The sequence below is a fragment of the Xenopus tropicalis genome, chromosome 7 (assembly GCF_000004195.4).
Source record: "Xenopus tropicalis strain Nigerian chromosome 7, UCB_Xtro_10.0, whole genome shotgun sequence".
Classification (NCBI taxonomy): Eukaryota; Metazoa; Chordata; class Amphibia; order Anura; family Pipidae; genus Xenopus; species Xenopus tropicalis.
Window position 1 is genome coordinate 129,444,755 of NC_030683.2, and position 70,246 is coordinate 129,515,000.

General features: G+C 46.9%; 6 protein-coding genes across 8 annotated transcripts in view; 3 read left to right on the plus strand and 3 right to left on the minus strand.

The window, feature by feature from the left end:
* The window catches only part of atp4a (ATPase H+/K+ transporting subunit alpha), a 21,234-nt gene extending 15,805 nt beyond the window's left edge, over positions 1-5,429 (plus strand). Inside the window, exons 15-23 of the mRNA XM_031906369.1 lie at positions 1-43; positions 136-304; positions 503-657; positions 1,173-1,296; positions 1,838-1,983; positions 3,630-3,763; positions 3,889-3,990; positions 4,404-4,495; positions 4,984-5,429. The exon at positions 1-43 is cut by the window's left edge and continues 108 nt beyond it. Coding sequence (XP_031762229.1) covers positions 1-43; positions 136-304; positions 503-657; positions 1,173-1,296; positions 1,838-1,983; positions 3,630-3,763; positions 3,889-3,990; positions 4,404-4,495; positions 4,984-5,012 — 994 coding nt within the window. The 3' untranslated portion in view covers positions 5,013-5,429. The remainder of the gene's footprint in view (positions 44-135; positions 305-502; positions 658-1,172; positions 1,297-1,837; positions 1,984-3,629; positions 3,764-3,888; positions 3,991-4,403; positions 4,496-4,983) is intronic.
* Positions 5,430-8,773: 3,344 nt separating this feature from the next.
* On the minus strand, positions 8,774-15,034 carry tmem147 (transmembrane protein 147). 2 transcript variants are annotated; one of them, XM_031904998.1, is made up of 7 exons: positions 14,841-15,034; positions 14,692-14,761; positions 10,658-10,723; positions 10,438-10,574; positions 9,339-9,423; positions 9,136-9,257; positions 8,774-9,041 (listed from the first exon to the last, which is right to left on the minus strand). In XM_031904998.1, the coding sequence occupies exons 1-7, from the start codon at positions 14,915-14,917 to the stop codon at positions 8,921-8,923; spliced, it is 678 nt and encodes a 225-aa protein (XP_031760858.1). In that variant the 5' UTR covers positions 14,918-15,034; the 3' UTR covers positions 8,774-8,920.
* Positions 14,978-23,059, plus strand: casp9 (caspase 9). Of its 2 annotated transcripts, NM_001123463.1 has the most exon segments (10): positions 15,088-15,255; positions 16,355-16,562; positions 16,969-17,030; positions 17,235-17,411; positions 19,726-19,815; positions 19,952-20,099; positions 20,241-20,331; positions 20,334-20,420; positions 21,557-21,666; positions 22,294-23,059. In NM_001123463.1, coding segments are annotated over 8 exon segments (924 nt in total). In that variant the 5' UTR covers positions 15,088-15,123; the 3' UTR covers positions 20,350-20,420; positions 21,557-21,666; positions 22,294-23,059.
* A 137-nt stretch (positions 23,060-23,196) lies between these two features.
* cela2a (chymotrypsin like elastase 2A) lies at positions 23,197-30,568 on the minus strand. The gene is made up of 8 exons (XM_018090263.2): positions 30,523-30,568; positions 29,734-29,822; positions 27,267-27,364; positions 26,498-26,626; positions 25,614-25,750; positions 25,193-25,338; positions 23,898-24,050; positions 23,197-23,743 (listed from the first exon to the last, which is right to left on the minus strand). Exons 1-8 carry the CDS (start codon positions 30,560-30,562, stop codon positions 23,726-23,728), a joined length of 810 nt encoding a protein of 269 aa, XP_017945752.1. The 5' UTR covers positions 30,563-30,568; the 3' UTR covers positions 23,197-23,725.
* A 10,754-nt stretch (positions 30,569-41,322) lies between these two features.
* On the minus strand, positions 41,323-46,678 carry ctrc (chymotrypsin C). Its single transcript, NM_001008076.1, is given in 8 exon segments — positions 41,323-41,462; positions 42,419-42,571; positions 43,275-43,420; positions 43,523-43,659; positions 44,930-45,052; positions 45,997-46,097; positions 46,175-46,263; positions 46,630-46,678. Coding segments are annotated over 8 exon segments (807 nt in total). The 5' UTR covers positions 46,670-46,678; the 3' UTR covers positions 41,323-41,444.
* A 10,639-nt stretch (positions 46,679-57,317) lies between these two features.
* dnajc16 (DnaJ heat shock protein family (Hsp40) member C16) overlaps positions 57,318-70,246 on the plus strand; it is a 16,735-nt gene continuing 3,806 nt past the window's right edge. The window contains exons 1-11 of the mRNA XM_031905824.1: positions 57,318-57,543; positions 59,307-59,496; positions 63,245-63,311; positions 63,840-64,173; positions 64,600-64,784; positions 65,213-65,317; positions 66,099-66,257; positions 67,061-67,191; positions 68,206-68,389; positions 68,926-69,108; positions 69,549-69,625. Coding sequence (XP_031761684.1) covers positions 59,330-59,496; positions 63,245-63,311; positions 63,840-64,173; positions 64,600-64,784; positions 65,213-65,317; positions 66,099-66,257; positions 67,061-67,191; positions 68,206-68,389; positions 68,926-69,108; positions 69,549-69,625 — 1,592 coding nt within the window. The 5' untranslated portion in view covers positions 57,318-57,543; positions 59,307-59,329. The remainder of the gene's footprint in view (positions 57,544-59,306; positions 59,497-63,244; positions 63,312-63,839; positions 64,174-64,599; positions 64,785-65,212; positions 65,318-66,098; positions 66,258-67,060; positions 67,192-68,205; positions 68,390-68,925; positions 69,109-69,548; positions 69,626-70,246) is intronic.

A 70,246-nucleotide genomic window follows, 5' to 3' on the forward strand; every position in this document is an offset into this window, starting at 1 on the left:
CCCTCAGCAGAAACTGATCATCGTGGAGAGTTGCCAGAAATTGGTACAAACATAAAATAATAAATAAACAGAAGATCTGCAGGAACATGATTTAAGATGCATTGGTAGAAACTTACCTCCTCATTCTTTGCTTAGGGAGCCATTGTGGCAGTCACTGGTGATGGTGTCAACGACTCTCCTGCCTTAAAGAAGGCTGACATTGGCGTGGCTATGGGCATCGCCGGATCTGATGCCGCCAAGAACGCAGCTGATATGATTCTGCTGGATGATAACTTTGCCTCCATTGTGACTGGGGTGGAACAAGGTGAGGTTTGGAATTCTGGGAACCCATCTAGGCTTGATCTACGTTATAAAGCAAGATGGTCAAACTCGTAGTCCCGTAGTTGCTCCCATTGACCACTAGATGCATCAGAGGATGATGAGAGATGTGGTTCAATGAAGTCAAAGTTTCTCCTAGACTATTGACCCATACACATAAATGACCTGTGTCCTTGCCTCCCAGGGCGTCTCATCTTTGACAACCTGAAGAAGTCCATTGCATACACCCTGACCAAGAACATCCCAGAACTGGCCCCATATCTCATCTACATCACAGCGAGTGTCCCTCTACCCCTGGGGTGCATCACCATCCTTTTCATCGAGCTGTGCACAGACATTGTGAGTAAAGAAACATGGTAACATAGTAAGTTAGGTTGAAAAAAGACGGACGTCCATCATGTTCAACCATAAAACAACAGGAAGGCTCTCTCCAGTGTTACACGTTGACTTCAGCTGAGTAGTTCAATGGTTTCCATTCCCTCTTCATCCCAATATACGTAGGTCCTAAGGCCTATACCATTGGAGATATATCCTCCACTGGCGTAGGATGAAGGAAGAGATCCTAATTTTCATCCATTTTTTGTGTTACAAATAGAGTATACTTGCCCTTTAATTAAGTATATGGAGTCATTCCTCAAAATCCCTTCTCTCGAGATAATTGGCTTATAGTGACACTGTCTGGAGAAGGAATTGCGGATCTATTGGGTGTGTAAATCTTCTCCCAAGCTGTTGTTCTATTAATCCCTTCACCACAGGAGGGGCTGTAGAACATTAATCTGCCACCCTACTAAGCAAATGGTCAACCGTTGGTGATGACCTGGGAGTATATGTTATGTTTATCTCTCTCCATCTAGTTCCCTTCAGTCTCCCTGGCCTACGAGAGGGCAGAAAGTGACATTATGCACCTTAAGCCAAGGAATCCCCGCCGCGACCGTCTGGTGAATGAAGCTCTGGCTGTCTATTCCTACTTCCAAGTCGGTAGGTGGCAAGGCATGCTGGGAAGAATAATCTGGCTCAATGCACTCTTAGAAACTGTCCAGTAGGAGACCAAGGTTCCTTTACCATGAAGCCAAATTCTCAGTGTGCACTGCTCTTCTGGACCAATCTATGAGATCTTATTGATGTCCTGCTGGTTCCAAGGTGGACATATCAAACCTCTGATCTGTTGCTTAGACCAGGGAAATCACTAAATGACACTCAAGTGTTGGTGGTGGTGGGGAACCAATGGCCTGTCAGACCAGTAATACCATTGTGACCTCATTGGTGACCCAAGGATCAAATATTCTTGTCAGCCCAATTTGTCCCACCACATGGTCTACAGAGCAGAAGTATGGGGCTCTCAGCCTCAAGGCCCCTTGTGTGTTTGGCCCTATAAAATATCAGCATTCCTCAAGTGGTGTATGAAACCATATACATGTCTATTCCACCAAAACACCAAATGATATTCCCCTGGTGCTCCCCTGAGGGTGGTTGAACCACAACTCAGCTCCATCCAGAATAACTGTCCCACTTTGTGCAGGTATCATCCAGTCCTTCGCTGGTTTTGTGGATTATTTTACTGTGATGGCCCAAGAAGGCTGGTTTCCTGCATACGTCCTGGGCCTTCGTTCTCACTGGGAGAACCAGCATTTACAGGATCTGGAAGACAGTTATGGACAACAGTGGGTAAGTTGAGGGGAAAATCCAAAATATCCAAATGTGGGACCCCCTTGTCAATGTTTCACTTACATCTGCACATGTAAAGTGACTTTAAACTGTACAGACACAAGTGGATATTGGTTATAACCTGGAACGGCCTTCCAAGACCTGGTCTATTGAATGATGTAAATACCAAACCCAAGTGCAGGTTCAGGGGATAACCCAAGTTCTTCAAGTCTATTGAATGATGTAAATACCAAACCCAAGTGCAGGTTCAGAGGATAACCCAAGTTCTTCAAGTCTATTGAATGATGTAAATACCAAACCCATGTGCAAGTTCAGGGGAAACCCAAGTTCTTCAAGTCTATTAAATAATGTACATACCAAACCCAAGTGCAAGTTCAGGGGATAACCTTAGTTCTTCAAGTCTATTGAATGATGTAAATACCAAACCCAAGTGCAGATTCAGAGGATAACCCTAGTTCTTCAAGTCTATTGAATGATGTAAATACCAAACCCAAGTGCAAGTTCAGAGGATAACCCAAGTTCTTCAAGTATATTAAATGATGTAAATACCAAACCCAAGTGCAGGTTCAGGGGATAACCCAAGTTCTTCAAGTCTATTGAATGATGTAAATACCAAACCCAAGTGCAGCTTCAGAGGATAACCCAAGTTCTTCAAGTCTATTGAATGATGTAAATACCAAACCCAAGTGCAGGTTCAGGGGATGACCCAAGTTCTTCAAGTCTATTGAATGATGTAAATACCAAACCCAAGTACAGGTTCAGGGGATAACCCAAGTTCTTCAAGTCTATTGAATGATGTAAATACCAAACCCAAGTGCAGGTTCCGGGGATAACCCAAGTTCTTCAAGTCTATTGAATGATGTAAATACCAAACCCAAGTACAGGTTCAGAGGATAACCCAAGTTCTTCAAGTCTATTGAATTATATAAATACCAAACCCAAGTGCAGGTTCAGGGGATAACCCAAGTTCTTCAAGTCTATTGAATGATGTAAATACCAAACTCAAGTGCAGGTTCAGGGGATAACCCAAGTTCTCCAAGTCTATTGAATGATGTAAATACCAAACCCAAGTGCAGGTTCAGAGGATAACCCAAGTTCTTCAAGTCTATTGAATTATATAAATACCAAACCCAAGTGCAGGTTCAGGGGATAACCCAAGTTCTTCAAGTCTATTGAATGATGTAAATACCAAACCCAAGTGCAGGTCCAGAGGATAACCCAAGTTCTTAAAGTCTATTGAATGATGTAAATACCAAACCCAAGTGCAGGTTCAGGGGATAACCCAAGTTCTTCAAGTCTATTGAATTATATAAATACCAAACCCAAGTGCAGGTTCAGGGGATAACCCAAGTTCTCCAAGTCTATTGAATGATGTAAATACCAAACCCAAGTGCAGGTTCAAAGGATAACCTAAGTTCTTCAAGTCTATGAATGATGCAAATATCAAATTCAAGTGCAGGTTTAGAAGATAACTCAAGTTCCTTTGAATTGCTTACTAGGGGCATCCCAAACACACATTCTGCAGATCTTCAGTTTATTATTGTGTCTCCAACACAATTGCTGTTGGTTGATGTTCTTTGTGTAGACCCATGAAAGTTGAGAATGGGACACAGCAGAGTTTTTGATGTTCTATATTTGCCTTGCAGACCTTCAGCCAGCGTCTGTACCAGCAATACAACTGTTACACCGTCTTCTTCATCAGCATTGAGGTGTGCCAGATCGCAGATGTCCTCATCAGAAAAACCAGACGTCTCTCTGTCTTCCAGCAAGGGTTCTTCAGGTAAATCTCTGCACTCCATCAGCCTTTCACGGTAGCACCTGATTTTTTTCCCTCAACGCCATAAAGCAAACATCTCAGAACTGTAATTACTAACTCACAGCCACCATATTTCCCTTCTATTACAGAAATAAAGTCTTGGTCATTGCCATCGTCTTCCAGTTGTGTCTCGGTAATTTCCTTTGCTACTGTCCCGGGATGCCAAATGTCTTCAACTTTATGCCGATTCGGTGAGTGTTGGGATAAGCTGGACAACCAATAGGAAGGACTTTTTTTCATTTCAGGTCCACCTTAGAGATCCAGTAATTGGTCTTGGACCTCTTGAGTTCCACAAGGAAAACACGGGGGTATCAGATCATTCAGCCATAGTTCCAAGAATATTTGGGGCAGCCAAGATGAACCTTAGGGTTGTATCTAGAAGAACTATCTCCTCAGACTTCACCCAAATTAGACTCCGGGCCCCCCAGTTTGGGAACCACATGCCTACAGAGAAACCATTCCAACCGCACTGTAATACATCATTAATAGGTTATTATTTGGGTCACATGTGCTAGTGGGTGCCAGGGAAGCACTGGATTGGACCCAATGGCCTTGATTATTATTATTATTTATACAAAACTGAATTCTATTTTTCAATTTCCAGATTCCAGTGGTGGCTCGTACCTGTTCCATTTGGCATCTTGATCTTCGTTTATGATGAGATCCGTAAACTGGGAGTACGCCGAAACCCAGGAAGTGAGTCACTTGGGAAGACTAAAAATGATAGGCAATATGGCGGCACATTTATTATACCCCAATTAGAACAAGGAGGTCCAACCTCTGGCCTTCAATTCCCAGCCCCTCCTCCCCCCCCCCCCCACTTCAAACTACTAGGGGTGCTGAGTTCTTGAGCCAAAACCAAAGGGTGCAGGACCTTAAATGCACCAATGCACACTGGGTAGAAGGAAAAGCAGGAATCTGTAGCTTGTTAGAATGAAAAAGATGCGATTTATGAACAAAATGTAGAAGCAGAAATATACCCAGCATGCCATTCATCAACAACATGCGCCAGGTGTTTGCATACCATTACCCACAATTCCAGTGTTCAGATTACTGCTCTCCATCCTCAGTTTTACATGTTCTGTTATTAAATGAATGCTCCCCTTATTATTATTACTATTATGTACATGTAACACTGTGGGTACGGACACATCTGACAACAAAACCCCCTTTTCTCTCCCCAGGTTGGTACGACAAGGAGTTGTATTATTAAACCGATTTCTCCAGCCAATCGCTGCCCCCCGTGCAGCTCAGGACACACTCATTCTCTTCCATTTGTGCCAAGATAACGGAGCCAAACTTTCTGAATGATCAACAATGTTTGTGTAAATACATGGGAAATATTGATTCTAGATACGGTCCAGTCTGTGTGTCTCTCCCTATATTATATTATACACTGTGCAGACTGGGCCTGCTGCTGCCATACTGATGTAGCCTAAGCCTTATTAGCTAATGACACAGGCTTTTGTATGAGGATAATCAGTTCAGAAAGGGTTTGTTTATCCATTTAAACCTTAACCAAAGCCCAGTTTGTGATGCCGAGTATCTCTGGACAAGGAGACAGGACAGGAGCCTACGCTCTTCATATAATGTATGTGAGCTATTCTAATAAATTATTACATGAAAATCAGAATGTTGTGGGGTTTTTTTCTTCACTGATGTTAATGGGCAAACTTAGGGGGCTGTTCCTGCTGAATTGTGCTTAGTACAGGGGAATCCCTATGTGCCATAGTTTTATGGTATCTCTCTGTACAGGCTATGGGCAAACTTAGGGGGCTGTTCCTGCTGAATTGTGCTTAGTACAGGGGAATCCCTATGTGCCATAGTTTTATGGTATCTCTCTGTACAGGCTATGGGCAAACTTAGGGGGCTGTTCCTGCTGAATTGTGCTTAGTACAGGGGGATCCCTATGTGCCATAGTTTTATGGTATCTCTCTGTACAGGCTATGGGCAAACTTAGGGGGCTGTTCCTGCTGAATTGTGCTTAGTACAGGGGGATCCCTATGTGCCATAGTTTTATGGTATCTCTCTGTACAGGCTATGGGCAAACTTAGGGGGCTGTTCCTGCTGAATTGTGCTTAGTACAGGGGAATCCCTATGTGCCATAGTTTCATGGTATCTCTCTGTACAGGCTATGGGTAAACTTAGGGGGCTGTTCCTGCTGAATTGTGCTTAGTACAGGGGAATCCCTATGTGCCATAGTTTTATGGTATCTCTCTGTACAGGCTATGGGAAAACTTAGGGGGCTGTTCCTGCTGAATTGTGCTTAGTACAGGGGAATCCCTATGTGCCATAGTTTTATGGTATCTCTCTGTACAGGCTATGGGAAAACTTAGGGGGCTGTTCCTGCTGAATTGTGCTTAGTACAAGGGAATCCCTGTGTGCCATAGTTTTATGGTATCTCTCTGTACAGTCTATGGGCAAACTTAGGGGGCTGTTCCTGCTGAATTGTGCTTAGTACAGGGGAATCCCTATGTGCCATAGTTTTATGGTATCTCTCTGTACAGGCTATGGGAAAACTTAGGGGGCTGTTCCTGCTGAATTGTGCTTAGTACAGGGGAATCCCTGTGTGCCATAGTTTTATGGTATCTCTCTGTACAGTCTATGGGCAAACTTAGGGGGCTGTTCCTGCTGAATTGTGCTTAGTACAGGGGAATCCCTGTGTGCCATAGTTTTATGGTATCTCTCTGTACAGTCTATGGGCAAACTTAGGGGGCTGTTCCTGCTGAATTGTGCTTAGTACAGGGGGATCCCTATGTGCCATAGTTTTATGGTATCTCTCTGTACAGGCTATGGGCAAACTTAGGGGGCTGTTCCTGCTGAATTGTGCTTAGTACAGGGGGATCCCTATGTGCCATAGTTTTATGGTATCTCTCTGTACAGGCTATGAGCAAACTTAGGGGGCTGTTCCTGCTGAATTGTGCTTAGTACAGGGGAATCCCTATGTGCCATAGTTTCATGGTATCTCTCTGTACAGGCTATGGGCAAACTTAGGGGGCTGTTCCTGCTGAATTGTGCTTAGTACAGGGGAATCCCTATGTGCCATAGTTTATGTATGGTATTTCTCTGTACAGGCTATGAGCAAACTTAGGGGGCTGTTCCTGCTGAATTGTGCTTAGTACAGGGGAATCCCTATGTGCCATAGTTTTATGGTATCTCTCTGTACAGGCTATGAGCAAACTTAGGGGGCTGTTCCTGCTGAATTGTGCTTAGTACAGGGGAATCCCTATGTGCCATAGTTTTATGGTATCTCTCTGTACAGGCTATGAGCAAACTTAGGGGGCTGTTCCTGCTGAATTGTGCTTAGTACAGGGGAATCCCTATGTGCCATAGTTTATGTATGGTATCTCTCTGTACAGGCTATGAGCAAACTTAGGGGGCTGTTCCTGCTGAATTGTGCTTAGTACAGGGGAATCCCTATGTGCCATAGTTTTATGGTATCTCTCTGTACAGGCTATGAGCAAACTTAGGGGGCTGTTCCTGCTGAATTGTGCTTAGTACAGGGGAATCCCTATGTGCCATAGTTTTATGGTATCTCTCTGTACAGGCTATGAGCAAACTTAGGGGGCTGTTCCTGCTGAATTGTGCTTAGTACAGGGGAATCCCTATGTGCCATAGTTTTATGGCATCTCTTGAACAAAGTTAGAGAGTGGGGCAGGTTTTCCGCAGGTAATTAATAACTCACAAAGATGAGAAGTTTCAGACCCACACACATGTATAGGACCTGTAATCCAGAATGTTCAGAACTAGGATCTCCATAAAGGGGTGGGTCACTTTCAGGTTAATTTTCAGTATGTTATAGAAAGGACAATTCTTAGCAACTTTTCATTTGGTCTTTATTATTTATTTTTTATAGTTGAATTTATAGTTCTGAATTATTTGCCCTCTTCTTCTGACACTTTTCAGATTTCAAATGGGGGTCTGAAGCCAAAAACTATTACCCTGTGAAGCTACAGAGAAAAGGGAATCATTTAACCATTAAATAAGCCCAATAGGGCTGTTCTGCCCCAATAAGGGGTAATTATATCTTAGTTGGGATCAAGTACAGGTACTGTTTTATTATTACAGAGAAAAGGGAATCATTTAACCATTAAATAAACCCAATAGGGCTGTTCTGCCCCAATAAGGGGTAATTATATCTTAGTTGGGATCAAGTACAGGTACTGTTTTATTATTACAGAGAAAGGGAATCATTTAACCATTAAATAAACCCAATAGGGCTGTTCTGCCCCAATAAGGGGTAATTATATCTTAGTTGGGATCAAGTACAGGTACTGTTTTATTATTACAGAGAAAAGGGAATCATTTAACCATGAAATAAACCCAATAGGGCTGTTCTGCCCCCAATAATTTGCTCGTCGCTACTTGTTATAAATATATGGAGGAAAGCCCCAGGACATTCTCTATGTATATTGAATCATTTCAAGGGAAAGTACACCCTCCCTTTTGACATGGGCTCATTCAGTTGGGTTATACAGAAAATTATACGTATCATTTTTACCCAGACACACCTGGTTCCAGATTGAAAGGAAACCATGACAGTCTGTTTGTGCTCACAGGGTCTATTTCCCCACCCACTTAGGCTCACAGTGTAACGCACCCCTCACCTTGTTCTATTGTGAAGCAATGGATTCTGGGACTTGAAGTCCCTCTGCTTTCCAGAGAATCCGTGTCCCACCCACTATGGAAAGCAGAGGGGCACATTTGTGTTTTAAGAACTTACCCCTGTGGTGACCCACTGCATCGGAACCCAGGAGATAACTCACCCCATTCGTCTCAGCTGGGCCCAAGCCAATACTACTTGCCCCATTGCCCTGCCCGATAGCCCCCCACTGGTTTGCTCACCCCCTACACATAAATGCATCATTTCTACATGAAGTCCCCACAGCTCACTTGAATCCCCTACAGGATCTTGATAGAAAGAAATCCCAGAGTTCTCCCTGCTCATTAACCAATCACATAACAGCAGCAGAATGCGGTTTGTGGTCCACTTCTTTATTCCATAGAAATTTGTACAAAATTAATTTAGGTCAAAAATGCCAGAATAGTCCAAGGGCACAGTCATTGGTCTGTCCGGGTCCCCGGAGGCGCAAGGGGCGGAGCCGCTGTGCAATAACGGACTCAGTTCCCATGAACGAGACTGACAAAGAGAGTCAGGCAGCTGAGCGACAGGACCCCAGTGATCACGGCTTTCAGCAGAAGCGCCGTCCAGCTGCCCATGATGAATATGTGTACGAAGCAGCTGCGGGGAGGGAACAGGGAGAGAAAAATGATTAATTGCATCACTTACAGACTGTGTGTAATTATATAAACGAGGAGGGTGAGGGAGCACTTACTCCATAAGGAAGGCTTTATACATGCTGAGCCCCAATAACACGGTAACGGGCAGCCGGTAATGCGTGGGGAGGTCGTAGCGAGTCCACATCCAGACGAGAGCGGCGACCGCCATGTAATGGACCTGCAACAGCAACACAACCGGGCGTTAATGAGCTTGTGAGGGGGAGGGGCTGCCTACAGCTTCCCAAGATGGATGTCTTACCAGGCTGATGTTGGAGTCGATGCTCATCTGAATGTATTTCCAGTCAAACTCTATCCCTCTCGCTCCGACCCACAGGGGGAGACACCTGTAATACAGACAGGGTGAGAACCATCCTATCAGCAGTCCTGCCCTGCTTTATGGCTGAGATTCTAGCTATCTGTATAACAGAGCATTCTGTCACAGTGGCACAGATCCTATCTGATCCCCCCATTGTAAGCAGCAGTCCTGCCCTGCTTTATGGCTGAGATTCTAGCTATCTGTATAACAGAGCATTCTGTCACAGTGGCACAGATCCTATCTGATCCCCCCATTGTAAGCAGCAGTCCTGCCCTGCTTTATGGCTGAGATTCTAGCTATCTGTATAACAGAGCATTCTGTCACAGTGGCACAGATCCTATCTGATCCCCCCATTGTAAGCAGCAGTCCTGCCCTGCTTTATGGCTGAGATTCTAGCTATCTGTATAACAGAGCATTCTGTCACAGTGGCACAGATCCTATCTGATCCCCTCCATTGTAAGCAGCAGTCCTGCCCTGCTTTATGGCTGAGATTCTAGCTATCTGTATAACAGAGCATTCTGTCACAGTGGCACAGATCCTATCAGATCCCCCCCATTGTAAGCAGCAGTCCTGCCCTGCTTTATGGCTGAGATTCTAGCTATCTGTATAACAGAGCATTCTGTCACAGTGGCACAGATCCTATCTGATCCCCCCCCATTGTAAGCAGCAGTCCTGCCCTGCTTTATGGCTGAGATTCTAGCTATCTGTATAACAGAGCATTCTGTCACAGTGGCACAGACCCTATCTGATCCCCCCATTGTAAGCAGCAGTCCTGCCCTGCTTTATGGCTGAGATTCTAGCTATCTGTATAACAGAGCATTCTGTCACAGTGGCACAGATCCTATCCCCCCCCCATTGTAAGCAGCAGTCCTGCCCTGCTTTATGGCTGAGATTCTAGCTATCTGTATAACAGAGCATTCTGTCACAGTGGCACAGATCCTATCTGATCCCCCCCCATTGTAAGCAGCAGTCCTGCCCTGCTTTATGGCTGAGATTCTAGCTATCTGTATAACAGAACATACCAAGCACAACACCCTCTTACCTTGACATGACAAGTTCTGCGGTGGCCCAGCCCATAGCCGCTACCATTATCTTATACTCCCCCTTTCCTGCATTCCGGGACATAACTAAATGCAGCCCCAGCAAGTCTGCCAGGTCCACGGTGGCCTTCATGAACTCCTGTGTGGGAAGGGAACAATCAGAAGGAACTGAATCATGGGAAGTATCTCAGCTCCATAATGGAAATGCACTTTGTTACTTACCCCAATAAAGTCATAAGCACCAACAGCCCCCTCCCATGTAGGAAAGAAAGTCGCAAGGAACAGCATCTGTATTATTATAGAGACAGGGCATTAAAGGGACACTGCCATGATATTTATGGGGCTGTTTATCTCTAAATGACACTGTTACACAGCAAATAATTCCCTCTGCCATTTAACCTTTTATTCTTCAACCAACAAATGTATTTGTAGCTGTAATATTAAAAAATACCAAAAAACCCAGCTCTAAATATTTGATATAACTGTACTTTGTATGTATTTGCATTTATTATTGCACTAAAGGGGCGGGATCACAGTTACATTAACTGTTAGTATGGCCAGGTCTAAGCAACTTTTTAATTGCTCTTGATTATTTATTTTGTACAGTTTTTTGATTATTTGCCTTCCTCAGACTATTTCTTGCTTTCAAATGGGGGTCAGTGACCCCGGCAGCTAAAAAAAACAAAAAAAAAAACTATTGCTCTGTGAACTTACAATTTTGTTATTGTTACTTTTCATGCCTTTATATCTTTATAGTCAGACCTTCCCCTATTCATACCCCAGTGCAACTCTACCTATGCAAGTCCCTGGTTGCAAAGGTCATTTGGACCCTAGCAACCGGATAACAGCTAAAATTCCAAATTGGAGTTTTGCTGAACAAATAGAATAAAAAAAAAATGAAGACCAATTGCAAATTGTCACACAATAGCACTCTCCACATCATACTAAAAGTTAACTCAAAGATGAACAACCCCTTTAACTCCTGTTAGTTCTATGAATTTATTGTTCTATTCTATGGAGCTGTGTAAATAAGAAAATAAATATATATATATATATATATATATATATATATATATATATATATATATATATAAATATATATATATATATATATATATATATACATAAAAGAGAAAAGGAATCTGACTTTTTACAAAAGTTTAGTCTCTAAATGTTAAAAAGGAGGTAAGTCGGGGGGGTTACTGGAAGGGGTAAGTCGGGGGGAGTTACTGGAAGGGGTAAGTCGGGGGGAGTTACTGGAAGGGGTAAGTCGGGGGGAGTTACTGGAAGGGGTAAGTCGGGGGGAGTTACTGGAAGGGGTAAGTCGGGGGGAGTTATTGGAAGGGGTAAGTCGGGGGAGTTATTGGAAGGGGTAAGTCGGGGGGAGTTATTGGAAGGGGTAAGTCGCAGAGTTATTGGATGGGGTAAGTCGGGGGGAGTTATTGGAAGGGGTAAGTCGGGGGAGTTATTGGAAGGGGTAAGTCGGGGGAGTTATTGGAAGGGGTAAGTCGGGGGGAGTTATTGGAAGGGGTAAGTCGGGGGGAGTTATTGGAAGGGGTAAGTCGGGGGGAGTTATTGGAAGGGGTAAGTCGGGGGGAGTTATTGGAAGGGGTAAGTCGGGGGAGTTATTGGAAGGGGTAAGTCACGGGGAGTTATTGGAAGGGGTAAGTCAGGGAGAGTTATTGGAAGGGGTAAGTCGGGGGGAGTTATTGGAAGGGGTAAGTCGGGGGGAGTTATTGGAAGGGGTAAGTCGGGGGGAGTTATTGGAAGGGGTAAGTCGGGGGGAGTTATTGGAAGGGGTAAGTCGGGGGGAGTTATTGGAAGGGGTAAGTCGGGGGGAGTTATTGGAAGGGGTAAGTCACAGAGTTATTGGAAGGGGTAAGTTGGGGGAGTTATTGGAAGGGGTAAGTTGGGGGGAGTTATTGGAAGGGGTAAGTCGGGGGGAGTTATTGGAAGGGGTAAGTCGGGGGGAGTTATTGGAAGGGGTAAGTCACAGAGTTATTGGAAGGGGTAAGTTGGGGGGAGTTATTGGAAGGGGTAAGTTGGGGGGAGTTATTGGAAGGGGTAAGTTGGGGGGAGTTATTGGAAGGGGTAAGTTGGGGGGAGTTATTGGAAGGGGTAAGTTGGGGGGAGTTATTGGAAGGGGTAAGTCACAGAGTTATTGGAAGGGGTAAGTCGGGGAGAGTTATTGGAAGGTGTAAGTCGGGGAGAGTTATTGGAAGGGGTAAGTCGGGGGGGTTATTGGGAGGGGTAAGTCGGGGGGGTTATTGGGAGGGGTAAGTCGGGGAGAGTTATTGGAAGGGGTAAGTCGGGGAGAGTTATTGGAAGGGGTAAGTCAGGGAGAGTTATTGGAAGGGGTAAGTCGGGGAGAGTTATTGGAAGGGGTAAGTCGGGGAGAGTTATTGGAAGGGGTAAGTCAGGGAGAGTTATTGGAAGGGGTAAGTCGGGGAGAGTTATTGGAAGGGGTAAGTCGGGGAGAGTTATTGGAAGGGGTAAGTTGGGGAGAGTTATTGGAAGAGGTAAGTCAGGGAGAGTTATTGGAAGGGGTAAGTTGGGGAGAGTTATTGGAAGGGGTAAGTCGGGGAGAGTTATTGGAAGGGGTAAGTTGGGGAGAGTTATTGGAAGAGGTAAGTCAGGGAGAGTTATCGGAAGGGGTAAGTCGGGGAGAGTTATTGGAAGGGGTAAGTCGGGGAGAGTTATTGGAAGGGGTAAGTCGGGGAGAGTTATTGGAAGGGGTAAGTGGGGGAGAGTTATTGGAAGAGGTAAGTCAGGGAGAGTTATCGGAAGGGGTAAGTCGGGGAGAGTTATTGGAAGGGGTAAGTTGGGGAGAGTTATTGGAAGAGGTAAGTCAGGGAGAGTTATCGGAAGGGGTAAGTCGGGGGGAGGAAGGACCTGAGCAGGGAATTGGGTTACGCATCTCCCTGATATGTACGTCATGTAAGATGACTTAAAATAAACACGTGCCTTTATTACTGTAAGTGTCCGTGATATATTGGTTAGGCGGCAGGGGGGGGGTAAGTACAGAGGGAGCAGAGCCTGTGATTGGCCCAGGAGGGTAGGGGACCCAATAAGCCCCTAATTATAGAACAATTAAAATATATCTTGATAGAACAGGTCAACTTTAGGGCCCCAATAGCATCAAGTTACCCCAGGAGTTTCCCACTTGCACCCTATTTATTGGTGTCACTAATAAGACTGAGCCTGGGGGGCAGACATTCCCATTGCCCTGGGGGAGAGAGACTGCGGGGAGGGGAGAGAGACTGCGGGGAGGGGAGAGAGACTGCGGGGAGGGGAGAGAGACTGCGGGGAGGGGAGAGAGACTGCGGGGAGGGGAGAGAGACTGCGGGGAGGGGAGAGAGACTGCGGGGAGGGGAGAGAGACTGCGGGGAGGGGAGAGAGACTGCGGGGAGGGGAGAGAGACTGCGGGGAGGGGAGAGAGACTGCGGGGAGGGGAGAGAGACTGCGGGGAGGGGAGAGAGACTGCGGGGAGGGGAGAGAGACTGCGGGGAGGGGAGGGGAGAGACTGCGGGGAGGGGAGAGAGACTGCGGGGAGGGGAGAGAGACTGCGGGGAGGGGAGAGAGACTGCGGGGAGGGGAGAGAGACTGCGGGGAGGGAGAGAGACTGCGGGGAGGGAGAGAGACTGCGGGGAGGGGAGAGAGACTGCGGGGAGGGGAGAGAGACTGCGGGGAGGGGAGAGAGACTGCGGGGAGGGGAGAGAGACTGCGGGGAGGGAGAGAGACTGCGGGGAGGGGAGAGAGACTGCGGGGAGGGGAGAGACTGCGGGGAGAGGAGAGACTGCGGGGGCAGACATTCCCATGGGGGAGAGAGACTGCGGGGGGAGAGAGACTGCGGGGGGGAGAGAGACTGCGGGGGGGAGAGAGACTGCGGGGGGGAGAGAGACTGCGGGGGGGAGAGAGACTGCGGGGGGAGAGAGACTGCGGGGGGGAGAGAGACTGCGGGGGGGAGAGAGACTGCGGGGGGGAGAGAGACTGCGGGGGGAGAGAGACTGCGGGGGGAGAGAGACTGCGGGGGGAGAGAGACTGCGGGGGGAGAGAGACTGCGGGGGGGAGAGAGACTGCGGGGGGAGAGAGAGACTGCGGGGGGATGAGATTACTGTACATGGAACCATGTGATGGGATTAGGAGGGTTTAATGGCCGGGGCTTTACAGGAGGGGGGGGCAGCACAGCAACTGAGCCTGGGGGGGGGCAGATGGGTAAATCCGGCCCTGTTGCCCTCAGACCCCCCCCCCCTTACCTTACACAGCTGCACACACAGGTAGGTGGCCCCGGCCTGAACGCACCTCCAGAAGGCGTTGTACTCGGACCTGTTATACAGAGACACACGGATTAGAGGTTACCCCGGGAATGTGGGACCCCCCCCCACCCCGCTAGGGAGACACTCACAGGCCGCTGCATTTGTACGTAATGAAGTAGGGGAAATAGGCCAGGGCGAAACAGTTGCCGAAGTGAAACAGAGTCATTGCGCCTCCGGCTCCCGGGATCCGCTCTCACTCACTGACTGGCACAGAATAGCGCTAAGGCGCAGCGCACACTAATAGCGTCATCAAACAGCGCGGAACGAAGTCACTCTGCGCCTGCGCACTGATACAGACTGCGGGTACGCTGCGCTACACTGCGCATGTACGGAAGCGATCAGCGGATGACAGCCGGGAAACAAGAGCTGGGGATGGAGCCGGAATACAGGGACATTCTGAGGCGGAATCGGGTCCGTCTGGTCCAGTCTCTCCAACTTACAGACCTGTGGGATCCACTGCTGGAGAGAGGGATCTTTAGCAATGACATGATAGAGGAGATCCAGGTGAGGGCACTGTGATTAGTAATACAGAGGGGCAATTCCGAGACACTATGGGGGGGGGGGGGGTATTAGTGAGAGAGACTAGGGACATAAGTTAGGGGACAAGTTAGTGGGGGATTCGTGAGTGAGACTAGGGAATTAAGGGTTAAAGTTAGTGGGGGTATTTGTTGTAGGGAGATTTAAGGGTTAAAGTTAGTGGGGTATTTGTTGTAGGGAGATTTAAGGGTTAAAGTTAGTGGGGGTATTTGTTGTAGGGAGATTTAAGGGTTAAAGTTAGTGGGGGTATTTGTTGTAGGGAGATTTAAGGGTTAAAGTTAGTGGGGTATTTGTTGTAGGGAGATTTAAGGGTTAAAGTTAGTGGGGTATTTGTTGTAGGGTGATTTAAGGGTTAAAGTTAGTGGGGGTATTTGTTGTAGGGAGATTTAAGGGTTAAAGTTAGTGGGGGTATTTGTTGTAGGGAGATTTAAGGGTTAAAGTTAGTGGGGGTATTTGTTGTAGGGAGATTTAAGGGTTAAAGTTAGTGGGGGTATTTGTTGTAGGGAGATTTAAGGGTTAAAGTTAGTGGGGTATTTGTTGTAGGGAGATTTAAGGGGAGAAGTTAGTTGTAGGGAGACTAAGGTCTTAATGGGAGAAGTTAGTGGGGGATTAGTGAGTGAGAATAGGGAATTAAGGGTTAAAGTTAGTGGGGGTATTAGTGTGAGAGAATAGGGACTTAAGGGTTAAAGTTAGTGGGGGTATTAGTGTGAGAGAATAGGGACTTAAGGGTTAAAGTTAGTGGGGGTATTAGTGTGAGAGAATAGGGACTTAAGGGTTAAAGTTAGTGGGGGTATTAGTGTGAGAGAATAGGGACTTAAGGGTTAAAGTTAGTGGGGGTATTAGTGGTTGGGAGTCTAGGGCTCTATAGGGGAGAAATGTAATGGGGTATTAGTGGTTGTGAGTCTTGGGGACTGAAAGGGGAGGGATTACTGGGGTTATTAATGGCAGAGAGACTAGTGGAGAGGAGGAAGAGTTGATGTGGGGGCTGGGGGGGTTGGTAAGGAACACAGGAAGTAGTGAGGAGGGGAATGAGTACAATAATATAACATTGTTTCATTTCTTTCAGAGGGAAGGGACACGGAGGGACCAGGCCAGGAAGCTGCTGATAGAGCTGGAGAGCCGTGGCAGCCAGGCGTTCCCTCTCTTCCTACTGTGTTTAAAGGAGAGCGGGCAGGATAAACTGGCAGATACGCTCCAGTCAGGCAGCGGCGCGTGTGCGTTAGAGCCCATTCCCGTTACCCCAAGCCCGGGGCCAAAACCATTGCCCAAAGCGGGTACGTTCTGAAATCTACTCAATCAAATCAACTCCATATAAACCATATCACTGAGCAGAAACAGTGATCTGTATGGAAAGCAAAAATCTATTCAGACCAGTCTCTCATTCAAACTACTTCCATGTTGCTAAGGTAATTTGAACCCTAGCAACCAGATAACTGCTGAAACTCAAAACTGTCTTAGAATATTACTCCCTACATCATATTAAAAGTTAAAGGTGAACAACCCCTGCTTATTGGCCAATCATTGCACTAGATTGGAAGACTGGATCTCTTCTTTTGTGAACCGCCATTCGCAGCATCACTAGTAGAAGAGAGGTGGTTGCAGATGCTAGAGGTTGTTACGTAAGTGCTGATTGGATGTTATATTATTTGAGTTTCATTGATGATTTTTCCCCTTATTCAGATCCTGCTGAATATCCCACAAGAGACGTCCGACGGAAAAAAGAAACACTGGACAAAGACAAGGTCAGTAGCTCCATGGAGGGAATCGTAGCGTTGCTGCTGTGTCAGGCAATTGGTACAGTAGCCCCTGTGCATTGTTGGGAAAATATTTTGCTTTGGTTTTAGTTACCCTTTAATCAGCATGTGGATATATATATATTAAACATTACGGTTTTCCAGTACTGAAGAAGGCTCAACCCGTGTATTTTAATGGGGTTACTTTTTCAGGATTATCCCATGTCCTCGGACCTCAGCGGACTTTGCCTCATTATCAACAACATGAATTTCCACGAATGCACCGGATTATCCAACAGAACAGGGTCAGACGTAGACCGGGACAAACTGGCAAACAGAATGCGCTCCTTTCACTTTGATGTGATGGTGAAGGATAATCTGACTGGGCAGGTATGTGTGTGATGCGCCTCCTTCCAGAAATCATGGGGCCCCTCACAAGAAAATTTTCTGGGCCCCCCTCCTTCTACACCCTGCCCCCAATGGCCCCTCCCCCAGTGACCCCTCCCATCAGTACAAAAGACACACAGACATTGGTAGCCAGCGACCCCCTAAAGCATTGGTAGCCAGCGACCCCCTAAAGCATTGGTAGCCAGCAACCCCCTAAAGCATTGGTAGCCAGCAACCCCCTAAAGCATTGGTAGCCAGCAACCCCCTAAAGCATTGGTAGCCAGCGACCCCCTAAAACATTGGTAGCCAGGGCCCCCCTAAAATATTGGTAGCCAGCCCAGGGCCCCCTAAAACATTGCTGGTTCTCCCCCAGTGTCCTCATACTATGACCCACTCCTCGCTGCATCGTGCTCCCCCTACATCCTCCAGTATCCTCCCCAGCATCCTCCAGCTCCCCCCTAGCATCCTCCAGCTCCCCCTACCATCCTCCAGCTCCCCGCTAGCATCCTCCAGCTCCCCCCTAGCATCCTCCAGCATCCTCCCCAGCATCCTCCAGCTCCCCTCAGCATCCCCCCAACATTCTCCAGCTCCCCCCATCGTCCTCCCCAGCATCCTCCAGCTCCCCCCTAGCATCCTCCAGCGTCCTCCCCAGCATCCTCCAGCTCCCCCCTAGCATCCTCCAGCTCCCCCCTAGCATCTTCCAGCTCCCCCCTAGCATCCTCCAGTGTCCTCCCCAGCATCCTCCAGCTCCCCGCTAGCATCCTCCAGCTCCCCCCTAGCATCCTCCAGCATCCTCCCCATCATCCTCCAGCTCCCCCTAACATCCTCCAGCTCCCCCCCACTCTTACTCCTGCTTCCTGCAGCTCACCCTGCTCCCCCCAGCGTCCACCTGCTTCCTGCGCCTCCCCCCTAGCATCCTCCAGCTCCCCCCTAGCATCCTCCAGTGTCCTCCCCAGCATCCTCCAGCTCCCCGCTAGCATCCTCCAGCTCCCCCCTAGCATCCTCCAGTGTCCTCCCCAGCATCCTCCAGCTCCCCGCTAGCATCCTCCAGCTCCCCTCAGCATCCCCCCCAACATTCTCCAGCTCCCCCATCGTCCTCCCCAGCATCCTCCAGCTCCCCCCTAGCATCCTCCAGCGTCCTCCCCAGCATCCTCCAGCTCCCCGCTAGCATCCTCCAGCTCCCCCCTAGCATCCTCCAGCTCCCCCCTAGCATCCTCCAGCTCCCCCCTAGCATCTTCCAGCTCCCCCCTAGCATCCTCCAGTGTCCTCCCCAGCATCCTCCAGCTCCCCCTAGCATCCTCCAGCATCCTCCCCATCATCCTCCAGCTCCCCCTAACATCCTCCAGCTCCCCCCCCACTCTTCCTCCTGCTTCCTGCAGCTCACCCTGCTCCCCCCCAGCGTCCACCTGCTTCCTGCGCCTCCCCCCTAGCATCCTCCAGCTCCCCCCTAGCATCTTCCAGCTCCTCCCTAGCATCCTCCAGTGTCCTCCCCAGCATCCTCCAGCTCCCCGCTAGCATCCTCCAGCTCCCCCCTAGCATCCTCCAGGTCCTCCCCAGCATCCTCCAGCTCCCCGCTAGCATCCTCCAGCTCCCCTCAGCATCCCCCCCAACATTCTCCAGCTCCCCCCATCGTCCTCCCCAGCATCCTCCAGCGTCCTCCCCAGCATCCTCCAGCTCCCCCCTAGCATCCTCCAGCTCCCCCCTAGCATCTTCCAGCTCCCCCCTAGCATCCTCCAGTGTCCTCCCCAGCATCCTCCAGCTCCCCGCTAGCATCCTCCAGCATCCTCCCCATCATCCTCCAGCTCCCCCTAACATCCTCCAGCTCCCCCCCCACTCTTCCTCCTGCTTCCTGCAGCTCACCCTGCTCCCCCCCAGCGTCCACCTGCTTCCTGCGCCTCCCCCCTAGCATCCTCCAGCTCCCCCCTAACATCCTCCAGCTCCCCCCCCCACTCTTCCTTCTGCTTCCTGCAGCTCACCCTGCTCCCCCCCAGCGTCCGCCTGCTTCCTGCGCCTGCTGTGTCCATCGGCTCCCTGCTGCATCCACTGTTTTATAAGGTTGCGCCCCGTGCGTTCTGACGTCACAGGTACCAGGTACGCACAGGGCAAAACCAATCGAAATCCCACTGGCCACCAAAGACAGAGCCCGTAATTCTTTAAAGGGGGCCCGAGTTTAAAAACTCTTTCACGCCCGGGCCCCCTTTAAAGCGAAGGATCGTCCAGGCCCAGGACAACTGTGCCCCCCTGATGGCGGCCCTGCCTCCTTCACTTTGACTATACAGAATTCTTGCTTTAAAATCCTTGTTTCTGTTGCTTGCAGGCCATTCATGATCATCTGGAGGAACTTGCTGCCCAAGACCACAGCCTGAGGGACTGCTGCCTGGTGGTGATCCTGTCACATGGCTGTGAGGTGAGGTTTATTGATGATGTTGCACCTTGGGCACACACAGAAGTCCTAGCATTATTGTGTCCCCGAGAAACTTTAGATAAACCTGACTGCACCACCCAGAACCTTCAGCCAATAAATCTGTGTGTTTTCACTCTAGACCCGGCACATTCAGTTTCCAGGAGGAGTTTACGGAACAGATGGGATTCGAATCCCTGTAGAGAGAATCGTGAGCTACTTTAATGGTTCTAAATGCCCCAGCCTGCGGGGAAAGCCCAAGATCTTCTTCATTCAAGCCTGCGGCGGAGGTAAATTTCTGCCATTGTCCAATCAAATTGATGATGTTTTTTTCCTGTTATCCAAACTATACGTGATATTTTCATGTTAGGGATAAAATAACGAGGGCAGGGATGGTCTAATGTCTTAATTCTTCTCTTTTCTCCTTGCAGATCAGAAAGACAAAGGCTGTTCGGTGACTACTGAGACCCCCCCACTAAGCCCCACTTCAACTTCCCTGCAGTCTGATGCCACCCCTGTTTTTTCTGGGGAAGATGATAACGACGAAGTGGATGCCGTGTCCAGTATTCCCACTCCCAGTGATATCTTGGTGTCCTATTCCACTTTCCCAGGTAAATGCTCAGTCTTTGTTAAAGGAGAACTATACCCCCAAACTGGAATATATATATCAGTAAATATTGCCCTTTTACATCCTTTCCCTTGAGCTGCCATTTAGTGATGGGCTGTGCGCTCCCTCAGAGATCAGCTGACAGGAAGTGATGCAGCTCTAACTGTAACAGGAAGTAGTGTGGGAGCAAAAGGCATAACTCTGCCCATTCATTGGCTGATGGGGCCTAGCATGTATGTGTGCCTTGGCTTGTTTGTGTGCACTGTGACTCCTATGATCCCAGGGGGCGGCCCTTAGTACTTAAAATGGCAGTTTCCTATTTAGGATTACCCAATGGCACATACTGCTAAAAAAGTATATTTTTATGAAATTGGTTTATTTGAATGAAGCAGGGTTTTACTTATAAGCTTTTTTTGCAATACATTTTTATAGAGACCTACATTGTTGGGGTATAGTTTCCCTTTAAACTTAATAAAAATAAGGGAACTGCTCTCGGCCTCCGCTTGTACTACGCCGTCTGTGTCAAATTAATGGGGGTGTGTCTAAAGCAATCAAACATGGAGTAAGGGCAGTGGCAGATGAGGAGATCAGTCGCCCCGTGAGAAGTCTTCATTGCTGTGGGCGACTGATCTCCCCACAATGCCATCCCACCGGCAAGAATGTAAATTGCTGGTGGGATGGCATACACGTCGTTACGGTTTGCCGAAGTCGCCCAAAGTTGCCTTGAGAGGAAACTCCCCATCTGCCACTGCCCTAAGAGCGGCATGAAAGAGAGAGAGGAATGGCAGAGGGCAGTTATGGAAAGGGGAGATACCAGGATTGGAGGGGGGGGGGGGGAAGCAGAATAAAGGGATGGCATACACGTCGCTACGGTTTGCCGAAGTCGCCCAAAGTTGCCTTGAGAGGAAACTCCCCATCTGCCACTGCCCTAAGAGCGGCATGAAAGAGAGAGAGGAATGGCAGAGGGCAGTTATGGAAAGGGGAGATACCAGGATTGGAGGGGGGGGGGGGGAAGCAGAATAAAGGGAGGGCAGACAGCAGAACAAGGGGGGCTGTTTCTTTAGCTTGCTTGTTTGTTTAAAATAATGATAAACTTGCAATGTTTTGTTAATTATTCTCTTATTATTCTCTTCTGATCAGGTTACGTGTCATGGAGGGATAAGCACACTGGATCCTGGTATGTAGAGGTGTTAGACAATGTCCTTGCAGAACATGCAGCAACTGATGACCTACAGTCCCTTCTAGTGATGGTAAGTGCCCATACACATACTAAAGGTGCCCATACACAGGCTGATTCTAGCTACCAATATGGGTCCCTTAGACTGATTTGTTTGCTAATCGGCCTGTGTAGGGGCACTAATGAAGGGCCTGCCCTACCGACATCAGGTCTGAAATCGGGCAGATATCGATCGGGTAGGTTAAAAAATTTTCGGATCCGGACCGCATCAGATTGCCCAATATCGCCCACCCATAGGTGGGGGATATCGGTAGAAGATCCGCTCATTTGGCGACTTCACCAAGCAAGCGGATCTGAAGGTGTATGGGGACCTTTATTCCACCTACCCTAATAATCCTTTCTAAGCAAATGAAACCAATGTACAAACCCCTGTGCTCTACCTTGGCCAAACAAAATAGAACAACAATGGGTGCTTACTATTGCATTCACAGCACAGTGAGACTAGTGGGCTTTAATCACCAGTCTCGTTATTCAATATTTTTTATCTGCATCTGTCTGTATCCTTTGTCAGCCACTGAGATTTGAAATTTACTGGGAGTTTAGTTTCAACAAGTGCTCTGGGGCCACAGCCAAACATTTGACTCCAAGATAAATAAGAATATCCATCAGAAAATAAACGTCTCCCCTGTCTTCTATTTAGGTTGCTGATGGAGTTTCAAGCAAAGGAACCTACAAGCAAATCCCTGGATACTTTAACTTCCTTCGGAAGCGTTTTTTCTTTAAAACAGATTGAGTAGCCTATGGGAAGTCAAAAGTCAGGTGATAACTTTGTACGAATCACGTGGGTTTCAGTAGGTGGAAGTGTATTCCATCGGCTGGGTTTTTTTATTTACCAAGCAGTCTACTGAATATACTGTGAACTAGAAAATAATCCTTGTGACCGTACCTTTGGGTATAAGAGGCAATTAAAGGGCCAGTAACGATAACAACCTTTTCTTTGGAAGGAAACCCTTATTTTTGACTGCTGGTACCTGTTCTCCCTACACAGCATTAGTGACCTGTCACGGGAAACCCTGCATATAAAAATCTAATGCCTTGCGAAACTAATGCAGAATTTTCAGACTTGATGAATAAGTCAAAATGTGCATATATATTACTTTAATTTATTGGTGTTACTGGCCCTTTAACAAGCCCCTGGGGTGGGGGAGGTTGTCGATGAAAATTCAGTCGTCTCCGGAGCTAGCAATTAAAGGGCTACTAAATGCACAATGGATCCATCAGGGAAATGCTTTTGTAATGATGTGGGTAAATGTCCCTAAGTATAGCGAACCCTTGTCACCCCATCCCTGCACTTTATTGTCTTGTGTTGTCTGCCCAGTGACAGGTGCCTGTGATTTCATTGTCTGTACAATTAGCCTCATAATGATGATAATATTAATAAAGCCCTTTTGCACTTTTGTAACAAATATCAAGTATGTGTCTAAGTATAGCAGTCTCCTTTACTGGTCTGTATAGGTAATGTGTGGCCCCCCAGTGACAGGGAACCCTAAAGCCGTCACATAAATCAGTTGTTGTCTAGTGAGACATTAACCAAAACCATAAGTGAGACCATTATTGTTTATTGCCAAACTGAGCCCCATTATTCCAATAATCATTGTTTAATTGAACACATTTCAGAGAGTAATATTCTGAGACAGTTTGCAATTGGTCTTCATTTTTTATTATTTACAGTTTTTTAGTTATTTCATTTTCCATTCGAGTTGGGAGTTTTAGCAGTTATTTGGTTGCTAGGGTTCAAGATACCTTAGCAACCAGGGAGTGGTTTGGATGGGAGACAGGTATATGAATAGGAGAGGGGCTGAATAGAAAAAAAAGTTTTAAAAAAACTAACACAAACAATAAAACTGGAGCCTCATAGAGTAGTAGTTATTTGGCTGCCGGGGTCAGTGACCCCCATTTGAAAGAGTTGGAATGAAGAAAGGCAAATAATTCAAGAACTATACCTAATAAATAATAAGGACCAATTGAAAAGTTACTTAGAATAGATTATTCGTTAATAATTACTAAGCAATATGTGGAATCCATGAAATTCCGGCCTTGTGGAAAGCCTGGCACAGCACTTACATGGCATCTTAGTTGGAAGCGATTGTCTGAAAAGTGAGACACAAATGGTACAATGAGAATTGTGTGTCCCTTCCTGCCAACCCGAGGCTCTCTGATATTGAGAACTATTCAAGGCTTCAAACTGAAAGCCCTATAAGTGAGAGTATATTAAACATGTCCCATGTAACCCCCAAGTCTCACCGTGCTGATCCAGCTGTTGAATTCTGAGACGCGAGAGAAGACAGACGGCTTCTTGGGATAGTTGCACCCTGCGGCTGAGCCAAAACTGACCACACCGTGCACCTCCCAAGTCCCATTAGCGTTCCTGCAGTTAAGTGGCCCTCCAGAGTCTCCCTGCCAGAGAAAGCAGGAATTGTTGTTTCAGTAAACTCAAGATCATGAATGAAATGGGCAGACGGGAAAGTGTTGGAAGGGTTACTGCCTGCCCTGCTCTCATTTCCCTACAGAAATAGGGGTTGGTAGCACTAGGTAGGTACCTAATATATAGGGGCAGAGACAGGGGAGAGTGTTGGAAGGGTTACTGCCTTCCCTGCTCTCATTTCCCTACAGAAATAGGGGTTGGTAGCACTAGGTAGGTACCTAATATATAGGGGCAGAGACAGGGGAATAGTGTTGGAAGGGTTATCTTGCCTGCTCTGCTCTCATTTCCCACAGAAATTAGGGGTTGTAGCACTAGGTAGGTAACCTAAATATATATAGGGGCAGAGACAGGGGAAAGGTTGAAGGGTTACTGCCTGCCCTGCTCTCATTTCCCTACAGAAATAGGTTGGTACACTAGGTATACCTAATATATAGCGGCAGAGACAGGGGAAGGTTGAAGGGTATACTGCCTTCCCTCTTCTTCATTCCCTACAGAAATAGGTGGTAGCCTAGGTAGGTAACCTAAATATAGGGCAGAGACAGGGGAAAGTGTTGGAAGGGTTACTGCCTGCCCTGCTCTCATTTCCCTACAGAAATAGGGTTGGTAGCACTAGGTAGGTACCTAATATATAGGGGCAGAGACAGGGGAAAGTGTTGGAAGGGTTACTGCCTGCCCTGCTCTCATTTCCCTACAGAAATAGGGGTCGGTTAGCACTAGTAGGTACCTAATATATAGGGCAGAGACAGGGGAAAGTGTTGGAAGGGTTACTGCCTGCCCTGCTCTCATTTCCCTACAGAAATAGGGGTCGGTAGCACTAGGTAGGTACCTAATATATAGGGGCAGAGACAGGGGAAAGTGTTGGAAGGGTTACTGCCTGCCCTGCTCTCATTTCCCTACAGAAATAGGGGTTGGTAGCACTAGGTAGGTACCTAATATATAGGGGCAGGGACAGGGGAAAGTGTTGGAAGGGTTACTGCCTGCTGTGCACTACTACAACCCCAAACATGTTTGGGTGCTGTGGATACAAAGGATAAGCAGAGAGGACCCCCCTTGCCTTTCCCCTGCTGTAGCCATCTTCTTTCCCACAGAGCAGTACAGCGCCTGCCTGACTTACGTTGCAGCTTGAGGTGATGCCGTCCCCACCAGCGCAGATCATGTTGGTCCGGACGCCGTCCCCCCACCAGTCCCACTGGGAACAGGTTGCATAATCCACAACCAGTAAAAGGCCCTGCTGCAGAATATCTGGCTCTGGGCCACCAGCTGGAACAACAAGCAGATATGTAGGGTGAGTGACAGGAGAAAGGATTTATGGTGGTGTTGGGTTATAGAATGGCCAATTCTAAACAACTTTTCAATTGGTCTTCATTTTTTATCTTTTATACTTTTTGAATTATTTGCCTTCCTCTTCTGACTTTTCCCAGCTTTCAAATGGGGGTCACTGACCCCGGCAGCCAAAATCTGTTGCTCTGTGAGGCTACAATTTTATTATTGTCACATTTTATAACTTATTTTTCCCATTACAAATAGGCACTTACTTCTGATATTGCCCCAGCCTGTAACATAGCAGCCATATTGGTGAGGTAGGATGTACCCAGCTGGGGGCAAACAGGCGGGTTGGACGGTGTCGCTGAAATCCACACTTTCCTCCAGTTTGATGAGTGAGATATCAAAGCTAGAATATATAATGGAATAATATGATACCCCCGAATATGAATAGCTTGGCAGTAAGATGATGGAAATAAACCCAATAGGGCTGTTCTGCCCCAATAAGGGGTAATTATATCTTAGTTGGGATCAAGTACAGGTACTGTTTTATTATTACAGAGAAAAGGGAATCATTTAACCATTAAATAAACCCAATAGGGCTGTTCTGCCCCAATAAGGGGTAATTATATCTTAGTTGGGATCAAGTACAGGTACTGTTTTATTATTACAGAGAAAAGGGAATCATTTAACCATTAAATAAACCCAATAGGACTGTTCTGCCCCCAATAAGGGGTAATTATATCTTAGTTGGGATCAAGTACAGGTACTGTTTTATTATTACAGAGAAAAGGGAATCATTTAACCATTAAATAAACCCAATAGGGCTGTTCTGCCCCAATAAGGGGTAATTATATCTTAGTTGGGATCAAGTACAGGTACTGTTTTATTATTACAGAGAAAAGGGAATAATTTAACCATGAAATAACCCCAATAGGGCTGTTCTGAAAAGACTTGATGACGTTTGTGCACCCCCAAGTTTGTTTCTTTATACTTGATTCCTGCATTACTGTCCCCCCCAATACATGATCAGCTCCCCATACACACAGCAGTGTTAGCATTGTGCCCACCGTACCCCACTTGGTTGGCATGACACCCCATATTGACCATTACAGGCTGGTGTAATGAGAAACCCCCACAGCCAGAGAGACATTACCCGTTGCCCAGACTGTTCGGGTCCCATCTTGGATGGTTAATAAGTTTAGAGACGTTGATGATTTTCTGTCCGGGTTCAATGTATCGGAGGTTGTGTTTCCCGAGCTGCACTCGGTAAGTATTGTATGAACTGGAACGGAGAAAGAGAAGGAATTAGAATAGGGGGGCAGGGAGGTATTCACTGAGGTGGCAAATTCAATATTGGGGCTATTAAGTTGCTATTAAAGGAGAACTAAACCCTATAAATAGATATGGCTAGAAATGCCATATTTTTTATACTGAATTTATGGCACCAGTCTCATGGTTCAGCATCTCTATAGTAGTAATGAACCAGTTGTGCACAGGAGCTCCCCATCTTGGATCCTGTTAGGCGTGTCAGTGGCACTGCACGTGCTCAGTGGGCTCTGAGCAGTTTAGGGGTCCTTGCAAATCATCAGGTAAATAATGACATTTGCTTGTCATAGGAGCTGATGTTTCAGGGCTTATTATTAAAGGGGTGGGTTCACCTTCACGTTGACTATTAATATGTTATAGAATGGCTGATTCTTAGCAACTTTTCAATTGGTCTTATTATTTTATTTTGTATAGTTTTTTCAATTATTTGACTCCTTTCAGGTTTCAAATAGGGGTCACTGACCCCGGCAACCAAAACACTATTGCTCTGTGAGGCTCCAGTTTTATTGTTATTGTTACTTTTTATTCCTTATCTTTCTATTTAGATCCCTCATTATTCATGTTCCTGTCTCTGTTTCAAACTGTTGTTTCCATACCTGATACAATGAGCCGCAGTCAGAACCCAGTTAGATGAGATGAGGCTTCCCCCACATGTGTGGTACCAGTATCCATAATAGAGGTACTGCAGAGAGACCTATAGAGAGGCAAGTGATAGGCACAACAGTCACCCCGCTATAGTTCCAGGGGTACCCAGGGCACAAATAAGCACTCACCCCAAATCCCCCCCTAACTGGCCTTCAGGCTGGGCCCCCTTAGCCCATAACAAGGTTACAGATATATAGAAACATTGGGGTAACAGTCACCCTGCTATAGTTCCAGGGGTACCCAGGGCACAAATAAGCCCTCACCCCAAATCCCCCCCTAACTGGCCTTCAGGCTGGGCCCCCTTAGCCCATAACAAGGTTACAGATATATAGAAACATTGGGGTAACAGTCACCCCGCTATAGTTCCAGGGGTACCCAGGGCACAAATAAGCCCTCACCCCAAATCCCCCCCTAACTGGCCTTCAGGCTGGGCCCCCTTAGCCCATAACAAGGTTACAGATATATAGAAACATTGGGGTAACAGTCACCCCGCTATAGTTCCAGGGGTACCCAGGGCACAAATAAGCACTCACCCCAAATCCCCCCCTAACTGGCCTTCAGGCTGGGCCCCCTTAGCCCATAACAAGGTTACAGATATATAGAAACATTGGGGTAACAGTCACCCCGCTATAGTTCCAGGGGTACCCAGGGCACAAATAAGCCCTCACCCCAAATCCCCCCCTAACTGGCCTTCAGGCTGGGCCCCCTTAGCCCATAACAAGGTTACAGATATATAGAAACATTGGGGTAACAGTCACCCCGCTATAGTTCCAGGGGTACCCAGGGCACAAATAAGCACTCACCCCAAATCCCCCCTAACTGGCCTTCAGGCTGGGCCCCCTTAGCCCATAACAAGGTTACAGATATATAGAAACATTGGGGTAACAGTCACCCCGCTATAGTTCCAGGGGTACCCAGGGCACAAATAAGCACTCACCCCAAATCCCCCCTAACTGGCCTTCAGGCTGGGCCCCCTTAGCCCATAACAAGGTTACAGATATATAGAAACATTGGGGTAACAGTCACCCCGCTATAGTTCCAGGGGTACCCAGGGCACAAATAAGCACTCACCCCAAATCCCCCCTAACTGGCCTTCAGGCTGGGCCCCCTTAGCCCATAACAAGGTTACAGATATATAGAAACATTGGGGTAACAGTCACCCCGCTATAGTTCCAGGGGTACCCAGGGCACAAATAAGCACTCACCCCAAATCCCCCCTAACTGGCCTTCAGGCTGGGCCCCCTTAGCCCATAACAAGGTTACAGATATATAGAAACATTGGGGTAACAGTCACCCTGCTATAGTTCCAGGGGTACCCAGGGCACAAATAAGCACTCACCCCAAATCTCCCCCTAACTGGCCTTCAGGCTGGGCCCCCTTAGCCCATAACAAGGTTACAGATATATAGAAACATTGGGGTAACAGTCACCCTGCTATAGTTCCAGGGGTACCCAGGGCACAAATAAGCACTCACCCCAAATCTCCCCCTAACTGGCCTTCAGGCTGGGCCCCCTTAGCCCATAACAAGGTTACAGATATATAGAAACATTGGGGTAACAGTCACCCCGCTATAGTTCCAGGGGTACCCAGGGCACAAATAAGCCCTCACCCCAAATCCCCCCCTAACTGGCCTTCAGGCTGGGCCCCCTTAGCCCATAACAAGGTTACAGATATATAGAAACATTGGGGTAACAGTCACCCCGCTATAGTTCCAGGGGTACCCAGGGCACAAATAAGCACTCACCCCAAATCCCCCCCTAACTGGCCTTCAGGCTGGGCCCCCTTAGCCCATAACAAGGTTACAGATATATAGAAACATTGGGGTAACAGTCACCCCGCTATAGTTCCAGGGGTACCCAGGGCACAAATAAGCACTCACCCCAAATCCCCCCCCTAACTGGCCTTCAGGCTGGGCCCCCTTAGCCCATAACAAGGTTACAGATATATAGAAACATTGGGGTAACAGTCACCCCGCTATAGTTCCAGGGGTACCCAGGGCACAAATAAGCACTCACCCCAAATCCCCCCCTAACTGGCCTTCAGGCTGGGCCCCCTTAGCCCATAACAAGGTTACAGATATATGGAAACATTGGGGTAACAGTCACCCCGCTATAGTTCCAGGGGTACCCAGGGCACAAATAAGCACTCACCCCAAATCCCCCCCTAACTGGCCTTCAGGCTGGGCCCCCTTAGCCCATAACAAGGTTACAGATATATAGAAACATTGGGGTAACAGTCACCCCGCTATAGTTCCAGGGGTACCCAGGGCACAAATAAGCACTCACCCCAAATCCCCCCTAACTGGCCTTCAGGTCAGCAGTCTAATGAATCTGTTGTTCTGTTAGGTACCTGCCCCCTACAGAAACCCCGGACATTTCTGCACTTATTCCATGGACTCATGAGGCAAAAAGCACTTACCTGCCAGGGCCAGCTGTGTGGAGCTACGTCCTCCCCATTGACCACTCGGGATACCACAGGCTGGTAGGTGGGCACGCCACAGCAGTAGGCTGCAGGACACACACTGATCAGGGGGCACATTCAGGCCATTTGTGGTTATTTATATCTTAGTTGGGATCAAGTACAGGTACTGTTTTATTATTACAGTGAAAAGGGAATCATTTAACCATTAAATAAACCCAATAGGGCTGTTCTGCCCCAATAAGGGGTAATTATATCTTAGTTGGGATCAAGTACAGGTACTGTTTTATTATTACAGAGAAAAGGGAATCATTTAACCATGAAATAAACCCAATAGGGCTGTTCTGCCCCAATAAGGGGTAATTATATCTTAGTTGGGATCAAGTACAGGTACTGTTTTATTATTACTGGGTAAAAGGAAATCAGTTTTAAAATTCTGAATTATTTGATTAAGATGGAGTCTATGGGAGACGAGCTTTCCGTAATTCGGAGCTTTCTGGATAACGGGTTTCCGGATAAGGGATCCCATACCTGTACAGACTAGCCCACTGATAGAGCCTAAGTGACCCCATAGCTTCACCTGTCTGGTAAAGTTAAAAAGGATTTATAAATATTTATAAAAATATAGAAAACTGCAAGGCACACAGTGCACCTACCCCCAGCCAGTGCACCTACCCCCAGCCAGTGCACCTACCCCCAGCCAGTGCACCTACCCCCAGCCAGTGCACCTACCCCCAGCCAGTGCACCTACCCCCAGCCAGTGCACCTACCCCCAGCCAGTGCACCTACCCCCAGCCAGGCACAGCACCAAGACCAGCAGAGGAGTCATATTCACCTACGGTATCTGCCCTCTTTCTGCCTTGGCCTTTATTTATCCAAACCTTTCATTGACGTTTTGCCCTATTTTGGGCCTGATAAAGCCTTTGTATTTATCTCCATCCCAATGTTTGCCAGACCTTCTGTAAAAGACATATTTTTTCCCAAATGAATGTTGCAATGCACTGCAAATATCCAGCTCTGCAAGAGACTTTCTGCAGCTCTAAATAAAGTTATTAATTTGGTATTCCACATAAGTCCTGGCCACGTAGGTACAGAATCTTGGGCAGGTTGGTACAGTATCTTGGGCAGGTAGGTACGATATCTTGGCAAGGTAGGTACAGTATCCTGGCAAGGTAGGTACGGTATCTTGGCAAGGTAGGTACTGTATCCTGGGAAGGTAGGTACAGTATCCTTGCCAGGTAGGTACGGTATCTTGGCAAGGTAGGTACTGTATCCTGGGAAGGTAGGTACGGTATCCTGGCAAGGTAGGTACGGTATCTTGGCAAGGTAGGTACTGTATCCTGGGAAGGTAGGTACGGTATCTTGGCAAGGTAGGTACTGTATCCTGGGAAGGTAGGTACGGTATCCTGGCAAGGTAGGTACGGTATCTTGGCAAGGTAGGTACTGTATCCTGGGAAGGTAGGTACGGTATCTTGGCAAGGTAGGTACTGTATCCTGGGAAGGTAGGTACGGTATCCTGGCCAGGTAGGTATGGTATCTTGGCAAGGTAGGTACTGTATCCTGGGAAGTTAGGTACAGTATCTTGGCCAGGTAGGTACGGTATCTTGGCAAGGTAGGTACTGTATCCTGGGAAGGTAGGTACGGTATCTTGGCCAGGTAGGTACGGTATCCTGGGAAGGTAGGTACAGTATCTTGGCCAGGTAGGTACGGTATCCTGGGAAGGTAGGTACAGTATCTTGGCCAGGTAGGTACGGTATCCTGGGAAGGTAGGTACGGTATCTTGGCAAAGTAGGTACAGTATCCTGGCAAGGTAGGTACAGTATCCTGGCCAGGTAGGTACATTATCTTGGCCAGGTAGGTACAGTATCTTGGCAAGGTAGGCACAGTATCCTGGCAAGGTAGGTACGGTATCCTGGCGAGGTAGGTACATTATCTTGGCCAGGTAGGTACTGTATCCTGGCAAGGTAAGTACAGTATCCGGGAAAGGTAGGTACCGTATCCTGGCAAGGTAAGTACAGTATCCGGGAAAGGTAGGTTCCGTATCCTGGCAAGGTAAGTACAGTATCCGGGAAAGTAGGCACGGTATCCTGGCAAGGTAAGTACAGTATCATGGCCAGGTAGGTACAGTATCTGGGAAAGGTAAGTACAGTATCCGGGAAAGGTAGGTACAGTATCCTGGCCAGGTAGGTACAAAACTGCTTTACAAAAGTAATTCAGTGCTATAAAAGTGATGATCATTGCGTTTTCTCTGTCAGTGCCGCCTTGTTCCCTCCCTGTCCCACATGTTCTCCCCTCCAACTTCATAACCTTTTTGGCTTAATCACAACAGTAAGCAGTTCATATTGGGAAATGGTTGTAGCACCCCAAAACCCGCCCCTTTAGTGATGGTCTGATGCCTGTGATAATATAAGTTGGTCTTAACATGAAGATAGTTTATAAAATGAAGGGGGGACCCCTGCGGTGCTCTCCCTACACATAGAAAAATAGTTTGACTCTTTATCGTGGGACTTCCCCAGATATGCTTCGGTTACATGGGCGTCCACAGAAGGGGGCAAGAGGGGGCACTTGCCCCCCCCTGGAAAAGTAGCAAAAAAACAAAAACCTTACTCCGTTTCTGCACTTTCCCCTCAAGCCCGTTTTTGCTGTGCTCCGATTGGATCTTTCTTCTTGTGGATTCTCCAATCAGAGCACAGCTTCCTTGACAGACAGTAAAATTGACCAATCAGAGCACAGATGCACACAAGGATCGGGAGATTTTGCAAACTGGAAACAGAAATGAAGACTGAAAAGAACAATCTGCCCCTGTAACTTTACCTAAGAACCAACTCTCAACTTTTGCTGCAGTTTTCATCCCACAGGTACTATACACAGGTACTATACCCAGGTACTATACCCAGGCACTATACACAGGTACTATACACAGGCACTATACCCAGGCACTATACCCAGGTACTATACCCAGGCACTATACCCAGGCACTATACCCAGGTACTATACCCAGGCACTATACCCAGGTACTATACACAGGCACTATACACAGGTACTATACCCAGGTACTATACCCAGGTACTATACCCAGGCACTATACACAGGCACTATACCCAGGTACTATACCCAGGCACTATACCCAGGCACTATACCCAGGTACTATACACAGGCACTATACCCAGGCACTATACCCAGGCACTATACCCAGGCACTATACCCAGGCACTATACCCAGGCACTATACACAGGCACTATACCCAGGCACTATACCCAGGCACTATACCCAGGTACTATACCCAGGCACTATACCCAGGTACTATACACAGGCACTATACCCAGGCACTATACCCAGGTACTATACACAGGCACTATACCCAGGCACTATACCCAGGCACTATACCCAGGTACTATACCCAGGTACTATACACAGGCACTATACCCAGGCACTATACACAGGCACTATACCCAGGTACTATACACAGGCACTATACCCAGGCACTATACACAGGCACTATACCCAGGTACTATACCAGGTACTATACACAGCACTATACCCAGTACTATACACAGGCACTATACCCAGGTACTATACACAGGCACTATACCCAGGCACTATACCCAGGTACTATACACAGGCACTATACACAGGCACTATACCCAGGTACTATACACAGGCACTATACACAGGCACTATACCCAGGTACTATACACAGGCACTATACAGGTATATACCCAGGTACTATACAGGTACTATACACAGGCACTATACCCAGGTACTATACACAGGCACTATACCCAGGTACTATACCCAGGCACTATACCCAGGCACTATACCCAGGTACTATACACAGGTACTATACCCAGGCACTATACCCAGGTACTATACCCAGGCACTATACCCAGGCACTATACCCAGGCACTATACACAGGTACTATACCCAGGTACTATACCAGATACTATACACAGGCACTATACACAGGCACTATACCCAGGTACTATACCCAGATACTATACACAGGCACTATACCCAGGTACTATACACAGGTACTATACACAGGCACTATAACACAGGTACTATACCCAGGTACTATACCCAGGTACTATACCCGGGTACTATACACAGGTACTATACCCAGGCACTATACACAGGTACTATACCCAGGTACTATACCCAGGCACTATACACAGGTACTATACCCAGGCACTATACACAGGTACTATACCCGGGTACTATACACGGGTACTATACCCAGGCACTATACACAGGTACTATATATACACAGGTACTATACCAGCAGGTATATACACAGGTACTATACCCAGGCACTATACACAGGTACTATACCCAGGTACTAGGGTACTATACACAGGTACTATACCCAGGCACTATACACAGGTACTATACCCAGGCACTATACACAGGCACTATACCCCAGGTACTATACCAGGTACTATACACAGGTACTATACCCAGGCACTATACACAGGCACTATACACAGGCACTATACCCAGGTACTATACCCAGGCACTATATATACCAGGTACTATACAGGTACTATACCCATACTACCCAGGCACTATACACAGGTACTATACCCAGGCACTATACCCAGGTACTATACCCAGGCACTATACCCAGGCACTATACACAGGTACTATACCCAGGCACTATACACAGGTACTATACCAGGCACTATACACAGGCACTATACCCAGGTACTATACACCAGGTACTATACCCAGGTACTATACCAGGCACTATACACAGGCACTATACACAGGCACTATACCCAGGTACTATACCCAGGCACTATACACAGGTACTATACCCAGGCACTATACACAGGTACTATACCCAGGTACTATACCCAGGCACTATACACAGGTACTATACCCAGGCACTATACACAGGTACTATACCCAGGTACTATACCCAGGCACTATACACAGGCACTATAGGTACTATACACAGGTACTATACACAGGTACTATACACAGGCACTATACACAGGCACTATACCCAGGTACTATACCCAGGTACTATACCCAGGCACTATACACAGGCACTATACCCAGGTACTATACCCAGGCACTATACACAGGCACTATACCCAGGCACTATACACAGGTACTATACCCAGGCACTATACACAGGCACTATACCCAGGTACTATACACAGGCACTATACACAGGTACTATACCAGGTACTATACCAGGCACTATACACAGGCACTATACAGTACTATACCCAGGCACTATACACAGGTACTATACACAGGCACTATACCCAGGTACTATACACAGGTACTATACACAGGCACTATACCCAGGTACTATACACAGGTACTATACACAGGTACTATACACAGGTACTATACACAGGCACTATACCCAGGCACTATACACAGGTACTATACCCAGGCACTATACACAGGTACTATTTACCCAGGTACTATACCACAGCACTATTACCCAGGTACTATACACAGGCACTATACACAGGCACTATACACAGGTACTATACACAGGTACTAATACCCAGGTACTATACACAGGTACTATACACAGGCACTATACCCAGGTACTATACACAGGTACTATACACAGGCACTATACACAGGTACTATACCACAGGCACTATACCCAGGTACTATACACAGGTACTATACACAGGCACTATACCCAGGTACTATACACAGGCCACTATACAACAGGTTACTATACCCAGGCACTATACACAGGCACTATACCCAGGCACTATACCCAGGCACTATACACAGGTACTATACCCAGGTACTATACCCAGGTACTATACACAGGTACTATACACAGGCACTATACCCAGGTACTATACACAGGCACTATACACAGGTACTATACCCAGGCACTATACACAGGCACTATACACAGGCACTATACCCAGGTACTATACCCAGGCACTATACACAGGCACTATACCCAGGTACTATACACAGGTACTATACACAGGTACTATACACAGGTACTATACACAGGCACTATACACAGGTACTATACCCAGGTACTATACCCAGGCACTATACACAGGTACTATACACAGGTACTATACCCAGGTACTATACCCAGGCACTATACACAGGTACTATACACAGGCACTATACCCAGGTACTATACACAGGCACTATACACAGGCACTATACACAGGCACTATACCCAGGTACTATACCCAGGCACTATACACAGGTACTATACCCAGGTACTATACCCAGGCACTATACCCAGGCACTATACACAGGCACTATACACAGGTACTATACCCAGGCACTATACACAGGCACTATACCCAGGTACTATACCCAGGCACTATACCCAGGTACTATACCCAGGTACTATACAGTTCTAAAGAATCACTAGCTGACATTAAATTGTTTTTTGCCTGACCTGACATCTATAATAATTTATAATCTATCCCCTACCCTAACACATGGAGGGTAAGTTAACTCTTTCCCTCTGAAAAAGCTCATTGTGTGTTTATATATTTGTTGTTGTTTTTTGCACTTACTATTTTTTTTTTTTTTTTGTCATTGTTTTGTTCATTTATAGTAAGTTACAGTGGGGCCAATGTTGTGTATCAGTGCCAGTGTTATAGTGCCAGGGCCTGAATATCTGCCCTCAGTACCCACTGCTTCTCACTGTATATAATGTGCTGGGTTTGTAAATACGGACTGCATCTCACTGTATATAATGTGCTGGGTTTGTAAATACGGACTGCGTCTCACTGTATATAATGTGCTGGGTTTGTAAATACGGACTGCATCTCACTGTATATAATGTGCTGGGTTTGTAAATACGGACTGCGTCTCACTGTATATAATGTGCTGGGTTTGTAAATACGGACTGCATCTCACTGTATATAATGTGCTGGGTTTGTAAATACGGACTGCGTCTCACTGTATATAATGGGGAGTCAGTACCCACTGCCTTTCTTGCTATAAAACTAACATAAACACATCTAAAGGGGTGGTTCACTTTTAAGTTAACCTTTAGTATGTTATAAAATGGCCTATTCCTAGCAACTTTGCAATTGGTCTTTCTAATTAATTTTTTTGAATAATTTGCCTTTCTCTTCTGCCTCTATACAGATTTCAAATGGGGGCCAAAAAATATTGCTCTGTGAGGCTACAATTTTATTATTATTATAATTTTGTATTACTTATTTTTCCAAGTAGGCCCCTTAACTATTCATATTCCCATCTCTTGTTTAAACCACTACCTGGTTGCTAGGGTAAATAAGACCCTTGCAACCAGATAGCTGCTGAAATACCAAATGGAGAGCTGCTGAACAAAAAGCTAAATAACTGAAAAACCATTAAAAATAAAAGTGAATTCGAATGCGAACTACCCCTTTAAGCTAACTGATCCCAAACACAAATGTTTGCAGATCCCCTAACAGAAGTGCGCGTATGAATACATTTACATCCTAAACATTTTAGGGTAAAAAAAAGCACCCCCGCACTTTTGTACAGTATCCCTGGGAGTCAGTGGGAACGGCAAGAGGTAGTTGGGAGGTTAACTTTTTACGCCAGCAGTGAATCCACTAAGTGTCACATTAGCTGTAGGTCAGTCTGTGTATGGGCCATCTTTAGCCTCCCCTAGTATCATCCTGCAAAAAAAAAAATATATATTTTTATATATATAGCAGGTTTATAGAAAGCACTCACGGCATCAGAATATAAAGTAAAAAAGTTTTTTCGTTTATTCAATCATCGCATCAACGCGTTTCGATCCTAACAGGATCGTCAGGATGACGATCCTGTTAGGATCGAAACGCGTTGATGCGATGATTGAATAAACGAAAAAACTTTTTTACTTTATATTCTGATGCCGTGAGTGCTTTCTATAAACCTGCTGTCTATTTATTTGGTCAGCACCCGGCGAGTGCCTCTGGAGCGGTGAGTGCCGATTTCTGCTTGGATTTTTATATATATATATATATATATATATATATATATTTGTCTGTTGCAGGATGATGCTAGCTTACTTGCCCCCCCTTGGAAAATTTTCTGCGGACGCCCATGTTCGGTTAGATAGGGATTTCCTCCCAGTCACACATTCAGGCATTATATAACTTCCCACCATGGGCTGCTTACCTCTCCCATTAATATAGAACGGAGCACTAGACATGGATGCCCCCTGTCTCCAACACTTTTTGTTTTATCAATTGAATTTCACTAAAACAAAAGCTTTCCTATTAAATATGACACCGCATATGATGAAGCTTTTGGATCCTAATTTTCACCTTCATTTAGGGGTCCGCATTACAGATTCATATAACACTCTTAGTGAACTCTTTAAGCGAAGACCCTTACTGTTCCATGGTTTGGTAGGATTAATATAATAAAAATGAGTATCCTTCCCCGTATCTTTTATCTTATTGGTTAACAGGGAGACCAGTCCCTTGGCACTCTAATATAGGGCTTAGCAGGGGTGCGGGGCTTCCTCTTTGGCTGCATCTGATGACCCAGGTGGAAGTTACACTGAGCCTGGGATCAACAGGGCCTCAGTAAAGTGAGTACCCTAGAGGCTGGATCTACTCTAGTGAAGTCGGGGAACAGGGACCCTGTGAATGAGGAATAGTAAGTGTCAGGATAATTTATAAGAGCACTTTATAGGAAAGTGGATTATTTAGAAAGAGCAGTTTCGGCTCCAACCAGGAGAGATTAGCTGGGAGTACCTTCCCTACAGGCAATGTTGCCTATCGGGTCAGTTCCTATCCCTGATCCATAGTCGGCTGTGAGGGATCCTTGGCTGCTAAGGGGCACCCTGAGGATACAGATACTGGGCCAGGCTACTCTCCGCAGGGAAGCCGTGCTGGTTGGTGGGCCTTACCTTCCCCACCCTCGGCTGAGGTGGGCTATACGGGTGGACACCATATTTTTCTACCTGTTGTGCAATTGCCTGATATCTCCTCTGTGTGAGTATTGCTATAACCCTGCATATTGATTTTCTCTGACAATAAACCAATTCTGTTGTTCAACTGCAAGAACCTTCTGGCGGCCATTTGTGTGGGTCGGTTTCAGTTGTAGTTGCACTACACCATAGCTCCGTTTGGTCACTTCCATATAGTGAAGGCCCATCCTAAAGGATTGAGTTGCGTGTACCCCATGCTCTAAACCTATCTAGTCGTGCTGTTGCCTTGGTTACAGCCAAGAAGGGGTTACATATAGATGTAGATCTATGGGGGGACTGAGTGGCCCAAGTTGCACAGCGATTACAGAGGTTTGTCTTGTTATACCCGCCTAGGGGGGTTCTAATGGAACAGGCCATGTACCAATGTGACCTTCTCTGGGCTTACATAAATCTATTGTTTTCCCAACAATACGGCTTACATTTGCCATATAGCACTCTATTTGTACCAAACCAGCCTGAAGGCCAGTTAGGGGGGGATTTGGGGTGAGTGCTTATTTGTGCCCTGGGTACCCCTGGAACTATAGCGGGGTGACTGTTACCCCAATGTTTCTATATATCTGTAACCTTGTTATGGGCTAAGGGGGCCCAGCCTGAAGGCCAGTTAGGGGGGGATTTGGGGTGAGTGCTTATTTGTGCCCTGGGTACCCCTGGAACTATAGCGGGGTGACTGTTACCCCAATGTTTCTATATATCTGTAACCTTGTTATGGGCTAAGGGGGCCCAGCCTGAAGGCCAGTTAGGGGGGGATTTGGGGTGAGTGCTTATTTGTGCCCTGGGTACCCCTGGAACTATAGCGGGGTGACTGTTACCCCAATGTTTCTATATATCTGTAACCTTGTTATGGGCTAAGGGGGCCCAGCCTGAAGGCCAGTTAGGGGGGGATTTGGGGTGAGTGCTTATTTGTGCCCTGGGTACCCCTGGAACTATAGCGGGGTGACTGTTACCCCAATGTTTCTATATATCTGTAACCTTGTTATGGGCTAAGGGGGCCCAGCCTGAAGGCCAGTTAGGGGGGGATTTGGGGTGAGTGCTTATTTGTGCCCTGGGTACCCCTGGAACTATAGCAGGGTGACTGTTACCCCAATGTTTCTATATATCTGTAACCTTGTTATGGGCTAAGGGGGCCCAGCCTGAAGGCCAGTTAGGGGGGGATTTGGGGTGAGTGCTTATTTGTGCCCTGGGTACCCCTGGAACTATAGCGGGGTGACGGTTACCCCAATGTTTCTATATATCTGTAACCTTGTTATGGGCTAAGGGGGCCCAGCCTGAAGGCCAGTTAGGGGGGGATTTGGGGTGAGTGCTTATTTGTGCCCGGGTACCCCTGGAACTATAGCGGGGTGACTGTTACCCCAATGTTTCTATATATCTGTAACCTTGTTATGGGCTAAGGGGGCCCAGCCTGAAGGCCAGTTAGGGGGGGATTTGGGGTGAGTGCTTATTTGTGCCCTGGATACCCCTGGAACTATAGCGGGGTGACTGTTACCCCAATGTTTCTATATATCTGTAACCTTGTTATGGGCTAAGGGGGCCCAGCCTGAAGGCCAGTTAGGGGGGGATTTGGGGTGAGTGCTTATTTGTGCCCTGGGTACCCCTGGAACTATAGCAGGGTGACTGTTACCCCAATGTTTCTATATATCTGTAACCTTGTTATGGGCTAAGGGGGCCCAGCCTGAAGGCCAGTTAGGGGGGGATTTGGGGTGAGTGCTTATTTGTGCCCTGGGTACCCCTGGAACTATAGCGGGGTGACTGTTACCCCAATGTTTCTATATATCTGTAACCTTGTTATGGGCTAAGGGGGCCCAGCCTGAAGGCCAGTTAGGGGGGGATTTGGGGTGAGTGCTTATTTGTGCCCTGGGTACCCCTGGAACTATAGCGGGGTGACTGTTACCCCAATGTTTCTATATATCTGTAACCTTGTTATGGGCTAAGGGGGCCCAGCCTGAAGGCCAGTTAGGGGGGGATTTGGGGTGAGTGCTTATTTGTGCCCTGGGTACCCCTGGAACTATAGCGGGGTGACAGTTACCCCAATGTTTCTATATATCTGTAACCTTGTTATGGGCTAAGGGGGCCCAGCCTGAAGGCCAGTTAGGGGGGGATTTGGGGTGAGTGCTTATTTGTGCCCTGGGTACCCCTGGAACTATAGCAGGGTGACTGTTACCCCAATGTTTCTATATATCTGTAACCTTGTTATGGGCTAAGGGGGCCCAGCCTGAAGGCCAGTTAGGGGGGGATTTGGGGTGAGTGCTTATTTGTGCCCTGGGTACCCCTGGAACTATAGCGGGGTGACTGTTACCCCAATGTTTCTATATATCTGTAACCTTGTTATGGGCTAAGGGGGCCCAGCCTGAAGGCCAGTTAGGGGGGGATTTGGGGTGAGTGCTTATTTGTGCCCTGGATACCCCTGGAACTATAGCGGGGTGACTGTTACCCCAATGTTTCTATATATCTGTAACCTTGTTATGGGCTAAGGGGGCCCAGCCTGAAGGCCAGTTAGGGGGAGATTTGGGGTGAGTGCTTATTTGTGCCCTGGGTACCCCTGGAACTATAGCGGGGTGACTGTTACCCCAATGTTTCTATATATCTGTAACCTTGTTATGGGCTAAGGGGGCCCCGCTGAAATCCTTTTTTGAAAAAAGACTAGAAATGTCTCTTTGCTTTGTCACTTTATTGCGAAATCCAAAATGTGGATGACACGAGGTGTTAAAGGAAATACGAGGAATGCACGAATCAGATGCCCTGTTGTTGCGGATACGATGGAAATTGCGCTTGTTCTTAATTGCTGGCAATTTTCTGTAAATAAAAGACAACAACGTAAGGTTTATACATACGTGCCCTGCGGTACTAAGGACTCGCAATGAGTGTCGCTATGGTAATGAGTAGAACCCCAGCTGGAAGCCCCTTTTCATGCCAACGTTACCACTTCTGAACACTAAGGTGGGTATGAACAGGGCCCCCTCGCCCTATGTGCCCCCCTGGCAATGTAAATGACTCCTTACATTTTTTTGCCCACAATGCACCTTGTCTGCATGGACAAGAATACCTTGCACTGTGCCTTGTGCATCAAAGAGGAGTAAATATGGACATACACAGGCCATGAAAAGCTGTCATCTCAGTCCCTCAGGCCGAGGTGGCCAATAATGGCCCATGTATGGGGCTCTCTCAGCTCCCTCTCCGGCTGATAGCATGTGCCCATATAGCTATTGAACAGGCCAAATTAGCAGGTCTTTGGGTATATAGTAGTGACTTGCGGGTTGACCAAAAAACGTGGGTTGGGTGGGCTTGGAATATGGGCAACCATTACAGGTTTGGGTTGGGTGAGGGTCAGACTCCATCTCTAATGGAACCAGAGGTGTGTTCATAAGTAGCGTATGGAGCAGGAAGATGCGGATACAGGTTGGGCAGGGGTTGGCCAAGCCAAGAGGGCAGCACAGCTGGCCACCTCACCCCTGCACCATCCCCTGAATGTGCCGCTCAAAGTGGTGGGAGAATGGGAACGGGGACTAGGGGTAGGCAGGAGAGGTACCAGCATTGCGCCCTAGGTAGCTGCCCCTTCTGCCTACCCCTAGTTCCAGCCTTGGGCACTGGTCTGACAATTGCAACATTTTCTGGGTGCGGGTTACGGTTGCAGGTTAGGGTCAGGGGAGTCTTTGCTGATCCGTGCATCACTAGTGTATAGCCTATAGCATTCTGTCACATGATGTCGGACATGGTATTGGCACCCTCAGTGCCCCGTTGTACATTCTCACCTCGCTGATCCAGTCGTTATAGGCGGACACACGGGTGAAGACGGTTGGTTTCTTGGCATAGTTGCAGCTAATGCCAGAGCCGAAGCTGACAATGCCGTGGACTTCCCAAGCTCCACCTGCTGCCTGGCAGTTCAGAGGGCCACCAGAATCACCCTGTGGGAGACCAAGATGCCACGATGAAGAAGACATTCCTGTCATTCATCTATGAAGTCATATGTTGAACTTTTATTTGTCCCAACATAGTTCTTGGGAAAGTACCAAGAGTCCCCTAATAGCAAAGGTTGCTCAGTAAGATTCCATTTCATTGGGACCTGGAGTTATAGGATTGGCCAATCACTGGGATGGTTGTTGGTCACTGTCTAGGCTCTATGTCCATTCTGCCATTCTATGTTCTAGTGTCTCATACTGGCATGTAATGTCCTGCTGGAATATCCCCATATTTCCCTATGATTATTTTGGGCATTTCCAACCCTACTGGCCAGTAATGGCCATGGTACTCTGAGACTCCTTATGTAAAGGGATTCCAGTGTCATATATTGACCCCTCTTATTATGATTTTATTTGCTCTCTCCCCCAGGCTCTAATGGTTACATTGGGGGAGCACCCTCATAGCTAAATTGGGCAAAGTCCTCCCCAATGTCTATTAACTCCTTTACGTTTCCGTTCTACTGGCCACGTCTTAATTCCCTGCCTTGATAGTTAGTATTCCACAATCAGCCAATACGTAGCCTTTACTGAACTACTGTAACTTGCTAAGGGCAGCCATGTTTTCTGTACAACTTTCTGTGACATTCAGGTGGCATTGTGGGATTTTAGACCTACACGTGGCCCCACAGGGCCAGACTGTGACTCTTACATTGCAGCCAGACACGATTCCATCACCACCAGCACAGACCATGGTGGTCTGAACCTGGCTTCCCCACCAGTCACGCAGGGTGCAAGTGGCATGGTCCACAACGGGCAGAAGGGCTTGTTGCAAGTTGTCAGCGATTGGTCCGTTGGCTGGAAGCAAGGAGAATGGCAGGTTGAGGTCATGGTCACTCAGGGCCCCTGCTATATATCTGTGTCTTATGTCTATCATGGTCAGGGCTTAGTATGACTTACTGTAGAGGCGCCCCCATCCAGTCACAAAGCAGGGGAAGTCGTTGGCGAGGATGGCACCGCTGGAAGGAATGCAGGCTGGTTGGATCGCTTCGCTCAGAGGAGCAGGCTGGGACAGCTTGATCAGAGCAATGTCGTTGCTGGGGAAGAAAGGGTAACAATTAATAAGAGCCAGGGTCAGACTGGGGAGGGTGGGGTCAGACTGGGGAGGGCGGGGTCAGATTGGGGAGGGCAGGGTTAGGCTGGGGAGGGAGGGGTCAGACTGGTGAGGGCGGGGTCAGACTGGTGACGGCGTGGTCAGACTGGTGAGGGCGGGGTCAGACTGGGGAGGGTGGGGTCAGACTGGAGGACGGGGTAGGACTGGGGAGGGCAGGATCAGACTGTGGAGGGCGGGATCAGACTGTGGAGGGCGGGGTCAGACTTTGGAGGGTGGGGTCGGACTGGGGAGGGCGGGGTCAGGCTGGGAAGGGCAGGGTCAGACTGGGGAGGGCAGGGTCAGACTGGGGAGGGCAGGGTCGGACTGGGGGTGGGGTCAGACTGGGGAGGGCAGGGTCAGGCTGGGAAGGGCGGGGTCAGACTGTGGAGGGTGGGGTCGGACTGGGGAGGGCGGGGTCAGGCTGGGAAGGGCAGGGTCGGACTGGGGAGGGCGGGGTCAGGCTGGGAAGGGCGGGGTCAGACTGGGGAGGGCAGGGTCGGACTGGGGGCGGGGTCAGACTGGGGAGGGCAGGGTCAGACTGGGGAGGGCAGGGTCGGACTGGGGGCGGGGTCAGACTGGGGAGGGCAGGGTCGGACTGGGGGCGGGGTCAGACTGGGGAGGGCAGGGTCAGGCTGGGAAGGGCGGGGTCAGGCTGGGGAGGGCGGGGTCAGACTGGGGAGGGCAGGGTCAGGCTGGGGAGGGTAGGGTCAGGCTGGGAAGGGTGGGGTCAGACTGGGGAGGGCGGGGTCAGGCTGGGGAGGGCGGGGTCAGGCTGGGGAGGGCAGGGTCAGACTGGAGGACGGGGTAGGACTGGGGAGGGCAGGATCAGACTGGGGAGGGCGGGGTCAGGCTGGGAAGGGCGGGGTCGGACTGGGGAGGGCGGGGTCAGGCTGGGAAGGGCAGTGTCAGACTGGGAAGGGCAGGGTCAAGCTGGGGAGGGTGGGGTCAGACTGGGGAGGGCAGGGTCGGACTGGGGGCGGGGTCAGACTGGGGAGGGCAGGGTCAGGCTGGGAAGGGTGGGGTCAGGCTGGGGAGGGCGGGGTCAGGCTGGGGAGGGCGGGGTCAGGCTGGGGAGGGCAGGGTCAGGCTGGGGAGGGCAGGGGTCTGGGCCCACTGGGTGAGCACTCATTACTGTGACAGGCCAGTCTGACCCCCGAATGCCGATACATAGCCATACAGTGAGGCATAAACAGCCCAGCACCCCCAAAACTCACATAATGAAAAGGGAATTCCACTTCTCATGGACAATGATTTTCTCAGGGGTGATAGCGACGGCTTCAGCCTCATCCTGCTGCAGGCTGTGCTTGCCCAGGAACACTCTGTAGACACGGCCAGAGCTATGGAGGGCAATGATAAAGAGACAGCATTAGCCTCGACCAATCAAATGCTCTCTATCTATCTATCTGTCTATCTATCATAATCTATCATCTATCTATCTATCTATCATCTATCTATCATCTATCTATCTATCATCATCTATCTATCATCTATCTATCTATCTATCTATCTATCATCTATCTATCATCTATCTATCTATTTATCTATCTATCTATCATCTATCTATCATCTATCTATCTATCTATCTATCATCTATCTATCTATCTATCTATCATCATCTATCTATCATCTATCTATCTATCTATCTATCTATCTATCTATCATCTATCTATCATCTATCTATCATCTATCTATCTATTTATCTATCTATCTATCATCTATCTATCATCTATCTATCATCTATCTATCTATCTATCTATCTGAAACAACAGATTTGGAAGGCAATTTGCTTTGGCTAACAATGGCTCTTTCCAAGTGATCCATAAGGTAGACTTTTCCCAGAAGGCCTAGGACTTCTTCTTGGTGCCCATACACAGGCCGATCTGCTCGCTTGGCGATGTCGCCAAGTGAGCGGATCTTCTCCCGATATGTGGGCGATATTGGGAGAATCCAGGATAATTCAATTGTTTGGCCCTGGGGCCAAATGATCGAATTATAATGACGGGTATAGGAGAATTCGGTCCAGGGACCGCATCAACGAGCTGATGCGGTCCCTGATCCGACTAGATTTTCTAACCTGCCCGATCGAGGCAGGCCGTCGGTAGTCCCCATACACGGTCTAAGCTAGAATCGGCCCTTGTATGGGGACCTTTAGTTCAGGGTTAATATTTTGCATTATTCTGAACCCCCACCCACTAGGACCCTCTGTACACTTGGGGATACAGGAAGCCGCAGTTTCCCTACACCCACTGACACTATATAATGGGCTGTATTTCTGCTTTACCTGATACAATGTGCAGCAGTCAGGACCCACTGTTCAGAGATGAGGGTTCCGCCGCAGGTGTGACCCCAAGCACCACTGGTTCCCTGATACTGGAGGGAGATCTGCAGAACAGAAGATTTCACATTAGCCGGCTGACCCAATGGGTACCATGTCTGACACAAGCCAGAGCCTTCCTTACCTGCCATGGCCAACTGTGTGGCACTACATCTTCTCCACCGACAACCCTGGTAACTTTGGGGGCGACAGCTGGAACCCCACAACTGTAGGCTGAATGTTGAGAAAATGAATTAGGTTATGATATTACGGAACAGCATCTCCCATTCGCTATAATATGGAACTTGTTCATAGACACAAAGTGATATGGAGTCCAATGACCATAGAGTTGAGGTTCTTAAGTTACAGACAGGCTTAGTCTTTCATTCTCTTTTATAATTTTGATATAAAAAGTATTTGTACACTGCTTTTCCATCACACATCCAATCTCAATGTTTCCCTATGAGGGGGCGGCCATATTTGTGCAGCATTAGTCCATTAGCATTAGAAGCTATAACTGACAGATTGCGATGTATATAATATATATAATGGAAATATATATATAACAAATACGAGACAGAGGAGGAAGGTTGCCCTTACCATAGCCCACGCAGATCGCAAGAAGCACAAACTTGAACATGGTGAATTCGTAACCCGTGGCGAAGTCTGCTCCAACCGTATGGTATATATACCGTTTGCCCCACCCACCGGCTTATTCATTGGACAAGGGAGAGCCAATAAGGCCACATCCCTATTTAGATAGATTATCTTTGGGGAATAACAAAATATTGACTTTAGAAGTGTTTGACCCCAACTCGTGTGTGCGGCACAGGTGTGCATTTCACAAACAACGAGGGATTAATGATTATATTAATAATTTTATCTAAATTGGCTTTTTTCAGGCTTTTCTCTTCTCTATTCTATACAGGTATGGGATCCCTTATCCTGAAAAACATTATCCATAAAGTTCTGAATTCTATAGTCCCATAGACTCCATTATTAGCAAGTAATTCTAATTGTTATAAATGATCCCCTTTTTCTCTGTAATAATAAAACAGTATCTGTACTTGATCCCAACTAAGATATAATTACCCCTTATTGGGGCAGAACAGTCCTATTGGGTTTATTTAATGGTTAAATGATTCCCTTTTCTCTGTAATAATAAAACAGTACCTGTACTTGATCCCAACTAAGATATAATTACCCCTTATTGGGGCAGAACAGTCCTATTGGGTTTATTTAATGGTTAAATGATTCCCTTTTCTCTGTAATAATAAAACAGTACCTGTACTTGATCCCAACTAAGATATAATTACCCCTTATTGGGGGCAGAACAGCCCTATTGGGTTTATTTAATGGTTAAAGGATTCCCTTTTCTCTGTAATAATAAAACAGTACCTGTACTTGATCCCAACTAAGATATAATTACCCCTTATTGGGGCAGAACAGCCCTATTGGGTTTATTTAATGGTTAAATGATTCCCTTTTCTCTGTAATAATAAAACAGTACCTGTACTTGATCCCAACTAGGACATAATTACCCCTTATTGGGGCAGAACAGCCCTATTGGGTTTATTTAATGGTTAAATGATTCCCTTTTCTCTGTAATAATAAAACAGTACCTGTACTTGATCCCAACTAAGATATAATTACCCCTTATTGGGGCAGAACAGCCCTATTGGGTTTATTTAATGGTTAAATGATTCCCTTTTCTCTGTAATAATAAAACAGTACCTGTACTTGATCCCAACTAAGATATAATTACCCCTTATTGGGGCAGAACAGCCCTATTGGGTTTATTTAATGGTTAAATGATTCCCTTTTCTCTGTAATAATAAAACAGTACCTGTACTTGATCCCAACTAAGATATAATTACCCCTTATTGGGGCAGAACAGCCCTATTGGGTTTATTTCATGGTTAAATGATTCCCTTTTCTCTGTAATAGTAAAACAGTACCTGTACTTTCTCTATTTCATTATATATAATGACCCCCCCCGTTAACTGCCCCCCCCCAGTGTAACCAATCCCAACTGGGCCAGCCTTTCCCCATAACTGAGCCCATTCCCTTTATCAGCTTAGTTGCTCTTCTCTGTACTTATGTCCCTGCTTTAAAGGAATACTGCCATGTGTTTTTTTCAAAATTTCCCATGGGGCTAGCCATATTCTTAATTTTTCAGGGTGCCACAGCCATGTGACCTGTGCTCTGATAAACTTCACTCACACTTTACTGCTGCGCTGCAAGTTGGAGTGATATCCCCCCCCTCACCCCCAGCAGCCGATCAGCAGAACAATGGGAAGGGAGCAAGATAGCAGCTCCCAGTAGGTATCAGAATAGCACTCAATAGTAAGAAATCCAAGTCCGGCTTGGGACTCCTCCAGTTACATGGGAGTAGGAGAAACAATAGGTTAGCTGAAAGCAGTTCTAATGTGTAGCGCTGGCTGAAAGCTCAGACTCAGGCACAAGGCACTGAGATGGCGCCTACACACCAATATTACAGCTACAAATACATTTGTTGGTTCAAGAATAAAAGGTTAAATGGCAGAGGGAGTTATATGCTGTGTAACAGTGTCCCAGTAATGCATTTATCCGTTTACATTTGGTTTTGGGGTTCTAATCATAGAGGAAACCCATTGACAGTTTTTTTTTAAAGAAGTCAATCAAGTTAAATTTAGAAGTGCCAGAGACGCATTTGGATTTAGGAACAGAATGTGAACGAGTCAAGGGTAAAACAACAGAGGCAGGTGCTGCGCTCACACACACAGTAGGTGCAGGGCGCCCGGCGTCGGCAGATGAAGGGTTAATACTCCTGATAGTTTTTCAGCAGAACCCTTTTTTAATTACGGTGTTTTCATATTTATCAGATCCTCGTGAGAAGCATGAGTTTGATGAAAATGCAAAAAAATGCAGAATTCACTTTTTGAGTGAAGTTTTCACCAGGAATGGATTTGCTGCCAATTCCGCAGGATTCGCTCATCACTAGTGATTACTAATAGTAACATGCTGGTGGGTTGGGTTAATACTCCATAGTAACATTTAAGGTGGTCCCTTAGACGTGTAGGGGCAATAACGACAGGCCTGAAATTGGGCAGATATCGATTGGGCAGGTTAAAAAATGGATCAGAACCGCATTGGCTTGTTGATACGGTCCCTGAACCGACTGCACCTATTACCGGCGTTCTAATTCGATCGTTTGGCCCCAGGGCCAAATGACCGAATTAGCCTAAATTCACCCGATATCCCCCACCCGTAGGTGGGGATATCGGGAGAAGATCCGCTCACTTGGTGACCTTGCCAAGCGAGTAGATCTTAAAGGAGACATATCCTATAAAAATTATGAATGTACCAGGGAATTATACTCCTTTAGATATAGAAGGATTGTGCTAAAAAAGTTGTATTTCGGACTGATTTATTGAGAAATTCACCCAAAACCCCACTAGCCCCGCCCATCTGTGCCACTTCCTGCTGGCTGAATTCTCTGGATGAGCTGGGGGGCCGGCGGCCCTCCGTACCCTGCACTGTAGGATAGGAACCAATCAGCAGCTAGGCTGACCTGATAGGGAACTGAAGCCTGTCTGTACTTGTGTGACTGCAGGGCTGTGATTGGCTCTCCCCCTCCTACTGTGCTTCTGGCAGGGACCGTTAGGACACGCCCACCCCTCATTTGAAACCCAGACAGGGACCTGAGAGGATCTATAGGGAGCCCCAATAAAGGGGCCATTGTTACAGAAACCAGCACCGGATATTATTCATGCCTACAAAATTAGGGTTTTTCCCATTTATCCAATATGTCTCCTTTAACATGTATGGCCGCCTTTACTCTTGCGAATTGCTTCAGCCCACCAGCTGACATAACAGATTATGCCAGTGAGCGGCCATATTGCTACAGAAGTTGTAACATCTGAATATGGTTACCTGAGTATGGATCTAAAGCCCGTGAGCACAAAACTAGAAGGCAAATAGATTGGTGGGCAGAATAACACCAGCTTTCATGAGCCCTTCATCAGGTAATGTAGTGGGAACGTACACCTGACACTGGACTTGAAGAAATGTTTGGGCACGGTAAGCACCAGTGCATCATGGGAAATCCTACAGTGTGCACAAGGAAAGTATAATATTTAGGTCCTGTGAACCATGTTCTGCCTACAGCCTGGCAATCATCTAATCTTGATGACTTGGTTCATAGAAACCTACCAGGTACTAAGTTGGTTATGATAAAGGGGATCAAATGCTCCAGAACTCCCCAAGTGGACAGTACTAAGTATATTATTACATGGAGAGTTGTAGTTGTAAGCACCCCCACAATGTAAGAGGGATTAAAGCTGTACTTGGTTTGGTGAATGCTCACTAGTGATTGGGATATGTGGCCACTGTTATCAGCCATAATGTGGCAGTGAATGTGCATATGGGTCAGGATTTGGACCAATGGGTGAGAGAATTTTGCACAGGAACACTAATCATCATAAGCAACTAAAGGCAAGGAATTCAGAAACCAGAGCGTGACAGCTGGGGGGCTTCTGGGGGGCTTCCCAATGTGATAGTGACGCATGGATAATCCTATCAGTTCCAATAATTACCTCATTCTGATCAATTCTAATAATTATATTATTCTTATTATTATCAATTCCATTAAATATCTATTTCTCATTCTTTGCAATTCTACTAATTATCTCATTTGAGTTCTTATAAATTCTAATAATTATCTAATTAAAATTTTAATTGAGTCTAATAATTATACTATTCTAATTCTTAACAACTTTAATCATTATATTAATCTAATTCTGATCAATTCTACAAATTATCTAATTCTTATCAGTTCTAATGATCTAATGCTAATCAATTCTAATAATTATCCAATTCTAATTCTTATCCATTTTAATAATTACCTAATTCTGATCAATTCTAATAATTATATTATTATTATTATTATTATTATTATTATTATTATTATTATTATTATTATTATTGTTGTTGTTGTTGTTGTTGTTGTTATTCTTCTTATTATTATTATTATTATTATTATTATTATTATTATTATTATTGTTGTTGTTATTCTTCTTATTCTTCTTCTGCTTCTTTTTCTTCTTCTTCTTCTTCTTCTTCTTCTTATTATTATTATTATTATTATTATTATTATTTTTATTATTATTATTATTATTATTATTATTGTTGTTGTTATTCTTCTTCTTCTTCTTTTTATTATTATTATTATTATTATTATTATTATTATTATTATTATTATTATTATTATTATTGTTGTTGTTATTCTTTTTATTCTTCTTCTGCTTCTTTTTCTTCTTCTTCTTCTTCTTCTTCTTCTTATTTTTATTATTATTATTATTATTATTATTATTATTATTATTATTATTATTATTATTATTATTATTATTATTATTATTAATAATAATTCCATTAAATTTCTATTTCTCAATCTTATCAATTCTAATAATTACCTAATTAAAATTTAAATTGATTCTAATAATTATATTATTCTAATTATGAACAACTTTAATCATTATATAATCATATATTATCTAATTCTTATCAATTCTAATAATTATCCAATTCAAATTCTTATCAATTTTAATAATGATCTAATTCTAAAAAATATCTAATTCTATCCAAATCCAATAATTATCTAATTCTAATCCTTAGCTATTCTAATTACAGACCGGTTACTGATTAACACGGCCTAACCCACGCTCAGTACAAACACTGCTGAATGAATTTGGGCAAACAGGGGACAGAAGGGGCCAATGATGCAAGTGAGGCCCAGCTGTGAGATAGCGGCACATTCCCACATACAGTACAGGCTGCGGCATGTTTGTTTTATTTGCAGTTATGAATTATAATATAAATGATCATGTTGTCTTGTATTTATTATCTTTCTCTGGCAAATATGTGGAAGGTCATTTGCCAGAATGATTTGTCCTAATGTGAGAGAGAATAATTTCATAGAAATGCCTGTTCCTTTGCTTTACTCTTGTTAGACATTCAGTTAAAAGAGGAGTAAAGCCACAAGCAATGGATCTGCAATTCTATCTCTTCTCCTAATGGTGGCAGGATCGGACTGGGAGGGGGGGGAGGGCCCACTGGGCTCCCACCCCAGGGGCCCTGCAGGTGCCCCCGCCGGCCGTGTCCCCTAACCCCCCCACAGGGCCCCCCCTAACCCATCGTAGGGTCCCCCATCTGACGTCCTCCCTTGCACCCGCGTTTAAGTTTAAAGCGTCAGGTGAGGAACGGTCGGGCAGGGGCAGCGCCAGCAAAGGTCGGGTCTGGGCTGCCAGGGCCCACTAGAGCTGGTGCCCACCGGGATTTTTCCCAGTCCGACCCTGAATGGTGGAAATGCTGTTCTGGTTTTTGGATATTTTGGATCAACCCACAATCTGGGAACCACTGGTTTAGGCAGGATTCTCTGTATCAGCAACTAATAATATCCCCTTCCTAAATGGTGGGTGGGGGGCAGCTCACAAGCATGAATTCTGCAAAATCCTTTGCATGAAGGTGCTTATGACTAGTGATGAGCAAATTTTTTCACCAGGCATGGATTCGCAGCAAATTTCCGCATTTCGCCAATGGTGAATTGTTTTGCGAAACTTCCGTGAAAATTTGTTGCACAGAAATATTTTTTTGTTGCATGTCAAATTGGGCGCTGTTGCGTTAAATTGGGCGCGCTCACGTCAAAAAAAGGCAAAAAAGCGTAAAAAAAAAGCGTGGGCAACAAAAAATAGACGCGGGCGACAAAAAAGATGCGCAACAAATGTGTTTCGTGAATTTTTCGCCGTGAAATGGGACAGATTCGCTCATGGCTACTTATGACAACACTTTAAAATACAAGCAATTCAGTGGGTTGCAGTTACTGGTCACCTGTTTAAAAGCAAATATCTGGTTAGTTGCTATGGGTTACTGGACCTGGTGCAAAGCTTTGCAGGTTTTATGACATTTTCCTAATATATTTTGATCAGAAAAGTCTGCATTACACTGAGCCCCTATAAGTAGAAAACCGTTCTCTAATGTTAAGAAACACAGGATTTCTTTCTTTTGTGTATACATGTTCTTCTGTTTCAGGCTTTCTGCTCTCAGAAAAATCCTTCAGAGCCATGGCACGAGTCTGCTCAGTTTGCTCCTCTCTCCCCCGCCCACAGGGCCGCCATCAGGGGGGCACAGGGGGTACAGTTGTCCCGGGCCCGGCCGAACTCTGTTACTGTTATCGCTGGTGTCCGCTGTTATGTCCCGAACTCCCCGCTGCATGTGCGCTTTTATAAGGTTGCGCCCTGTGCGTACTGATGTCACACGCACGGGGCGCAACCCTATAAAAGCGCACATGCAGCGGGGAGTTCGGGACATAACAGCGGACACCAGCGATAACAGTAACAGAGTTCGGCCGGGCCCCCTTTAAACGCCTGGGCCCGGGACAACTGTACCCCCTGTGCCCCCCTGATGGCGGCCCTGTGGGCGGGGGAGAGAGGAGCAAACTGAGCAGACTCGTGCCATGGCTCTGAAGGATTTTTCTGAGAGCAGAAAGCCTGAAACAACTGACAGAGTTACAGGATGCAGAAAAATTCTGGCGGCGGCTGCAAGGGGAGGGGACTGGAGGATGCTTGGGGGGCCTGGGGCAAGGTGGAGGATGCTTGGGAGGGCCTGGGGCAAGGTGGAGGATGCTTGGGGGGGCCTGGGGCAAGGTGGAGGATGCTTGGGGGGGCCTGGGGCAAGGTGGAGGATGCTTGGGGGGGGCCTGGGGGAAGGTGGAGGATGCTTGGGGGGAAGGTGGGGGATGCTTGGGGGGGCCGGGGGGAAGGTGGGGGATGCTTGGGGGGGGCCGGGGGCAAGGTGGAGGATGCTTGGGGGGCCCTGGGGGAAGGTGGAGGATGCTTGGGGGGGCCCTGGGGGAAGGAGGAGGATGCTTGGGGGGCCCTGGGGGAAGGAGGAGGATGCTTGGGGGGGACCATGAAGGAAGCAGCAGGATGCTGGGGGGAGCTGAAGAATGCTTGTGGTGCCCTGGAAGAAGCAGCAGGATGCTGGGGGGAGCTGAAGAATGCTTGGGGGGGGCCTGGGGAATGAGGAGGATGCTTGGGGGGGGGCCCTGAAGGAAGCAGCAGGATGCTGGGGGGAGCTGAAGAATGCTTGGGGTGCCCTGGAAGAAGCAGGAGGATGCTGGGTGGGGTGAGCGGGAAGAAGCAGTAAGGAAGCAGCGGAGAGCGGGCCATTGTATGGGGACACTGGGGGAGGACCACCAATGTTTTAGGGGGCCCTGGGCTGGCTAGCAATGTTTTAGTGGGTCCCTGCCCTGGCACCAATGCAAAACGTAACCCTTGGCCACAAATGTTTTAGGGGGGCCCTGGCTACCAATGTTTTAGGGGGCCCTCGCTACCAATGCCTGTGTGTCCCTTGTATTGATGGGAGGGGCCATTGGGGGCGTGGGAGGGTGGGGCCCAGAAAATTTTGTTGTGAGGGGCCCCGCGATTTCTGATGGCGGCCCTGCCCGCCCATCATCCCAACGCATACACAAATTATCACACAATAAAATGTTTTTTTCAGTAAGCCCCTTGATTTCTGGTCATTTTTTAATTTTATATATATATATAAATACACATTTTTGTAAATGGTGTGCTTACTAGTCCCATAACTTACTTGGCCTTACCCAGGCTCACTTCTGTTAGTTGTAACTCCCGGTAGAGCAACTCTTTCCCTTGGGTGGGCCCTTGCTGTACTGTCGGATGAATAAAGGGTTAAACACACTGTATTCCACAGGCAAAGCTGATTTTTCCAATAAACTCAGGCACCAGTGGTTCTTAAAACAAAATTATAAGTCTTTATTGAATGAATAACATACAGCTCACAGTGGGGTATTACTCCAGGAACCTCCAATTCCAGAGACTGTTTGAGCCCATATACCAGCAGGTACCAATCCTTACTGGCCTCCTCGTTGGAGCCTCTGGCGCAATGTTCCCTCTAATTCCTTTTTGGCTGTGTGTGCAAAAGAATTATTTTGTGCGCGCATCTTAAACTTGTCTGCACATTTTTATAAACGATGTGCTCAGGTCAGAACAGACACAACATTTTGTGTTTTTGCACTAAAAGTTAATTTGAAGGTGAACAACCCATTTAACCCATAAATAGTAAACAGCTGCCCTATCCAACTGTAAATCAGGACAAGCATGTTTTTTTAACAAAACCCATAATAGTTAATAAGTTAATAGAGCTTCTCCAGCAGAATCCTGCATTGTAATCTGTTTATCATCCCGTGCTCTGATAAACTTCACTCACACTTTACTGCTACGCTGCAAGTTGGAGTGATATCCCCCCCTCACCCCCAGCAGCCGATCAGCAGAACAATGGGAAGGGAGCAAGATAGCAGCTCCCAGTAGGTATCAGAATAGCACTCAATAGTAAGAAATCCAAGTCCGGCTTGGGACTCCTCCAGTTACATGGGAGTAGGGGAAACAATAGGTTAGCTGAAAGCAGTTCTAATGTGTAGCACTGGCTGAAAGCTCAGACTCAGGCACACTTTACTGCTGCGCTGCAAGTTGGAGTGATATCCCCCCCCCCTCACCCCCAGCAGCCAATCAGCAGAACAATGGGAAGGGGGCAAGATAGCAGCTCCCAGTAGGTATCAGAATAGCACTCAATAGTAAGAAATCCAAGTCCGGCTTGGGACTCCTCCAGTTACATGGGAGTAGGAGAAACAATAGGTTAGCTGAAAGCAGTTCTAATGTGTAGCGCTGGCTGAAAGCTCAGACTCAGGCACACTTTACTGCTGCGCTGCAAATTGGAGTGATATCCCACCCCCCCTCACCCCCAGCAGCCGATCAGCAGAACAATGGGAAGGGAGCAAGATAGCATCTCCCAGTAGGTATCAGAATAGCACTCAATAGTAAGAAATCCAAGTCCGGCTTGGGACTCCTCCAGTTACATGGGAGTAGGAGAAACAATAGGTTAGCTGAAAGCAGTTCTAATGTGTAGCGCTGGCTGAAAGCTCAGACTCAGGCACACTTTACTGCTACGCTGCAAGTTGGAGTGATATCCCCCCCTCACCCCCAGCAGCCGATCAGCAGAACAATGGGAAGGGAGCAAGATAGCAGCTCCCAGTAGGTATCAGAATAGCACTCAATAGTAAGAAATCCAAGTCCGGCTTGGGACTCCTCCAGTTACATGGGAGTAGGAGAAACAATAGGTTAGCTGAAAGCAGTTCTAATGTGTAGCGCTGGCTGAAAGCTCAGACTCAGGCACACTTTACTGCTGCGCTGCAAGTTGGAGTGATATCCCCCCCCCTCACCCCCAGCAGCCAATCAGCAGAACAATGGGAAGGGGGCAAGATAGCAGCTCCCAGTAGGTATCAGAATAGCACTCAATAGTAAGAAATTCAAGTCCGGCTTGGGACTCCTCCAGTTACATGGGAGTAGGAGAAACAATAGGTTAGCTGAAAGCAGTTCTAATGTGTAGCGCTGGCTGAAAGCTCAGACTCAGGCACACTTTACTGCTGCGCTGCAAGTTGGAGTGATATCCCCCCCCTCCCCCCCAGCAGCCGATCAGCAGAACAATGGGAAGGGAGCAAGATAGCAGCTCCCAGTAGGTATCAGAATAGCACTCAATAGTAAGAAATCCAAGTCCGGCTTGGGACTCCTCCAGTTACATGGGAGTAGGAGAAACAATAGGTTAGCTGAAAGCAGTTCTAATGTGTAGCGCTGGATGAAAGCTCAGACTCAGGCACAAGGCACTGAGATGGCGCCTACACACCAATATTACAGCTACAAATACATTTGTTGGTTTAAGAATAAAATGTTAAAAAAGTGGAAAATGTAGGACCCTCTCCAATGTGATTAGACACTAGCCCTGCCTGATTGTGGCGGCTATCCCTCAGTCCCACAAAGGGCAGGGCTACTTCCCCCAATACAGTGGCTGATAAGGGACTTTATACAATGTATCCATATAACAGATCACTGTACAGATAACAGGAATTACTGGAGATAATAAATTGTAAGGAATTATTGCAATGGACTGTATGCACTGTGTCTGTAATGCAGGGTGTGTGGGAGATGTTGTTGCTCTGTGGCCCCTGGGGATGAACAGTTCACCAGGGGCCCCAGGGGAGGAGCAACACAGAGGCTAAAGATCCTGCCACACAGCTAAAATGGTGGATGCTATTTGCCAGGTCCGTTGCTGTGGCAACCTGAGGGCGTTAGGGAGCAGACCATGTGACAGCAGTAGGTGCGTCTCCATGGCGTCTCCGTGGCAACGGCGGAGGGCAGAAGAGGATGTTATCAGACAATCCAGAACGCTGATTGAAGGAAGCCGGTTCCTAGGGGCGGGGTTACGAGGAAGTTGGTAGGCGGGGCCGGCGGCTGAGCTTCCGGTTCCGCGTATGAGGTCAAAGACAGGCCGGCGGAGAGGGATGAAATGAAAGCGGCCGAGTAGCTGCGACCCGGAGGCGGAGGCGGAGGAGGAAGGCGACTTGCAGCCTGGAAAGGCGGGATATACCGGGAGACGGAGAGGCCTCTGTGCTGGACCCTAGAGGTGAGCGGAGCGGCCATCACTGCTGTTACACACAGGGCCCCGGCTCTCATATTGGTACAGTCCGTAGGGGGGTTCTGTACAGTGGTACGGTCCGGTCTGAGACCCTACGGCTGCCGTACGCTCTCTGCAAAGGGGTATTCATCATATTGCTCTGTATGTGGGGGGCATAGTATTGGGGGGCTATAGTATAAGGGGGTCACCCTACTGCATCTTCATCCTTACTATGGGTGATTAGTAGGTTCCTTGCTGCTGAGGCATCAGTGGGCATAATAGAGAAAAGGCACAGGTTACATAGCAGATAAAACACCATTGTATTCTACAGAGTTTATCTGTTATCTGCTATGTAACCTGGGCCTCTTCTCCTGTAAATGGCTGCCCCCGGGGCTACACAGCGGGGTATTTATATAAACTATAGTAGGGTTTCTGTAGCAAACACCCCAGCTGTACCAGTGCAGGAATGGCTGCCCCGGGGCTACACAGCGGGGTATTTATATAAACTATAGTAGGGTTTCTGTAGCAAACACCCCAGCTGTACCGGTGCAGGAACGGCTGCCCCCGGGGCTACACAGCGGGGTATTTATATAAACTATAGTAGGGTTTCTGTAGCAAACACCCCAGCTGTACCAGTGCAGGAATGGCTGCCCCCGGGGCTACACAGCGGGGTATTTATATAAACTATAGTAGGGTTTCTGTAGCAAACGCCCCAGCTGTACCGGTGCAGGAATGGCTGCCCCCGGGGCTACACAGCGGGGTATTTATATAAACTATAGTAGGGTTTCTGTAGCAAACGCCCCAGCTGTACCGGTGCAGGAATGGCTGCCCCCGGGGCTACACAGCGGGGTATTTATATAAACTATAGTAGGGTTTCTGTAGCAAACACCCCAGCTGTACCAGTGCAGGAATGGCTGCCCCCGGGGCTACACAGCGGGGTATTTATATAAACTATAGTAGGGTTTCTGTAGCAAACACCCCAGCTGTACCAGTGCAGGAATGGCTGCCCCCGGGGCTACACAGCGGGGTATTTATATAAACTATAGTAGGGTTTCTGTAACACCCCAGCTGTACCAGTGCAGGAATGGCTGCCCCCGGGGCTACACAGCGGGGTATTTATATAAACTATAGTAGGGTTTCTGTAGCAAACACCCCAGCTGTACCGGTGCAGGAATGGCTGCCCCCGGGGCTACACAGCGGGGTATTTATAAAAACTATAGTAGGGTTTCTGTAGCAAACACCCCAGCTGTACCAGTGCAGGAATGGCTGCCCCCGGGGCTACACAGCGGGGTATTTATATAAACTATAGTAGGGTTTCTGTAGCAAACACCCCAGCTGTACCAGTGCAGGAATGGCTGCCCCCGGGGCTACACAGCGGGGTATTTATAAAAACTATAGTAGGGTTTCTGTAACACCCCAGCTGTACCAGTGCAGGAATGGCTGCCCCCGGGGCTACACAGCGGGGTATTTATATAAACTATAGTAGGGTTTCTGTAACACCCCAGCTGTACCAGTGCAGGAATATTTATGTTTATATTCTTCATCCTCTTTCCAGTGTTCAAATGAGGGTCACTGACCCTGGTAGCCAATAGGGAGGCTACTATTCATCTCCCTTTCTCAAATTCAAACCACTGACTCGTTGCTGGGGTAAGCTGTACCCTAGCAACCGGATTACTGCTGGAATTCGAAACAGCAAAATTCCCATCCAACATTTGTCCTCTGTAATGGAAGCAGAACAGCCTTACTGAGTCTGTATTTCCCTCTCCTTCCAGGTTGTCCCTAGGCAGCGAGAGCGATGGGCCATTGGAAATTACGCCTCCTTTGCTGGTTTCTGCTTTTCCTTGTCTTGGCTCTGAAGATCCTGTCAGCTGCAGATTTTGACCCTTATCGGATCCTTGGAATCAGCAAGTCAGCTAGCCAAGCCGACATTAAAAAGGCCTACAAGAAACTGGCCCGAGAATGGTAAGCTATATAAGGATTTGATTTAAAAAGGATTTGTTGATAATTACAATTTGGTCAAGCAATATGTGTGTAATCTCCCCCCCCCCCAGCAGCCGATCACCAGAACTATGGGAAGGGAGCAAGATAGCAGCTCCCAGTAGGTATCAGAATAGCACTCAATAGTAAGAAATCCAAGTCCGGCTTGGGACTCCTCCAGTTACATGGGAGTAGGAGAAACAATAGGTTAGCTGAAAGCAGTTCTAATGTGTAGCGCTGGCTGAAAGCTCAGACTCAGGCACACTTTACTGCTGCGCTGCAAGTTGGAGTGATATCCCCCCCCTCACCCCCAGCAGCCGATCAGCAGAACAATGGGAAGGGAGCAAGATAGCAGCTCCCAGTAGGTATCAGAATAGCACTCAATAGTAAGAAATCCAAGTCCGGCTTGGGACTCCTCCAGTTACATGGGAGTAGGAGAAACAATAGGTTAGCTGAAAGCAGTTCTAATGTGTAGCGCTGGCTGAAAGCTCAGACTCAGGCACACTTTACTGCTGCGCTGCAAGTTGGAGTGATATCCCCCCCTCACCCCCAGCAGCTGATCAGCAGAACAATGGGAAGGGAGCAAGATAGCAGCTCCCAGTAGGTATCAGAATAGCACTCAATAGTAAGAAATCCAAGTCCGGCTTGGGACTCCTCCAGTTACATGGGAGTAGGAGAAACAATAGGTTAGCTGAAAGCAGTTCTAATGTGTAGCGCTGGCTGAAAGCTCAGACTCAGGCACAAGGCACTGAGATGGCGCCTACACACCAATATTACAGCTACAAATACATTTGTTGGTTGAAGAATAAAAGGTTAAATGGCAGAGGGAAATATTTGCTGTGTAACATTGTCATTTAGAGATAAAAGTTCCCCAAAAATATCCTGGCAGTGTTGTTCCTATTCACACTCTTCTTAAAGGACAAGTCAACCCCAAAAGTAATTTTTGGCCTAAAAAACTTTCCAATATGAATTTATTGAAATATTTTGGGTGCTTTAAAAGTTATTAGTAAATGTAATTGCTATTGAAAGCAGCATTTGCTGAACTCCGGGTTATTACTTTTTAAACAATGTTGCAAAGGTCAGTCTCCTCCAGCAAGTCAGGTCTGTCGGCCCACCACTTGTGTTACATTGGGTCAGTCTGGGGGCTGTATTAGCCAATACAAAACCATTTGTACATCTTTACCCTGGTGGCTTTATAATTCATATATCCAGTCATGTAACTTAAGCATTTTAACGCTTGGCTTAGTGAGTTCCATATTACCCCGAGGGCTGTACAGCCATTAGTAAGTTTCATGGCACAATGGTGATTGGATTCTAGTTGCTGAATTTCCCTGTCACATAAGCATTTTGTCCAAAGAGAGATACCTAAAACTATGGCAGCATAGGGATTCCCCTTTACTAAGCATAATTCAGCAGGAACAGCCCCCTAAGTTTGCTCATAGCCTGTACAGAGAGATACCATAAAACTATGGCACATAGGGATTCCCCTGTACTAAGCACAATTCAGCAGGAACAGCCCCCTAAGTTTGCCCATAGCCTGTACAGAGAGATACCATAAAACTATGGCACATAGGGATTCCCCTGTACTAAGCACAATTCAGCAGGAACAGCCCCCTAAGTTTGCTCATAGCCTATACAGAGAGATACCTATAAACTACATTTCATATCGCCCTTGCCTGCACAGGAGCTGATATTATAAGTGTCAGCTGAACTCAATCCCTTGCTCTGGGATTAGCTCAGCAGAAGGGATACCATTACTCAGCATTCCCTTAGATTTAAAATGGGTCGTTCATCACTGTAACAAGGACATACAGGGCACGCATATAGCAGGCAGCATATGGCACGTCACATTCAGTGGAATGGGAAGCAACGTGGTTCAAAGAGCAGCTGTTGATCTCCATGATGGTAGTGACAATACGATTGGTATGTGCACCATAACTCTGCAGGGTTCTGTAAGAGATAAGATAAGAGCCCCAACCCTTATTGGGCACTAATATGTGAGCAGCTAGGTCTGGGCTGGGCTTCAATATAAGCCTTGGCATTCCCAGTACCCAGAGGCACAAACACCCCCCCAGCCCAATAAATAGTGACTGTCTGTAGCACCTTACAGCCCCCCTGGCATTCCCAGTACCCAGAGGCACAAACACCCCCCCAGCCCAATAAATAGTGACTGTCTGTGGCACCTTACAGCCCCCCTGGCATTCCCAGTAACCAGAGGCACAAACACCCCCCCAGCCCAATAAATAGTGACTGTCTGTGGCACCTTACAGCCCCCCTGGCATTCCCAGCACCCAGAGGCACAAACAGCCCCCCCCCCCAGCCCAATAAATAGTGACTGTCTGTGGCACCTTACAGCCCCCCTGGCATTCCCAGTACCCAGAGGCACAAACAGCCCCCCCCCCCAGCCCAATAAATAGTGACTGTCTGTGGCACCTTACAGCCCCCCTGGCATTCCCAGTACCCAGAGGCACAAACACCCCCCCAGCCCAATAAATAGTGACTGTCTGTGGCACCTTACAGCCCCCCTGGCATTCCCAGTACCCAGAGGCACAAACACCCCCCCAGCCCAATAAATAGTAACTGTCTGTGGCACCTTACAGCCCCCCTGGCATTCCCAGTACCCAGAGGCACAAACACCCCCCCCCCAGCCCAATAAATAGTAACTGTCTGTGGCACCTTACAGCCCCCCTGGCATTCCCAGTACCCAGAGGCACAAACACCCCCCCAGCCCAATAAATAGTGACTGTCTGTGGCACCTTACAGCCCCCCTGGCATTCCCAGTACCCAGAGGCACAAACAGCCCCCCCAGCCCAATAAATAGTGACTGTCTGTGGCACCTTACAGCCCCCCTGGCATTCCCAGTACCCAGAGGCACAAACAGCCCCCCCAGCCCAATAAATAGTGACTGTCTGTGGCACCTTACAGCCCCCCTGGCATTCCCAGTACCCAGAGGCACAAACAGCCCCCGCCCCCAGCCCAATAAATAGTGACTGTCTGTGGCACCTTACAGCCCCCCTGGCATTCCCAGTACCCAGAGGCACAAACAGCCCCCCCCCCCAGCCCAATAAATAGTAACTGTCTGTGGCACCTTACAGCCCCCCTGGCATTCCCAGTACCCAGAGGCACAAACAGCCCCCCCAGCCCAATAAATAGTGACTGTCTGTGGCACCTTACAGCCCCCCTGGCATTCCCAGTACCCAGAGACACAAACAGCCCCCCCCAGCCCAATAAATAGTGAGTGTCTGTGGCACCTTACAGCCCCCCTGGCATTCCCAGTACCCAGAGGCGCAAACAGCCCCCTCCCCCAGCCCAATAAATAGTGAGTGTCTGTGGCACCTTACAGCAGCCCCCCTGGCATTTGCCAGAACCCACAGATTGCCAGTCGGGGCCTGGAGCACACTGTTTCTAAGGCCGAGTAGAATTGTATTTATCCAACCAAAACTTGCCCCCAAGTCAGGAATTCAAAAATAACTACCTGGTTTGGGGTCACTGGGAGCAACACCCAAGGGGTTGGGGAGCAACATGTTGCCCCAGAGCCACTGGTTGGGGATCACTGTTTTAGACAGTGATATTCTGAAACAATTTGCAATTGGTCTTCATTTTTTATTATGGGTGGTTTTTTAATTATTTTTTGCTCTTTGTTCACCAGCTCTTCAGTTTGGAATTTTAGCAGCTATCTGGTTGCTAGGGGCATGGTGTAGAGGAATCATATTTATATGTGTCTTCCTTGTAGGCACCCGGACAAGAACAAGAACCCAGGAGCTGAAGATAAATTCATCCAAGTCAGCAAAGCGTATGAGGTAGGAAATCCCACACAGGGGTAATGCTATGCTGTTGAAATAATTCTTCTTTCTTGTGCCTGAAAACATGTAATGAAATTGTGTAGTTTGGGGGGGGGGGGGGGGCAGATATTCACTCCTGCAAGTTGGGAGTGTATTCACCTAACTTTCTGGCTTGCTTTGGGACTCCTCCAGTTACATGGGAGTAGGAGAAACAATAGGTTAGCTGAAAGCAGTTCTAATGTGTAGCGCTGGCTGAAAGCTCAGACTCAGGCACACTTTACTGCTGCGCTGCAAGTTGGAGTGATATCCCCCCCCCTCACCCCCAGCAGCCGATCAGCAGAACAATGGGAAGGGAGCAAGATAGCAGCTCCCAGTAGGTATCAGAATAGCACTCAATAGTAAGAAATCCAAGTCCGGCTTGGGACTCCTCCAGTTACATGGGAGTAGGAGAAACAATAGGTTAGCTGAAAGCAGTTCTAATGTGTAGCGCCGGCTCCTTCTGAAAGCTCAGACTACCCAATCCCTTTATATTCTTGGTCTCTCCAGATACTTTCCAATGAAGAGAAGCGAAGTAATTTTGATCGATACGGAGATGTGGGCGAGAACCAGGGCTACACGCAACAGCAGCAGCAACACCACTTCCGCCATTTCCACGACAGTTTTTACTTTGACGAGTCCTTTTTTCACTTCCCCTTTAACTCCGAGCGCCGAGACTCTGCCGATGAGAAATACTTGCTGCAGTTCTCTCACTACATCAATGAAGTGGTACCAGACAGCTTCCATAAGCCGTACCTCATCAAGATCACCTCCGACTGGTGCTTCAGCTGCATCCACATAGAGCCGGTGTGGAAGGAGGTGGTGCAAGAACTGGAGGGGCTCGGTAAGTGGGCACTTGATCGCAACTAAGATATATTTACCTCTTATTGGGGGCAGAACAGCCCTATTGGGTTTATTTAATGGTTAAATGATTCCCTTTTCTCTGTAATAATAAAACAGTACCTGTACTTGATCCCAACTAAGATATAATTACCCCTTATTGGGGCAGAACAGCCCTATTGGGTTTATTTCATGGTTAAATGATTCCCTTTTCTCTGTAATAATAAAACAGTACCTGTACTTGATCCCAACTAAGATATAATTACCCCTTATTGGGTGCAGAACGATCCTATTGGGATCATTCAATATTTAATTGATATTAAGCAGACTGAAGGTATGGAGATCCAAATTACAGAATACATGTTAATAATAAATGTTAATAACCCGGTTTCGCGCACTTAAGGTGATTATTCTCTTTCCCACTATTTAGGGGTTGGAATAGGAGTCGTCCATGCCGGTTACGAGAGAAGACTCGCTCACCACTTGGGCGCACACAGCACCCCTTCTATTCTAGGAGTAATTAATGGCAAGATTTCATTTTTTCACAATGCCGTTCTCCGGGAAAATCTCCGACACTTTGTAGAAAGCCTTCTTCCTGGGAACCTCGTGGACAAGGTGAGGTCGGCTTGGCTGTGGCTTCTAGTCGGGTCAGGATTGAACCAGAGGTCACCCCTTTAGATTAGAGGAAAGGAGTTTCCATTTGAAGCAGCGTAGGTGGTTTTTCACGGTGAGGGCAGTGAGGTTGGGGAATGCCCTTCCTAGTGATGGGGTAATGGCAGATTCTGTTAATGCCTTTAAGAGGGGCCTGGATGAGTTCTTGATCAATCAGAATATCCAAGGCTATTGTGATACTAATACCTACAGTTAGTACTAGTGGTTGTATTTATAGTTTATGTATGTGAGTGTATAGATTGGTAGGTGTGGGTTAGGTGTGCTGGGTTTACTTGGATGGGTTGAACTTGATGGACACAGGTCTTTTTTCAACCCTATGTAACTATGTATGGTCTTATTAACACTATGTGCTATCTTTTATCTTACTACAGATCAATGACAAAAACTACATTCGGTTCTTGTCCAATTGGCAACAAGAGAATAAACCTCATGTGTTACTGTTTGATCAAATGCCACCCGTGCCACTGATTTATAAGGTAATCTCTAAGCAATGGTTCTCTCTCTCTCTCTCTCTCTCTCTCTCTCTCTCTCTCTCTCTCTCTCTCTCTCTCTCTCTCTCTCTCTCTCTCTCTCTCTCTCTCTCTCTCTCTCTCTCTCTCTCTCTCTCTCTCTCTCTCTCTCTCTCTCTCTCTCTCTCTCTCCTCTCTCTCTCTCTCTCTCTCTCTCTCTCTCTCTCTCTCTCTCTCTCTCTCTCTCTCTCTCTCTCTCTCAAATAAAAATGCTGGAAGAGCTGTGCAAAAAATAAGTATACAGGCTGGAGTGACGGCACACACAGGATTTTCACAAAGGAGTCACAGGATCAAAAAAATGCCAATAAACCTCTGATTTATTTGTGAAAATCCTGTGTGTGCCATCACTCCAGCATATATATATATGGAGTGATGGCACTCTATTTATTATATGTGTGGAGTTATTTTTGAATTCCTGACTGGGGGGCAAGTTTTGGTTGAATAAAAACAAGATTTACTACCAAATAAAGCTCCCTGTAAGCTGATAGGGTGCATAGAGGCTGCCTAATAGCCAATCACAGTCCTTATTTGGCTCTTCCATGAACTTTTATGGTGCTTGTGTTGCTCTCCAAGTCTTTTTACATTTGACTGTCGCTCACGAGTAAGAAATGTTGGGGAGCCCTGCCTTAGACAGTACATAGCCTCTCCCCTCTCCATTGTTGTGGGTAAAACAACTAGTTTAGGGCCACAGGTCACCCCAATATTTATGTTTTATACATAAATTGTCTTTTGTATTTTTTTTTAACAGCTTACTGCTTTTGCGTATAAGGATTATTTATCATTTGGCTATGTGGACTTGGGCAAGAGGGAGACTGAGCAAATTAGCACTCAGTACAATATTAATATGTACGCCCCAACCATCCTCATCTTCAAGGAGCACATCAATAAGCCTGCTGACATGGTGCAGGTAATTAAAGTGGGGCTGTTTCCCTTTATATGGAGCATAATGTATCCTGTTTTGTAAAATTAGAAGGATATTAAAAGTGTGCTTTTATACAGGACATGGAGCTCTAATGCAGGGGAACTCTGAGTATCACTCATGTATTATAAGGGATAATGTACCCCCTACTGTAAATGATAAGGATATTAGCAGTCACTGAGGGGTTCTGTGCCCATATAAAGGCACAAGGCTGCAGGCTGAGTTATACAGGGAACTCTGAGTATCACTCATGTATTATAAGGGATAATGTACCCCCTACTGTAAATGATAAGGATATTAGCAGTCACTGAGGGGTTCTGTGCCCCCCATATAAAGGCACAAGGCTGCAGGCTGAGTTATACAGGGAACTCTGAGTATCACTCATGTATTATAAGGGATACTGTACCCCCTACTGTAAATGATAAGGATATTAGCAGTCACTGAGGGGTTCTGTGCCCCCCATATAAAGGCACAAGGCTGCAGGCTGAGTTATACAGGGAACTCTGAGTATCACTCATGTATTATAAGGGATAATGTACCCCCTACTGTAAATGATAAGGATATTAGCAGTCACTGAGGGGTTCTGTGCCCCCCATATAAAGGCACAAGGCTGCAGGCTGAGTTATACAGGGAACTCTGAGTATCACTCATGTATTATAAGGGATAATGTACCCCCTACTGTAAATGATAAGGATATTAGCAGTCACTGAGGGGTTCTGTGCCCATATAAAGGCACAAGGCTGCAGGCTGAGTTATACAGGGATTTTTATTTTCTTCTCCCAATTTCCTAGGCCAGAGGAATGAAAAAGCAGGTCATCGACGACTTCATATCAACCAATAAGTTTCTCCTGGCAGCCAGGCTGTCCAATCAGAAGCTCTTTCAAGAACTTTGTCCTGTGCGGAAGTCTCACCGTCAGCGCAAGTAAGTGTGAACTTCCTTGTTTCATGGCATTACCGGCTGATCTGGCATATTCCTACTGTTTCTACCAACCTCCTCCATTGTCGAGTTTAGTTGGAAGGTTCTAAAGGCGGCCATACACGGGCTGATTGTAGCTGCCAATATGGGTCCCTTAGACTAATTCGGCAGCTTGTCGGCCCGTGTATGGGCAGCAACGACAGGCCTGCCCGACTGATATCTGGTCTGAAATCGGCCAGATATCGATCGGGCAGGTTAAAAATTTCAGTCGGATCGTTGTGGTCCCCAAGCCGACTGCGCCCATTACAATTGTTAGAATTTGCGCGTTTGGCCCCAGGGCCAAACGGCCAAATTAGCCTAAATTCTCTAGATATTGCCCACCCGTAGGTGGGGATATTGGGAGAAGATCCGCTCGCTTGGCGACCGGATCTTTACGTGTATTGCCACCTTAAGAGTTGTAGCTCAAGAGCAAGCCATGAAGGGGCCATTCACCTTTAAGTTGACCATTGAGTGGATAGCCAGTTCTAAGCAACTTTTCAATTGGTCTTCATTACTATGGAATAGAAAGATAAAGAATCTAAAGTAACAATAATAAAGTTGTAACCTTAAAGAGCAAGAGCTTTTTAGCTGCCCGGGTCAGTGACCCCCATTTGAAGGCTGGAAATATATAGAAACGAGAGGCAAATAATTCAAAAACTATGAATAATGGAAACCAATTGCAAACTTTCTATGAATAGGATATTCCGTAACATATTAAGAGTTAGTTGGAAAGTGAGCAGCCCATTTAAATTGGAGATGCCGACCGGTGTAGAGGTTGGCTTTAGCAGCAACCCTTCTGATTGGAGAAGTAGGAAAATGTAAAAATTTGCCTTTTATAATATATTTATCCCATAATAGTTATTTTTATTTTGAAATCTAGTAGGAATAAACAGACAGTTTGATTCGCTAATTTCCTCAGTTCATGGAAGGCAATCTGTACAAGTTCTTACCTGTAATATAATGGCGATTGTATATGCGCAGGTACTGTGTCGTGTTGCTGACCGGAGAGGGAGAGGATTTCCAGAAGACCTATGAAGCCTTTCTATCGTTTGCCTCGGCCAATACTAAGGATACCGTGAGGTTTGTCCGTGCTTTCAAGGAACGCCAAGCAGAACTGACCAGCGCGTTACTGGGGGGAGAGGATAAATACCCAGACAAGCCCTCGGTGAGTATATACAGTAGTCCCGGGGGTATATTTGGAATTTGTATTGCATCTGTGGGGGCATTGGGGTGGTCTGGGGTTTACCACCCCTCCTAGCAGGAGGAAGCCCCGCCTCTCCACTGACCTGCGGCTCTGCAGCATCCCCTAAAGGGGTAGTTTACCTTTAAATTAACTTTTAGTATGATATAGACATTGATATTCTACAACAATTTTTTATGGTTTTTCAGTTATTTAGGGTTTTGTTCTGGCTATTATGTTAGACATCTGCTCACTCCTGCCTTTATAGATTACATTGTTCAAACCACTGCCCAGTTGTCATGATAAATTGCACCATAGCAACCGGTTAGTTGCTAAAATGGAGAGCTGCATCCCTTGCTGCTCCACTCTACTTTCTCCGAGCTCCTTCTTGCTGTGTTGGTTGTGTCTCTTCTTGGATTCACTGGGTTGGTTCTGTGCTGGGAGGTCTTTCATTTTTGCCCTCTGCTGATTGGCTGAATTCTGCCTTTTTTTTTTTTTTGTGTCCCGACCATTTCTTGCAGTTGGCCGTACTTGAAAGGCGGAATTCTGCTGGGCGAATAGTGTACAAGATTGTAGCCCAGATCTGGATCGGCAGCGAGGAGAATAAGTTTGTGCTTCTGGACTTCCTGGACAGGTTAAGGAAAGATCCGAGTCTGCTGTCCTCCGAAACGGTTCTGAGCGATCTGAACGATGAGCTAGCGCCTGTAAGTCTGCAAGGGGTCTGCCACAAGGTGGGGGGGGGGGGGGTTTATCGGAGATTGGCTGACGGTTAGGCCCATCAGTTAATAGAGCTTCTCCAGTAGAATCCTGCTTTGTAATCTGTTTTTCCCATGGGGCTAGCCATATTTTTTATTTCCCAGGGTGCCACAGCCATGTGACCTGTGCTCTGATAAACTTCACTCACACTTTACTGCTGTGCTGCAAGTTGGAGTGATACCCCCCCCCCCTTCCCCCCCCAGCAGTCGATCAGCAGAACAATGGGAAGGGAGCAAGATAGCAGCTCCCAGTAGGTATCAGAATAGCACTCAATAGTAAGAAATCCAAGTCCGGCTTGGGACTCCTCCAGTTACATGGGAGTAGGAGAAACAATAGGGTAGCTTAAAGCAGTTCTAATGTGTAGCGCTGGCTTGCTCTGTGCTTGCAGGTATTCTTCCTGCGCTGGTTCTACACAGCAATGCATTATTGGTCGGAAGTGTGGGAGAGTCTGCTGCACAACAACTGGTACGTACTGATCTCAATTCATAGAAATGTTTGTTATCTGCTTATAATATACAGTTTGGTCATTTCATTATGGGACCAAATTGTAAATTATATCCTTATAAGCTTAGTGATGTAATTTCTGTCACATGACTCACTAAAACGTGTATATTATAATAAATACAGTGTCCCCTGATGTAAAATATAAGAATATTAGAAGTCACCATGACCTGTATATGGTCATTGAACACCTCTGTGACTTATAATATCCCTATATTTTACAATAGGGGGTACTTTATTCACTATATATTATAAGGAACTCCTCGGGGGCTTATAATATCCCTATATGTTACAATAGGGGGTACTTTATTCACTATATATTATAAGGAACTCCTCGGGGGCTTATAATATCCCTATATGTTACAATAGGGGGCACTTTATTCACTATATATTATAAGGAACTCCTCGGTGACTTATAATATCCCTATATGTTACAATAGGGGGCACTTTATTCACTATATATTATAAGGAACTCCTCGGGGGCTTATAATATCCCTATATGTTACAATAGGGGGCACTTTATTCACTATATATTATAAGGAACTCCTCGGGGGCTTATAATATCCCTATATGTTACAATAGGGG

Bases quoted from the DNA above. Each gene is read 5' to 3' on its own strand.
- casp9 (XM_031904803.1), top strand. From the start codon at position 15,076: ATGTACGGAAGCGATCAGCGGATGACAGCCGGGAAACAAGAGCTGGGG. The intron at 16,563-16,968 runs GTACGTTCTGAA...CCCCTTATTCAG, and splicing joins AAAACCATTGCCCAAAGCGG to ATCCTGCTGAATATCCCACA. The intron at 17,412-19,725 runs GTATGTGTGTGA...TGTTGCTTGCAG, and splicing joins AGGATAATCTGACTGGGCAG to GCCATTCATGATCATCTGGA.
- cela2a (XM_018090263.2), bottom strand. From the start codon at position 30,562: ATGACTCCTCTGCTGGTCTTGGTGCTGTGCCTGGCTGGGG. The intron at 29,823-30,522 runs GTAGGTGCACTG...TGTGTCCTGCAG, and splicing joins GGTGCTGTGCCTGGCTGGGG to CCTACTGCTGTGGCGTGCCC. The intron at 27,365-29,733 runs GTAAGTGCTTTT...GCCTCTCTATAG, and splicing joins CACACAGCTGGCCCTGGCAG to GTCTCTCTGCAGTACCTCTA.
- tmem147 (XM_031904998.1), bottom strand. From the start codon at position 14,917: ATGACTCTGTTTCACTTCGGCAACTGTTTCGCCCTGGCCTATTTCCCC. The intron at 10,724-14,691 runs GTAAGGGGGGGG...ATAATAATACAG, and splicing joins TGTGTGTGCAGCTGTGTAAG to ATGCTGTTCCTTGCGACTTT. The intron at 9,258-9,338 runs GTAAGACATCCA...TTGCTGTTGCAG, and splicing joins TCGACTCCAACATCAGCCTG to GTCCATTACATGGCGGTCGC.